The sequence below is a fragment of the Convolutriloba macropyga genome, chromosome 7 (genome assembly GCF_964194025.1).
Source record: "Convolutriloba macropyga chromosome 7, txConMacr16.3, whole genome shotgun sequence".
NCBI classification, from domain to species: Eukaryota; Metazoa; Xenacoelomorpha; order Acoela; family Convolutidae; genus Convolutriloba; species Convolutriloba macropyga.
The window spans coordinates 51,056,323-51,128,411 of NC_134474.1; the positions used below are offsets into that span (position 1 = coordinate 51,056,323).

The 72,089-nt window shown below is 36.9% G+C and overlaps 3 protein-coding genes across 3 annotated transcripts; 1 reads left to right on the forward strand and 2 right to left on the reverse strand.

The window, feature by feature from the left end:
• Positions 1-17,632: 17,632 nt before the first annotated feature.
• On the forward strand, positions 17,633-35,851 carry LOC142342351 (E3 ubiquitin-protein ligase RNF166-like). Its single transcript, XM_075393650.1, has 5 exons — positions 17,633-17,887; positions 17,965-18,124; positions 30,087-30,169; positions 30,529-30,766; positions 35,460-35,851. Exons 1-5 carry the CDS (start codon positions 17,784-17,786, stop codon positions 35,523-35,525), a joined length of 651 nt encoding a protein of 216 aa, XP_075249765.1. The 5' UTR covers positions 17,633-17,783; the 3' UTR covers positions 35,526-35,851.
• A 5,986-nt stretch (positions 35,852-41,837) lies between these two features.
• LOC142343057 (uncharacterized) lies at positions 41,838-43,775 on the reverse strand. The gene is made up of 2 exons (XM_075394745.1): positions 43,541-43,775; positions 41,838-42,472 (listed from the first exon to the last, which is right to left on the reverse strand). The coding sequence occupies exons 1-2, from the start codon at positions 43,773-43,775 to the stop codon at positions 41,838-41,840; spliced, it is 870 nt and encodes a 289-aa protein (XP_075250860.1).
• A 9,913-nt stretch (positions 43,776-53,688) lies between these two features.
• Positions 53,689-54,324, reverse strand: LOC142343058 (uncharacterized). The gene has a single exon (XM_075394746.1). It carries the CDS (start codon positions 54,322-54,324, stop codon positions 53,689-53,691), a length of 636 nt encoding a protein of 211 aa, XP_075250861.1.
• Positions 54,325-72,089: the final 17,765 nt, after the last annotated feature.

A 72,089-nucleotide genomic window follows, 5' to 3' on the forward strand; every position in this document is an offset into this window, starting at 1 on the left:
TGACAAACAATCATTCCAAAGTTTGTTTCGACTATTTTTCTAATATTGAAATGATTTTTTCGTGCAATTTGATGAATCAGGTACCCGAAAAAGTATTCAGAGTGTCTTTGTGACGGCTATGTTTTAATGAAAATTGATTAGCGGCTTTTTTGCTATTATTATCTCAGCTGGTAGGGTCTTTGTGTGGATTAGAAGATCTCTTGCTATCTTGTAGTTTCTGCTCAGAAAGCACAACTTTAAACCTCAGTTAATCTGCCGTTTAAGACGTTTTTGGTTTTTTGCAGATAATTTTTGTAAAAAAGTTTACTGAAAACAATAAGTAAGTGCAAACACAAGAGATTTTAGAAGAAGAATGCGCGCGTTCAGGGGAATTTGATGTCATCTCTGGTATATTAATTTTATAGCATGAGCGATCTATTTTATATGGGTTTATTCAGATGCTCATCGAAAAAAAAGCTTCCTAACAATCCGAATACTAAGATATCTGCATTTTTTTGTGTTGTGATAACTTCGTATTCGTAAAAATTAGATCCGATTTCAGAGTTATTGCGCGAGAAAAAGATTAAATCTGTTTTGTTTATATTCAAAGTTAGTTCTTTCATCTCTACATTTTCTTTGATTTTTCATGATTTGAAAATTTCCATGATTTTGCATGTAAGCTAATTTCTTTTCCGCAACAGACAAAACTGGTGCCATCTGCAATATGAATTACGTTTTCTGTTGGTTTTATATTAAAGAAATTGTTTACATATAAAAGAGAAATGAGTTGTTTTTTTCTTTTATCTGAATTGAACAAAACTGTTTCAATCAGTTCTAAGACTGCAACTTTGGTCATATTTTTTTAAAAATCTGATTTGCTCTTTTTTATAATTTTTTATTTATCAATGAAATCCATCATCTGAATCAGAAGGAGGCGCTCAAAGAATTTTGCAAAACTCGGAGCTACAGAAATTGGTCGATTGTTTTTGCTATATAATTTATCGCCTTTTTTGAAAATTGGTGTTACATAGGCTAGTTTAATTTTCGTTGGGAAATGTTCTCCTTATTGCACTCATTTAAGGCGAACTTTAGTAGCTAGTTTGCAAAACTTTATGAGACGAATTGGGATTTCACCAGGTCCTGGTGGTTTGTTTTCGTCCAGCGAGTCAATTCCTGAATAAAGTTCTTTTCTAGTCACAGATATGAATGTGAATTCCGTTCATTAAACATATCAGGGTATTTACAATCAATATCTGAACCTTTGAAAACACCTAGATTAGCGGATGATCTATCAAAGCAAATGAAAATATTTTTGGTTCCCTTGAAATTTCACCACTATCTAAGATGACTTCATCAACTTTGACACTGTTTTCATTGGAACTGATCTTCTGTTTAATGATTTTCTTTTGCATCTTACTTTTTGGTAGCTTTTGGAAGAAATTGATGCAAAAATTGTTGTGCGCCTCCCTTAATCTTAATATTAATTAAGTTTCTTTAAAGCTTAAAGGCTTTGTACTTCTCGGTGTCACGATTTTTTTCAATTTATTGAACAAAAATGGTTCTTGGGCAATCAAAGTTTTCAATTCTTGGCCTAAACAGGGCTTTGATTTCTTGAATATTTTGCCCCTATTTAACAGTCTGAATCAGTTTGTGTTTTTCATCAACTTTCACAAAAATGTCGATGAAAGAATCAAACATATCGTTGCTCTTCTCACATTGGTACATTCTCCACCATTCGGCAAGCGAAAGATCTCTGTTAAACTTAGAACGTGAGAAAATTTAAAGAAAATTTGCTGTTATCATGATGCCACTCTCAGATTACAATGAGAGGTTTGATTCGGAGAGAACAAGAAAATGGTCGGAAATAAAGTGGATTGCTGTGGCATTGTAGGCAATTATCTGATCTGTCGAAACGAAACAATGACCAAAAAGTGTTAATTTTGTATCAGTACCTCTGATTGCATCTCTTAGGATAGCAATTTCAATACTGAATTGAACGCAAAATTGTCTAGTTTACTTTTCCCTTTTGTTCAGATTATTCAAACTGTAATCCTCAAGCAAAACAACGTTATCTGTTACTATATGCACCTGATAGTTCGCTACTTAATTTACCAGGACAATACTCCCCAAGACGTTGGTTTGGGCAATAAAAAACGTTAATAAGTAATTTTATTTTCAGAGGGTTGCTTATTTCAACCCAAACGGATTCAAATGACTCTCATCAACCTTAATGCTTGAATTTATACTGGCGGTAAATTTTTTTGGAACAAAAATACCTACTCCTCCATCCTTTGAAGCCCCTGTTTTGACTGATCTGCATTTCACAAAGAAAGTGTGCAATGGTGTTGAAAAACTATTTTAAATGTTACAATCAGCGCCCAACCTGCTTTCAGTTACAGCGAACAACTGTAACTAATAAAGGCGAAGGGCCTGATCCTCTATTTTTCAAGTAACTGGAATACTCTATCGAATTTTCCAGTTTAGTCCCTGGGTTCAATTCAATGTCACTTGACAGCATGAGATGTATAAAGGAACCAAAAACTTTTTTAAGAAGAAAACAAAATTTCACGAAGCAACTGTTTCAAAGAGTAAATATTTGTTTCTATGGAATAATACTTTTCAAATGTTCGTTTATCAATTTCAGTATAATTTTCTCGCATAACTATGCTGAAAACTAAAAATATCAAGAAAAGTCGTACTGTACTATGTTTGAGCAAACCATCAGCAAAATTTATATTGAGTCGGAGGTAAAAATGCTTATTTTGGATGGAAACCAAAAAATTTATTATCATATTGATCAAATTTTTTTTCCAACCTTTCGGTTGATAGCTCTCGGTTTTATTGCAGTTTCCGAAACTGTAAGCCAATGACATACGTAGAAATTACGGACATTTCTGACAAATTTAGGTATACCATGATTGACTGATGGGTTTACTCCACCATTGCTTATACTTTCGTTTCCAGTATATTATTCAAAAAAACAACGTCAATGTCAAAAACGCCACTCAACTCCGTTGCCACATTTTCTATCGCTTCATTATATTTGTCTATGTTTTTGTTATTTTTGCTGCAACCAAAAAAACTATCTTTAACTGGTTGAATTTTCTAAAGTTCAACTTTGAGTGGTGACAGTTTCTTTATAATTTCCGACGCAGATTCCATTAAAATACTAGCTGTTTGAAAAACAGCGTCGATAACAAAAACGCAACTCCACTCAGTTTGTCACATTTTCTAAAGCTTCATTGTATTTGTCTATGTACAATATTGGATAGGTCTTGAACTTTTGCTGAAGGATAAGAGTGTATAGCTGTACTTGAATTCACATCTTTCGCTTGAACTTCTTCTATTTACTATCCAATAGAATAAGTGTCTGTCGATCTTGGTTTCAACCTTGGATGAAAAAATCTTGCTTTGTTGTTGATTCTTTTGAACTTTGTTTTTGTTATGGATTTGTTTCGATGGTTTTTCATTTAATTTGTTAAATAGATTATCAACCTTTTTGTTATTTTGTTGTCTGAGGAAAGCAATTTCATCTTTTAGTTGTAATAATAGTTTATTCAAATTCAAATATTCACTGATCAAGTCTTCTTCATTCATTATTTTCGAAATCTTTCCTGTCTTTATGTACCTTTGTCATTGTTTAAAAAACTGCAGTTTGTTTATGTGTTTTACAAAAAGCGCATGCGACTGACTTTGACATCTCTGACTTCTTTTTTAGTTCAAATTAAATTCAAGTGGTTCTCTTATTTTAATACTTTTAGATGGCCACGTTTTCACAAGAGAGTGAGAATGCTGATAACTATTCCTGCACGCTTTGTCTCGAAGTATACGAGAAGCCACTTACAATTATATCATGCAATCACACGTAAGTACACAAATGAAGAGCTCTTCAATTGCTATGATCAGTATGATTGCTTCAATTACGTGTTATCATTTTTTTAGATTCTGCAAGAGCTGTTTAGCTGTGAATACTACAGTAGCGGTAGCGCCAATTTGTCCTATATGTAGGCAGGAATTCAATCCGAAGCAGGTGTCACGTGATAAGCAGATGGAAAAAAGTCTAGCATCGCGACGGTTTACTTGTTGGGCTTGTAACAGTTGGGTACGTGAATCGTTGATTAATAGTTGTGATGGCTGAGTGCAGATATTATGAGCCTTCTCTTGGTGTATTTACAATTAGTAGTAGTAGATTAGGCTTCGAAGTGCGTTCTTCAGGGTATTGCTCCCATTCAATTGTCCAGCCTCATAAGTTTCTGATTAATGTTGCAGTATCCACACTTGCATACAATGCTCTAAGTGCATTTGTTTTCCTCTGTTTACTGATTGCAAAAATAATGCCAAAAAATGTTTGACACTGTATTTTTATTTAAGCTTCTACCATAATTTGAATAAATTTTGAGCACTAAATTGTAGAGAATTTTTGTCCGGTAGAAAAAATTTTCATCGCTTCTTACTAATCGATTTTTGTTTATTTGTAGTTCTCCTCGGCTATGTTGACGAGTGGTACTTTCCTGAATACTGTCTAAGTTCGATAGTTCAATGTCGTATTAACCTTGTTTTAAAGCAATAAGGTATAATTAATCGTGCGTTTCAATATAAAGGCTGAGAGGCAACAAATACAAGGTAACAAGCCGCTGTTTAAAGAACTTTTCAAATTCTTTTATTTGCGACTTATTCGAAAACCATGCTTGTGAGCAATAAGTAACTATCGGTGCAACGTAACCTAATTAGGCGTTCAGTTTAGATTTTTGTTCACATTTTTGAGAAATATTTCTTTTAAGCTTGAAAAAAGCACATAAACCTTTTCGTTTTCTAAAGGAGCAGTTTTAATTGCAATTTAGGTTTTCTGAAAATTGGAGCCCATGGTCTCGCAGAGTTTTTACTTGATCTAGCTTATGGTTGTCAGTAGACGCCGTTATATTTCCCTTGATGTTCAGGAGGTGAGTTTTGTTATAATTTAGTCCCATTTGATTTTCTTTGCACCATGTTGAGAAACTAGAAACACTGCCTTCAGTATTGCATTGCTTCTCACTTACCAGTTTCATATCGTCAGCAAAGCCATAGCAAATTACTTCAGTTAGGTGTTCAGGTAAGTCACTGATAAAAATAATGAAGAAAAGAGGTCCTAATATAGAACCTTGTGGGACACCACTGGTGACCTCATTGTTGATTTTCACATTTTGTTTGCGATTCGTAAGATACGACGATATCAATTGAATTAACTTCCCTCCAACGCCAATGTTATAAAGCTTTTGTATCAGAATATTATGTGGTAAAGTGTCAAACGCTTTTGCAAAGTCAAGATATAAGATACTTAGGTCTTCGATTGCTTCGTTATCAAATTTTTTGTACACTGTATCGAGAAATAATAGTAACTGCAAAGTTGCCGATCGATTTTTCCTGAAGCGAAATTCATTTTCACTGGGTTTGTGTCCTACTAGGTCGTATATTTCTTCAAAAATAGTTTTCTCGAGTACCTTGGACATGCAGTTTAAAAGACTTATGGGTCGGTAGCAAGTTACATCTGATTTATTACCGTCTTTAAAAATGGGACTTATTTGGCTTACTTTCCAAAATGTAGGATAGGTTCCTTTATTCATTATTATTTGGTACAAGAATGTGACTGAATTTGTGATTGAACAACTACAATTTCTCAGCAGTAATTTTTCATTTCCGTTTGGTCCAGTAGACTTGTGGATATTAAGATCTTTAAGCAGGTTTTCGACTTTTTTGGAATCAACTTTGATTAAATTATGATTTTGTGTTGAGCATGTTTTTGTTATTTCTGTTTTTTGATTAAAGATGCTCGAAAATAAGTTGAAACTTCAGCCTTTTGTTTATCTGTGGTTAGCTCCATACCCTTCCAAAACATTATAGGAGGTACTTGTGGATTTTTGCATAATGGTGAAAGATATATATGTATTTTGCTGAATTGTCGGCCTTCAAAAAATTTCGGCTTCATAAACTGAGAGATCATTATCAACCGCTTTACGAACCTCTACTTAATTTTTTAATCTTCAGTTTTGTAATATCCGTGCACTGTCTATGGTTACGGTTTGGGTTGGGTGTTATTCTTAAGCACTTTAAACAGAGGAGTTACTGAGGAAAATTTTCCAAATTTCAGACTTGAATTTAATTGAGCAGATGTAAATGTACAATCAGTTTAATACAAAGTTAGATCTGTTGCTTGTAAATATTAGAAGTTTTGTGAAGATGAGAGATCTAAAGCAATTAAAGAGAGCCAGCTCGATTGTGTAAGGTTTTGTTTTGATTATGTTCTTTGGTTTCAGTCCTATCAATGGTTAATTAATCTTAGGTTATTTTTACCCATTTTCGTTAATCTGCTTGGGATTTTCTCATAGTTATTTTCTACCGCACGGTTCCCTGTTAGTTAAACTAACAGATAACAGGTTTACCTGCTTGACGAATCGCGTCATGAACAAACATCCCTTGACGTGTCCCGTCAGGATGAAATTCCACGATGATTCCATCTTTATTTATGATGCTTTCTCTATATTGTTAAAATCCGGTTTACTATTAGTAACCATCCCTTTTTGTTCTCCTATTTGTTTGTGAAAATTTCGAATTATGCGTATATTATGTAATTTATGAGCATGTCATACATTATGGTTCACTATACTGCCTCCCTCTTATAAAATGTGAGTGTTCCACTCACTCACACAGCAAGAGTTTCAAATGTCCATTTTCCAATTCATAAATTCTTGTGCTTTTTCAATCCCGTACTTGTCATAAATATTACGGGCCTCCTCGTCTTCCATAATTTTCTTTGCTTGAAGAATGATTTTGAATATGTCCTCACGACCTCCCTTGTCCGGACGACAGAGCATTGCCAACGTTTTGAAATGTTTCTGGATAGTACTGGTTGTGGCCCCCTGTGGCAGGAATAGAAGTTCATAAAAATTGGAGGTCGACTGAACGGCCTCTGCGCGTTGATCGCCTGCAGCCTCCTCTGTATGACCTTCTTTGAGGTTTGCTCTGTTTTTACTCTACTCCTCAGATTACTATTGTTTATCTCGGCATTCTCCAACTCCCAAGCTAAGCACTCCCGCTCGTCCACCAGAGCGATACACTCCCTTGTTTTTGTTTCGGCTACATTTGAAAACTCCTCCAACTCTTTCTTCAATGTTTCCAACTGCCTCCTGCAGGACTTCCGCTGATTCCCAGCCTATTCAAGTTGCCGTTTGGTCTCCAGCAATTGATCACCGAATCTTTGACTTTCAAGTTTTAACTGCCGGAGCTCCTTTTCAAGCCGAGCCCCGGCTGTTCCCAGCATTTCGCTGTTGTCAATCTTCTTTTGTTGTTCCTCGACTCTGTGTTGCATATCACTTAATTCCCCAACGTTAATTGAGGCTCTATCCACTATATTGGGTGGTTGCAGCTGCGTCAGTGGCACCACGTACCTTTTGTTTGAGGTTACTCCAATAATCCGATAAACTTGGTGCCTGACTATCGACTTGACCTCGAACAACTCGGGTAGATAGTAGCAATAATCACCGATTTTTGGTTCTGCCATTCCTACATATCATACACGTAAATTAGTCTAATGTATCAATCTCAATTACTGCCATATCTTGTACAGATTTTGCCTCTTTTGCTTTTATAACTACGATGTTCGTTTCACCATAACAATGTTCAACTGTCTTTTTTCTTGTCAATTTTTGTTCCTTTGTACGTTGTTTTAGATGATGAAAGTAACCTAGTTCCCCCATTGGGTTAATGGTTTGCAGTGCAATTACAGGATTGGTGCTACTGCGTAGCATATCGATTGAAAAAAACACGAGTACCAAACAAAATATGATTTTAGATCCAAAACAAAGTCATCAAACTGATGATTATTTCCCTGGCCACATGCCAGATTTGTTTCAGTTCATTACGCAAGTTTTCAAAAATCATGCCACTGATGATTGTACTTTAAGTCCGTGTTGAAATACTGTAGAGTCTCATGCTCATATAAACCTCCTTGTCCCAGGAAAACTTCTCTTCCTGTTATCGTCTTTCTCGAATGCCTTGATCTTTGGGCCCTTTTGCTGACTTCCAGGTCCTTGTTATTGAAAACCCTTCCATTGGCGCCGAAGTTGACCAATTGACGTTAACTCTAAAATTAGGCATATCATTGGGTTTTTCAATCAATTGTATTCTTCGCCCATATGTTATCCATGACCCATTCCGCAATTCAAGAGCGTTCGGGTACATGGGGTTGCAATTAATCAGTGAGAAATTTCTATAGATTACTCTAGAAATGGGGTCCATGTATCTAATTACTTCTGAAGTATTGTCAGACGACACCCTAATAGGTACTTCCTCCGTACAAAACTGACTTCGACAACATGTGCGATTACTTTAGCGCACCTATGGGCATAAAGTATTCCTCCCGCTCTTTCTGCGTGTGTACCCAGAGCAATTTGTTGACTTAAGAAAATTTGCTTTGAATTTCCGTTAATTGATGTCGTTAGAATCATAGCTCTGTTCAGTTTTTCTACGTGACAATTTAATAACTTTATTTGTTTCAGGTTTTCAATCATGCCTTGAAAATCCCACACAAAAAGTTGGTCGAGTTTTTTATGTCCCTGAGATCTGTCTCAGATATATCTGTTGTTGAAAAATTTTGTTCCGTGGCCATCAACTTCTCCGTTGTGTAAAACAAATTTCTGTGTTTAGTTTCAAAAAGCAGAAAATTGTCTATTTGTTCTGTCTTGTTTTTCAACTGGACAACTAATTTTTTTTCTGTCTAATTGCTCTTCAAGTACTTTTTGTTTCCAGCGCGGACTATATTTGCTGTTATCGAGTCTGAAATATTAGTGATCCTTCATGTTCCTTCATTTGCTTCCCTAGTTTCATTGAACAAAGTCCCCATGAAAATTTCAGCATCTATAATGATGTTACCTTTCTGTGTTTCACCTTTTGGATTGATCCAATCCACGGGGTAGACATAATTCCCTCCTTTCTCATCTCGGCCTTTCATGAAAGTTTTTGATAGCTTATGAACAAATTCAGCTTCGGTTCGGTCAACATTCATCTCGTTGAGGACTTCTTTGGGAGCATTGAATTCAAAATCACCAAGACCCGGTAACTTCGCTTTGTGTCCCTGCCATAGATTTTGACAGACTGACTCTTTTATTGGGTAAAATGTTGGAATTATTTGTGATTTTTCATTTAAGTAAGTTGCGTCGTCATACCAACTACTCGTTTTCAGCACAGTTACCGTATATGCATCCCTGTACATGCAGTATTTTAGTTTACTCATGCTGCTTTGGGCATAGATCAGTCCTCCTTTGTTTATCTGCTCCTTATTTATATGTGACGTTTCACATTTTGTCGGTTTCGTCATTGCAAATTTCTGCGTCTGTAAAAATTTCTCAAAATCATACCCCACAATCTCCAAGGATTGTGAAAAACCTAATATGCTAACCAACTGAAGAAGTTTCCAGTTCAGCTGCACGATCCAATGTGGGTTCCACGCCCTCTGCATTTTGTCGTATCACCTTTTTAAAAAAATACAGCATTATCAAATTTTTCATCTGAATTGTTATCCTTGAATAAAAAATAGTCTTTCAGTTTCCGTGGTCTTGTTATTCACGATGCACTTCTTGTTTGATATCGTCGTTCGGCGACATTTTGCGAAGTAGAAGCCGTGCTCCTCTTTGGAAATACTTCGCCTTCACTCCTGTCGGATGTTGACACCAGACTATCCCGCTTCTGCTGTGTGGCTATTTTGGGCGCAGGTATCTTTGTGCTTCTGCTCTAATTGTCGGTGTTAGTATTTATTGATTCTCTTGTACTCCCACCCATAGGTGTTTGAAACGAATCGTCTTTGACTGTCTCATTGTGAGTTTCAGTATTAGGATTAATTTGACTAATATTTCTTTCAGGTTGAACTTCTCTTCTTTCTGAGTCATTCATTTTTGGGGTCACCACTTCAATTTCCACAAAATCATTGTCCTCCGTAAGGTCGTTTTGTGTTATTCTCGGTTCAATCTTTCCCTTCTTACGTTCTTTTTTATCAGTGGTGGCACCTCTACTGTTAAAACGTTTGAGTCGGTCGTAGTGGACCTTTTGTTGTTTTTTTGTTTTCACATCCTCAATAACAAAGTTCAGATCGTTTATTATTTCACGTATTTCCTGCGGTCCGCTGTAAAAGGATTTAAATTTCTTTGTCTGGCCAGTTTTTATTGTGGGGTTGAACACCAATAATAAATCGCCTACTTCGTATTGTGGTCCAAATGTGCTACGGTCATAGTAGGTTTTTTTGGTCCACATCCATGCTTTCCCGTACCAGCTCATGGCATGTTTGTAGTTCGTCTTTCAAACAACCAACGTAATCACTCAAAGTTGGTTAGATTTTGGTTTGTATTGTTTGACACATGCAATCAATCGGCAGCGCGCATGGTCGTCCAAAAAGTAGGTAAAAGGGGCTGTACTTCGTAACAGAGTGAATCGATGATCTGTACGCCATCATTACTAGTGGAAGGTAGTCGCTCCAGATGTTGTGATGTTCACCCACATAATTTGCAAGACTCTTTTCGATTGTGCGATTGGTGCGCTCTATCATTGCGTTTCCTTGAGGGTGACAAGCTGTTGTTGAAGTCCTGTTAATTCCCAGCTCCTTACACATGTTCTTGAAAAGATTCGACATAAAATTACTGTCCTTGTTGCTGTGAAGATTTGCCGGATAACCAAACCTTTAAACCCATACGTTTACAAATGCCTGAGTTACCGTTGAAACTTCTTGGTTGCTCATGGGAATTGCTTCATACCATTTTGTAAACTGATCTCCAATTAACACAATGTATTTGCTTCCGCTGGACTCGGGTAAAGGTCCCATAATGTCTAAGGCAACTTGCCAGAATGGATGACTTGGTGTCCACGTTGTCAGGCTGTTTATGTGTTTCTGGTGTGGAGATTTCTTTTGACAGCATTCTTCGCAAGAACTTACACACTCGTGTACATCTTTTTTCATCCCAGGCCAGTAGAATCGTACTCGATTCCGATCAAATGACTTGGCTATACAAAAATGTCCGCAATGTTCATGAAGGAAAGGCAGACTTTTTTAAAAGTGATCTCTGAATGACTGTTTGTGTTAAATTATTAAATTCGTCAATATGTTTCTGTCTCTTGATTAGATCATTTTCAATCCGTAAGTTTTTGCAATCAGTCCAAAGTTTCCACAGTGCCCTAGAGGCTACTGCCATAAGTTTTTTTTGAGGGCGTTTCCCGTTCTTAATACAGTTTCTCAGTATAATGAGGTCGGCTGCATTTTTGTGATGTTCAACTAGTTGTTCAACAGATTTCCCTAGTCCAATGGACCAGATATTTTTTCTTCCGTATTTATTTGGTTCACTTGATCGCAGTCTTTGACTTGGACTTCAGTCTGTGGAACTCTTGACAGACAGTCCGCGTGAGGGATCTTTTTTCCCGATTCGTGTTTGATTTAGAAGTCAAACTGTCCGAGATTTCTATCCATCTGGCCAATAATCTGTCTGGTTCCTTAAAACTATATAACCACTTGAGGGCCGTATGGTCAGTAACAATTAAAATTTTTTGTCCCAGAAGATAATTTCTGAAGTGTTGAGTAAAATAAACTATTGCAAAAAGTTCTCGTTTTGTCGCAGAATAGTTTTGTTGACTTTTGCTGAACGTTTTGCTTGCGTATGCAATAACTATTTCAACCCATTGTTGTCTTTGGGAAATAACTGCGCCAATGCCGAACAAAGAAGCGTCGGTAACTAACGTATAGGGACCCATGTCATTCGCATAATCCAAAATTGTTGCTTTCTGTAAAGCTTGTTTTAGTTGTTCAACTGCCGATTCACATTCTTTGCTCCAAGTAAAACATTTTTTTTTGTTTAATAGCTTATAAAGCGGCTCTGCTGTTTTTCCGAAATCTTGTATGAATCTTCTGTAAAAGGCTACTAGTCCTAATATAGCTCTCAATTCTTTTATTGTTCGTGGGTTTTTCATTTTACTGACTGCCGCTTCTTTCTCCGGATGCACTTCTACGCCTTTATTTGATACAATGTGTCCCAAGAAATGAATTTTTTCCTGAAAAAACCTGCATTTTGAGCCTTTTATTTTCAACCCAGCGTCTTTAAGTCACCCAAGTAGGAGATCTAGGCAATTGAGATGCTCCTCAAAGGATCTACCGAAGATGATTATGTCATCCAGGTATAATAAAGCCACTTCATAGGAGAGTCCCGACATGATCAATTCCATTAAATTTTGGAAAGCTCCTGGCGCTGACGCCAAACCCATTGGTAGTCTCTTCCATTTGTAGAGTCCTATTGGAGTGAAAAAATTTGTCACGTTCTGTGACTCTTCATCGAGTGCCATTTGAAATATCCCGTTGTCAATTGATATTGAAAAGTAACAATTTCCGTCTAGAGAATCAATAACGTCATTTCTTTCTTGGTAGCGGCCAACTGGTTTTCTCGATTTGTTTATTCAAATCTCTGTAATCTACGACTATTCTGTAGCTACTATCTTTCTTCTTCACCAATATTGATGGTGCTGCCCAATACGAATGGGTTGGTTCAATTAATTTTGCATCCTCTAGATCTTCGACAATTTTTTTCATTGCTTTTCTTTTATCGAAACTCCTCAAACTGCAAAAACTTCTTCTGAACGGCTGTGCATCTTTGTTGAGTTTAATCTGATGTTTAATTTTGTCACCATATCTTAAGTCATTTGAGGTTCATGAGAAGACTTGTTGATGTCTCGTGAACAATTCCTGTACTTTCTCTTTCTGCTGGTCATTTAGTTTAGAACCTTCCAAGTTTGCGTGTTTTCCCATTAGAAAATTTTCCAATGTTTTTGGCTTATTTTGATTTGTGAAAATTCCATTCTCAATTAACTTCTGTTTGTTTTCAAAGTAAGTTCCCACTTTAGTGCTTTTATACACGGATACTGGTGCGTCCGTTAGATTTAACACTTTTATCAATCTCCAACCATCTTTCATTGATATCATACAGGCGGCTAAAAGCAAACCAGTCTTTAATTCAAAATCTTCAATTGCTTCCACTAATTTTTCCACTCCCGGAATTTCTTGTTCGTTTTCATCAGCTAATCTAATTTTCATTAGACTTTCGTTTTTACTCTGTATATAAGTGTTTTGTCCGCAATTGCAAAAACTTGAACGTTTTCTCTGTGGTGAGCGGTATTGAAATTTTAAAGTGACTGCTATATAGTTTCTCTTCGTGTAAGTTCAATACACATTTATTGGTTTTCAAGAAATCAATTCCCAGCAGACATTCTATACTTTCGTCTGCCGTTATCACCAACTCTTGTTCAACCTCCGGTAGTCTTGGTTGCAACTGTACCAAAAGCGTTACTCTGCCTATTATTTTAACAGCTGAGTTATTGGCTGTTAACACTCATTTTGTGTATGTTTGTACAATTCCCGGTTTTCCCAGTTTTTCGTATGTGGACCAGCTCAAAAGCGATATACTACATCCACTGTCTATTAATCCAACGCATCTGTTCCCATGAAGTACGATTTCTGCGTTTAGACATTTAATTGTGTTTGTCGAACAAACTCTAATGACATTGCAGCTCTCGGTGGATTTCTTTTTAAAAGGGCAGTTTCTTTTCAAGTGTTGGGATCTTCCAGATAAGAAACAATTTCGACAATTCCTCGAAAGGTGTCCTTCTTGTCAACAGGCTCTGCACTTGATACCCTGCCTGTCGTTCCTCCTAGACGGTTCCTCTCTTCCAAAAGATCTGTCTCGGTGACTAGGTCCTGGCGTTGGAAATCGCTTCCGAACGTTAAACCCACGATCTTGTTGCTGTCCTCTGTCACGTCTGTCGTCACCCCACCGTCCCCGGGAACTGCTTCGCTCCCTAGATTGGTTTCGACGGTTTTCTCGCTGTTTGTCATCTACTGACAATTGGTTCACAAGCTTGGTGACGGCCTCCACTAAATCTTTTGTTTCATCTTGTCTAGTTACCGCAACTTTTGATGTTTGCTCTTCCTCCTCTATTCTTGTTACAGCTTCCAGATGCAATTCTCTTTCCAAAACTGTTTCAATTTTCATATCCTTGTCGCCGATTTGCTTTCTGAGATCCAACCTCACCTGACTATGGTTGTTTCCTTCTAGAAATTCTCTCAGAACGAGATGGTCTCTAATGTCTTGCGACTCCGTTGTGTAAGCTTTCAAAGCCAACTGCTTTAAATCTCCCAGAAAATCTGTCATTTTTTCTCCTGGTTGCTGTAGGCGGCAAGCTAGCCGTCTCCGGAAAACGACCGGTTTTTCGCTGTAGTGTTCTCGAAAAGCTTTAACACATTCATCATAATTTTCTCGTGTAGCTTGCGGTAGAGTGCGATAGAACTCTATGGCAGATTTTTGTAGCCTAAGTGCAAAGTAATGCGGCCGTTCATGAACTTCCCGAGCCGGATCTCCTTCAGTTCTTTTCCACTTTTGTAGTTCCGCTAATAGTTCAAAATGCGTCACGTAAATTTCCAAGTCGTTTGAACTGGTAAATGCTTCCGGTAATAGCATTCTAGAGGTTGAGCCCGTTGCCATTTTATTGTTCCCCTACTTGTATCGTGCCCTTTTAAAACTTTGTTAAGTTGTTGAAATTAAAAGTTTCTATAAAAAATTATTAAGTTGATCTTCACTGGAAGGTGTTTTCTATTTTTATCTTTGAATTTTTATAGCACTTTCTTTATTTTAATGTTTAAAAACTTTTGTTTATAAAAATCTAACGCTTATTTCAATACGGTATTTCTTTTTTTACTTATTTATTTATTTTTCTTTAAATTTAAGGAAGTTTCAGTTTACAGTCTTATAGACGACTGTCCCACCTAATTTTTTTTTATTTTAATATGATTCTGGCTGAACTCCGATTTTCCTCGATTTATTGATGTTTTTAATATATTTTTTTCTATTTACGACAAGGATGATATTAGGTGCTTTAGTTTTCTTTTACTTTCTCCTGCTTATTGTTAACTTTTCAACTATTTTCGCTTTATATTCTTTTTTAATGGTAGTTCCAGAAAAGTTCAATATATAACTTTCAGCAACTGTTTCAATTGATTTTAGCACGCGACTATCCCGCTTTTTTTCCCGATGGTTATGCCGCTCGTTATCTAAAAGTCAATTTAGCAAATAAGGTCAGAAGAAAAAAATATTTCCTAGACTAAAAAGACTTACGCAGTGGCGATCAGATTCAATTACGAACAACAACAACAAGAGAAAGAATTCTTGATTTCTACTCACTTGGTATGATGCGGTCTTTCCACACAAGGAAGTTTCTGTCTCCGCCAACGAGTAAAAGATAGCACCACGCGAGTAATTTCTCACTTGTTTTCCCGCGACTGGTTTCCTGCGGCTGATTTCCTCCGCTGTGACTTCTGCAATTGATTCCCACAAAAATTGGTGGACATTGGTGGAAATGGAAGATTTGTTATTTCAAATCTTGTGTTTGGTCTCTAGAAAAATTCGATTCTCGGAGTTTTTGGGGTTAAAGTGCTTTTTATTTGCGTCTCCCTACCGACGAATTTGTTAAAGATTTTTAAATGTTAACTTTCCTTTAAATCTCTGTCGCCAGTTTAATTTCCTTGCACTGTCTACGGTTACGGTTTGGGTTCGGTGTTATTCTTCAGCACTTTAAACTTAGGAGTGACTGAGGAATTTTTTCCAAGTTTCAGACTCGAATTTAATTGAGCAGATGTAAATGTACAATCAGTTTAATACAAAGTTAGATCTATTGCTTGTAAATATTAGAAGTTTTGTGAAGATGAGAGATCTAAAGCAATTAAAGAGAGTCAGCTCGATTGTGTAAGGTTTAGTTTTGATTATGTTCTTTGGTTTCAGTCCTATCAATGGTTAATTAATCTTAGGTTATTTTTACCCATTTTCGTTAATCTGCTTGGGATTTTCTCATAGTTATTTTCTACCGCACGGTTCCCTGTTAGTTAAATTAACAGATAACAGGTTTACCTGCTTGACGAATCCCGTCATGAACAAACATTCCTTGACGTGTCCCGTCAAGATGAAATTCCTTGATGATACCCATCATTATTTATGGTGCTTTCTCTATAATGTTAAAATCCGGTTTACTATTAGTAACCATCTTTTGTTGTTCTCCTATTTGTTTGTGCACATTTCGAATTATGCGTTTATTATGTAATTTGTGAGCAGGTCATACATTATGGTTCACTATATTTTGAAACTGAGATTGGATTTTTCAACTCGCTTTTTAGTGTTTAACTTATTTATCATATGGGATGTTCCATTTGAGATCCATGGTTGTAAACTTGCCCGATGTTTAGTGACAAGCTGTATATTTTCTCTTATTTTGTTGCGTAGAATGGTTCCACAAGAAAATCGACATTACTGTAATAAAAAGGAATGAACGGATCAATTGTAAGGTTGTAATTAAACTCTAAATTTAGGTATACCATGATTGACTGATGGGTTTACTCAACCATTGCTTATACTTTCGTTTCCAGTATATTATTCAAAAAACAACGTCAATGTCAAAAACGTCACTCAACTCCGTTGCCACATTTTCTATCGCTTCATTATATTTGTATGTTTTCGTTATTTTTGCTGCGACCAAAAAAAAACATCTTTAACTGGTTGAATTTTGCAAAGTTCAACTTTGAGTGGTGACAGTTTCTTTATAATTTCCGACGCAGATTCCATTAAAATACTAGCTGTTTCAAAAACAGCGTCGATAACAAAAACGCGACTGAACTCAGTTTGCCACATTTTCTAAAGCTTCTTTGTATTGGTCTATGTACAATATTGGATAGGTCTTGAACTTTTGCTGGAGGATAAGAGTGTATAGCTGTACATGGATTCACATCTTTCGCTTCAACTTTTTTGTATTTACTATCCAAGAGAATAAGTGTCTGTCGATCTTGGTTTCAACTTTGGATGAAAAAAATCTTGCTTTGTTGTTGATTCTTTTGGACTTTGTTTTTGTTATGGATTTGTTTCGATGTTTTTTCGTTTAATTTGTTAATTAGATTATGAACCTTTTTGTTATTTTGTTGTCTGAGGAAAGCAATTTCATCTTTTAGTTGTAATAATAATTTATTCAATTTCAAAAGTTTGCTTTATGAAAACCAAATACGATACTGCCAGAGATCTACTTCTGGAGACTAAAATTCTTCCAGCAGAGCTCCAAATAACACGGGTGTCTCTAAATAGGTTTTTCAATATTCTCCAACAAACAAGAAATCGCTCTAATAAACATTTCAGATTTTTAGAAAACGTGCCTATTATTGTAAACGAACGAACCCAAAACCTTTTCTTAGAACAAAAATATAAGTCAAAATGGAGTAATGGTTCAATTGTTCGTAACTTTATTCGAAAATGGAACACACTTCCAATTACAATTAGAAAAGAAACGTCGAAGACCAAATTTAAACAAAAAGTTACAGCGGAAATGCTTAAACGACACGAAAGAGTTCCAATAGACAGAAGGGTTGCAGGATTTAAACATATTTTTTATTAAATTATTTTACGAAAACCGAACCTTAGTTTGTTATAAATTAGAAAAAAATAATGTTTGATTAATAAATTTCTAACATGTAACATTAACCAAGTGGTTAGTTTAATTTACATGTTTGCAGATTAAAAAAAATATTCACTGATCAAGTCTTCTTGCTTCATTTTTTTTCGAAATCTTTCCTGTCTTTATTTATCTCTGTCATTTTTTAAAAAACTGCGGTTTGTTTGTGTGTTTTACAAAATGCGCATGCGACTGACTTTGACTTCTCTGACTTCTTTTTTAGTTCAAATTAAATTCAAGTGGTTCTCTTATTTTAATACTTTTAGATGGCCACGTTTTCACAAGAGAGTGAGAATGCTGATAACTATTCCTGCACGCTATGTCTCGAAGTATACGAGAAGCCAGTTACAATTATATCATGCAATCACACGTAAGTATACAAATGAAGAGCTCTTCAATTGCTATGATCAGTATGATTGCTTCAATTACGTGTTATCATTTTTTTAGATTCTGCAAGAGCTGTCTAGCTGTGAATACTACAGTAGCGGTAGCGCCAATTTGTCCTATATGTAGGCAGGAATTCAATCCGAAGCAGGTGTCACGTGATAAGCAGATGGAAAAAAGTCTAGCATCGCGACGGTTTACTTGTTGGGCTTGTAATAGTTGGGTACGTGAATCGTTGATTAATAGTTGTGATGGCTGAGTGCAGATATTATGAGCCTTCTCTTGGTGTTTTTACAATTAGTAGTAGTAGATTAGGCTTCGAAGTGCGTTCTTCAGGGTATTGCTCCCATTCAATTGTCCAGATTCATAAGTTTCTGATTAATGTTGCAGTATCCACACTTGCATACAATGCGCCAAGTGCATTTGTTTTCCTCTGTGTACTGATTGCAGAAATAATGCCAAAAAGTTTTTGACACTGTATTTTTATTTAAGCTTCTACCATAATTTGAATAAACTTTGAGCACTAAATTGTAGAGAATTTTGTCCGGTGGAAAAAATTTTCGTCGCTTCTTACTAATCGATTTTTGTTTATTTTTAGTTCTCCTCGGCTATGTTGACGAGTGGTACTTTTCTGAATACTGTCTAAGTTCGATAGTTCAACGTCGTATTAACCTTGTTTTAAAGCAATAAGGTATAATAAGTCGTGCATTTCAATATAAAGGCTGAGAGGCAACAAATACAAGGTAACAAGTCGCTGTTTATAGCTCTGCTTTCTTTTCGCTCAAAATCCATTTTGTGGCAATTTTTTGTAAATTCTCAATTTCTTCCATTTGCGACGTATTCGGAAACCATGCCTGTGAGCAATAAGTAACTATCGGTACAACGTAACCTAAATAAGCGTTCAGTTTAGATTTTTGTTCACACTTTTGAGAAATATTTCTTTTAAGCTTGAAAAAAGCACATAAACTTTTTCGTTTTCTAAAGGAGCAGTTTTCATTGCAATTTAGGTTTTCTGAAACTTGGAGCCCAAGGTCTCGCTGAGTTTTTACTTGATCTAGCTTATGGTTGTCAATAGACGCCGTTGTATTTCCCTTGATGTTCAGGAGGTGAGTTTTGTTATAATTTAGTCGCATTTGATTTTCTTTGCACCATGTTGAGAAACTAGAAACACTGGTTTCAGTATTGAATTGCTTCACTTATCAGTTTCATATCGTCAGCAAAGCCACAGCAAATTACTTCAGTTAGGTGTTCAGGTAAGTCACTGATAAAAATAATGAAGAAAAGAGGTCCTAATATAGAACCCTGCGGGACACCACTGGTGACCTCATTGTTAATTTTTACATATTGTTTGCGATTCGTTAGATGCGACGATATCAATTGAATTAACTTGCCCTCCAACTTATAAAACTTTTGTATCAGAATATTATGTGGTACAGTGTCAAACGCTTTTGCAAAGTCAAGATATAAGATACTTAGGTATCTGATTGCTTCGTTATCAAACTTTTTGTACACTGTGTCGAGAAATAATAGTAACTGCAAAGTTGCCGATCGATTTTTCCTGAAGCCGAATTGATTTTCACAGAGTTTGTGTCTTACTAGTTCGTACATTTCATCAAAAATAATTTTCTCGAGTACCTTGGACATGCAGTTTAAAAGACTTATGGGTCGGTAGCAAGTTACATCTGATTTTTTACCGTCTTAAAAAATGGGACTTTTTTGGCTTACTTTCCAATATGTAGGGTAGGTTCCCTTATTCATTATTGTTTGGTACAAGAATGTGACTGACTTTGTGATTGAGCAACTACAATTTCTCAGCAGTAAATTTTCATTTCCGTCTGGTCCAGTGGACTTGTGGATATTAAGATCTTTAAGCAGGTTTTCGACTTTTGTGGAATCAACTTTGATTAAATTAAGATTTTGTTTTGAGCATGTTTTTGTTATTTCTGTTTTTTGATTAAAGATGCTCGCAAAGAAGTTGAAACTTCAGCCTTTTGTTTATCTGTGGTTGGCTCCATACCCTTCCAAAACATTATAGGGGGTACTTGTGGATTTTTGCGAAATGGCGAAAGATATTTTTCTATTTTGCTGAATTGTCGGCTTTCAAAAATTTCGGCTTCATAAACTGAGAGATCATTATCAATCGCTTTACGAACCTCTACTTAATTTTTTAATCTTCAGTTTGAAACTGAGATTGGATTTCTCAACTCGTTTTATAGTGTTTAACTTATTTATCATATGGGATGTTCCATTTGAGATCCATGGTTGTAAACTTGCCCGATGTGACAAGCTGTATATTTTCTCTTATTTTGTTGCGTAGACATGTGTTGAATGGTTCCAAAAGAAAATCGACATTACTGTAGCAAAAAGGAATGAAGGGATCAATTGTAAGGTTGTAATTAAACTCTTTCCAGTCAGTATTATTATAGGCAAACTTGTCACTCGCTTGAATTAATGGCGCATCAAGTAAGAGGTTTATTTGAGTGCAAATTGGAAAATGGTCGGAGCAAGGTTTGTTAATAATACTAAATTTCTTGAACAGCGAACGGTCGTAATAACAATTGAGAACTTTTTCTGGATTGTTGCATAAAAACACATCTAGTTGACTTGGAGCTACCTTTGAAAGATTTTTTTCTATAAATTGATTTAAAGTTTATATTTTTTCTATAAATTGATTTAAAATTCTAGGAACTAGAATTGTATCTGGTCGCTATCTCTCTACGATTCGAAGAGGATTATTGGTAGAGCGTATGTTTGGTGTCAAAGTTCAAGGTTATTGGTATCAGAATTATCGGAGTGCTTTCTCAAACGAGCTGTTCACAATTTGTTTTTTCTTTCGTTCATACGCGGCAATCTTTCTTTTTGTCGAGTTTCGAGCGGGTTTTGTTTTAAATGAAGACGCAGAAAATTGAATTAAACATCAGATCACACTGACAAATTGTCGAAAGTTATTTACAGTTATCGAAAACAAACCTTAAATTTAAGGTGTCAAGTTTTGTTAGGGTGTCAATATTAAAAATTTGTTAAGGTGTCAAGTTTAAAAAATGACCACAATAAAGAATATGATCGGTTAATAAAAAAAAAGTTTCTTCGCAAAATCTACTCGCATAGGTTTTCCTCTCATTAGTAACAACCTTCCATGCAACAAAAACTATTGTGCAGTCCATTGGCATAGAATGTGGCAATCATTCTCCTGTGTTTTGGCGGGCAGTCTCATAATCCGTATGTATCTTGAAACGTCAACTTATTTAACGTTGTGAGTGAGATGTACTTGCTCACTCCGCGCCAACTTCTCCAAAAAAAACGGCATCTATTTTTCGATAATGCTGATTTATTTCGTTTTCAATTTATCAATTTTGTAAGCAGCAGGTTCCTATTTACGAAGTCGAATGCTTTTTCTATTGACTGCTTTTCTATGAAAACTTCACTGTAGCACATGCCCTCCACTGTCCGAAAGGAGGATACACGCACATGAGACATAATGAACTTCTCGATTCCCAAAAAGTTGCCCTGAAAGCAGTAGCGAAGCCTACAAGTACCATGAATCTATTAAAAAGAACAAATATGAACAAAGAATAAGTGACGTTGAGAAAGCAACATTTTGTCCACTTGTCTTCGCATGCACTGGTGGAGCTGGCCCATCAGCTTCAAAAGCGCTCAAACAACTGGCATCAGAGCTCTCTGCGCAAAAAAAAAGAGGACAACTACGCTGATATATTATATCTAAGGACAAAAATCAGCGTTGCTCTGTTGAGGAGTCCCATCCTCTGCATTCGTTGGTCAAGGACGCTTAGGTGGCGCGAAATTGTTGATGCTTTGATGGGAGCTGTGGTTGAAGAAGGGAGGCTGTTAGTTTGACTCATCTACTTTCCTTATTAGTTTGTTTTCTAATGCTGTCTGTCTTTTGTTTCTTTCTCAGCTTATGTTTTTCATTTTATTGATAGATTTAAACAATACAAAATGCTTTATGAAGACGTAGTGGTGGGAGGGCCCCGGACCAGCCAATATTCACCCAGTGTTGGGGAGGGGCATTTCTTAATTTACCATTTGCTCGTTATGAAGCAGGCATATTATTTGCCGTTGCAGCTTATGTTATTCTTGACAGCTTTTTTCAATTGCGAAACTGCGTCGATTGTTGACTGTTTACGTCTGAAACCATATTGGCTTGGTGCTAAAATTAGATTTGCCTCGACACATGTTCGCAAGCGCTGGTATATGATACCCGTGAACAACTTGTACATGCAACATAACAAGCTAATGCCTCTGTAGGAGCTTGGTTCTGTTTTGCTCGCTTTGCCTGTATAAAGTGGTTTAATATATGATAACTTCCAAGTTCGGGGTACATTATGCTCCGCAAAGCAGACGTTAAATAAATGGAATACATATCTTTGCATTTGCTCAAACCTGTTTTTATACAAGTGTTCGTTATTCCATCTGGTCCCGCTGCTTTACCAGTATTAAACTTTAAGCTTCCTCAATAATTTCTTCCAGTGTTATTGGAGCATTCAAATGTTCGGTACATTTCGAGTTTGAAAAACAATAATCGTGGTTTCCTAAGGTTTGCTCGTCTAAAAGTTTATCCGATATTTCGCTCTTAGCTTTAAATAGACCTTGGAAATATGATTCCCAAGTTGGAATTGTAATTCCGGATACTTTTGTTAAAACTTTTGATTTCAAATTTTCCAAAAATCTCTCCTTTCCGACTCCGCTGTCCTGATTAGGAAACTTTCCCGATCTATTTCATGCATCGTTCTGTTTTCTGCAAAGTTTTCTTAAAGGCTCTTTTCATCTTAAAAAAATTAGAATCTGCTTCATGTCTCTGTCTGTATCCAGCTTTCAACTACTTATGCAATAAGTAGAGTTCTCTTTTGAAGCATTTTGGTGATTTTCTTTCAGGCAGAATGGTTGCCCATTCACGAATAACCTTGGAAAATTAGTCATACGATTTGTCCATTGTTTTGCTGTCTTGTGGATTTTGAACACTTTTCATTCTTTTGTTCAACATCGAATTTACGCTCCTGCTTCTTTCTGCTTTCAGCTATATCTTGTCTAACTTTTAGGTCAAGGCAGCAAGAAACCTGTTTTTTTTTCTAAGGAATGAATTGGTGATCTTTTTCTCATTAAAGTGTTCTAGGAGTTCCTTGTATACGAAAAATAACGCTTTTACCATGCTGAAATTCGTACGTTACTTCTTCATTGTCGTTCACAATGAGGATTCCAGTTAATTAAAAATTTAACATTTGTCAAGACGTTTGTTCAAGACATTTGGCAAGACGTTTTTTCTAAATCGTTTTTGAAGACCATTCCTAGTCAATTCGCTTGGTCAAGTTTTTGTTTAGTCAATGAAAATAGTCATAATTGTAGTTCGGGACTTATGCTAGATTTTTCTATCGATAACAGGAAGCTGCATGAGTGCCGTAGATATTGACACCTTAGCTCGTAAAATTTGTCATAAGATTATGATTCCAAGACGGTATTTTATGCTAACTCGGAGTTTGTTCAATGTAATATGAAGATCCAAAACCGGAATAGGAACTGGAAGGCGAGACATTTGTCATAAGATTGGAATTGCAAGACGGTATTTTATGCTTACTCGGGGTTTGTTCAATGTAAAATGAAGATCAAAAACCGGAATATGAACTGGAAGCCAATACACTGCTTGTAGGAGCAATAGTTGCAATGGACGGGTCAATAGTGCGCGCTCTCGCTTCTTTTTCTTCATCTATCGAATAGGAAGCAGTGCTCATGGGCTGTTTAATTTTGTTTTACTTCAAGATGAGAAATCCTGATAAAATTTTTTTAAAGGATTTGTCTGCTTGTAATTGAATATTTCATTTAGCCGAATTGTTGCAATAAACTTATTAAATAGCTCTGATTGTAAGTATATACTGTTGTATCAGAGGCCGGACTTTTTGGATAGCCCCAGTTACAGGGGATTTCAGATTCCGACGGAAGAAACCTGTACCCTTCATATTCGAATGTTGCAAACGGTGTAGTACATAACGATCACTGAAGTCCTGATTTTCTTTGCAATTTTTTGAGCTTTTGTTACATTAGGTTATTTTCTCAGTCAACATTTGGCGCGAGAATTGTCCGCATTTGTTCGACTGGTTTATTTGTTACTTGTAATTATTTATTTAGATAATAGAATTTAGATTATTCGTTTGATTAGGACTTATTCAGCGCTTACTGCAGTCTTCGGACTGTATTTTTTTGTCCCAAACAACGAGGGCTTTATGCTCGCTGCCTGCACCATCCGATTCGCCACGCACTGTGTGCATGAGCTTATATGCAGAACAAGAACGAGTTATCTGTGTTCGATGTAAATCTAAAATGTGTTCATGGATCTTGCCTTGGAATTGTATTGGAATACATTTTTGGTATTGGTCCGAGCTATTTGCCAACTTTTACTACAGAGTTCATAGCCCTTGATCAAATATCTGCTCTTGAAGTTAAATTAGAAAAAGTAGACTCGCTGATTTCTAAAATTCGATCACTGAAGCTAGAGTTAGAAACCGGATTACCCGCATCTTGTGCTGCTTTCAGAAATTGGACTGACAAAACGAATAGTGATCGTACTTCAAAGAAACGGATAGCTGAAGGCAATGAGAACCTGTTTTCCGACAAAGAGCCTCAAGAAAGAATACCAAAAGTGTTCAAGACGGGCACAAATATTTATCATCAGACGGCAGTCAGTGCAATTATAAGGCAGCCGAAAAGACGGCATCTGTTCATTGGTCGTTTAAGCAACTCTGTCTCTACCGATGATATAATAGATTATTGCAAGAAGAAGGGAGTTGATATACTGTTTTCGTGAAATATCCAGAAAAAAATCTTGTCTGAAATCTTTCGACTTTCTATTCAAATTTGATAATGATCAAGTTGAATCACAATTTTATTTAAACCAGAAAGCGAGGGAATGGCTGGCCTCCTTTGATACATGACTATCTAATTTCAAATCTGTCGATGACCGTGTAAAAGTATGTTTACTTAATGCAAGATCAATTCGCAATGAGGCTTCGCAAATAAAAAATCTTATTGAAGCTAATGATTTTAACCTCAGTTTTAACAGAAACCTGGATCAAAGATAACGAAAATGATAAGTTTCATCTCCAGCAGTGTTGCCCAAATGGTTATTATTACTTCAGTGCAAATAGCAAAGGAAAAAGTTCTATGATGGAGCTTGAAGTGTCGATAATTTTTCAAACAAGCGTTTAACAAACGTGGAGGTGGCTTTCCTTGAATTTACGGAGGGCAAGTCGGTGTATCTTTTGGTTTGTATATATCGTCGACCACAGACTAATGTACGTGCCTATAAGTGAAATAACATCTTTTTTTGAGAAGAAAGTGCTGTTGTTCAAAAAATTACTTATTTTACGTGATATCAATATTTCTATGCTTATTTTATTGTCTGAGGAAAGCATATTCGTCTTTTAGTTGTAATAATAATTTATTCAAATATTCACCTATCAAGTCTTCTTCCTTCATTTTTTTGAATTCTTTCCTCTCTTTATGTACCTCTGTCACTGTTTAAAAAAAGCTGTGATTTGTCATTGTTTAAAAAAAGCTTAGCAGCAAATTAATTCCCCAATCTTTCACTGAAAAGCATCCCTACTGCGATGCTTAGGACTACTGACAATACAAAAATTAAAAAGCCAGGTTTAACCACCAAATTGTGCGCTTCGCTATCATCTGGGCTGCTTTAGGAATAATTTTTTATTTTTACCTCGAGGCTTAATCGAGTTCAGGTTAAAATTTTCAAGATAATCGAGCGAGAAATCTGCCCCACCCGTAGACTCAGCAGGAGCAGCAAAGTAATTCCTCAATCTTCGACTGAAAAGCAACCCTACTGCGATGCTTAGGACCAATGACAATACAAAAAACAATAGGAAGAGTTTAACAAACAAATATCATCTGTGCTGCTTTTGGAATCAATTTTTATATCTTGACATTGAGGCTTGATCATCGACCCAGACTCGCAACTTTTGCAGAATATCTTCCATCTGAGCAACATTTCAGTACAGAATTTAATACAGTGACATTGAGGCACCTAATCATTGATCTGAAGAACTCGAAAAAGCTTAGACCTTTGTGCCGTAAGAACCTAATTATTTGCTCATCCAGGCTCAGATTGAGAGCTGCCTCGACGCGTGCTGCTGGGAGAAACTAGTTTTATACAATTTTTACATCACCAGATTTGGAAATAGAATGATAAAACTGATGCGCAACTGTTTACCAAAAACCGAACATCTGATTATAATGTCAACAAAAGCCAAATTTACTAGCCGAATAATGCTGTCAATCATTAGAGAGGATCATTTTGCTCACCATAAAAATAGAACCTAATCCGTTTCTTTTTCCTTATTAGTTTCTGAATTAATTAACGAAGAGACGACAACTGAACATGAAGCGTTATCTAAATGAACTCTTTTCAAAAAGAATTGCCGATTCTGTACGCAGAAAATTTTGTTAATTTGGTATTCTTAGTACCTTCTTTCCTTTAGTAAGATTTTGTTATGAAAGAACAAAACAAAGACATGTTGGAGAAAATGGCAACTATGTATACGGAACCGTCAATTTTTTACCCAGTTGACCTCTTGCAGTCATTTAATTCGTCTTATATGCCCTTAGTTCTTGTTTGGATGCTCTCAAAAGTCTTTAATGAAACAAAAGCAGCAGAAAATGAAGTGGAACACATGCGCAACATTACTCCGAAATTTTAAGCCCGAAAGAAAATGGACAAAGAAACAATGACCTAGTTTTTAATTTTGAAGCAGTAGCATCACTGTTATCAACCTTATACGCAGACATCTCAAGTAACCGCTTGGCTTTATATGACTTTATCATAAGTTTGTTAAACTCCATACCCGTCTTATTAGATAAACTATTGCCAAGGTCTTTATTACCCAGAATCTTTATTAGCTGTCTTAGGTTCTGTTCACGAGTCAAAAACATTCAACTGACTGTTCGTCTTTGATAATACCCATGAAGAATCTCATGTCTTATTATGACGCCAGTCTTATTCACGGAATTGTAACCATCGGAAAACTATTACTCGTAACTCTAGCTATTCCTCTTGCAACCTTTCAATTTATATTCCATGTGTACAGATCGCACGTCTTTTCAATGCCCATGCAGGATTCAAAAAAATTCTTCAATGGATCATCGAAGGTCCATGCTGGGCGGTTTCGTGGGTTTCCATGGAAATGACTAGGCTGACACAACAACTATTTAACTCTCTGGACTCCTAAACTTATAGTGCCTTGAAGCAGTGGAGACTCATTTTGCAGTCATCTTGCTTGGCAACACTATTTCCATACTCCAATTGCTGTACTGCCAGTATGCCAAACAGAAAAGGTATTGCTGCGAACGCCTGAAACTGCAAGAAGTCTCGGTTACGGGATTTGGCTAATAATAAACACAAAACCATACACGTTCAGATGGTGGATTTGAAACGATGCCTCTTTGCCAACAAGCAAAGGAAGGAAAAGATGTTGTTTCTGTATATAACTCTTTAATGCAGAATTCAACTGATCCGATCGGACATTTGAGTGTAAAACAATTCCAGCTACCCGAATTGATGTCAAACTAGCTGCTCCTCTCCAAAATTTATTCCCATTTATTGCCTGAAACTTCCTTTTTATAGTCAAAAACAGATGCCAATTCAGATTTCCAATAAAGTATATGATGAGTAACGGATACCCTCAAACAAGCTGAGTTAGACGAATTTACAGCCCCATAAGTACAAGATGCAACTAATGAAGCCAAGCCGTTCCTCGTTGAGAAGTCAATCTTATGTTCCAATAAAGCTTTATCTCATTCTGACCATTACAGTCTTTCTTGGAAATCTATACCTTCACTTTGTAGTTATGTATCTAACATAAGATTTATATTTGTTTACTTCTTACAACGATGGTTTGGATGGAAAAAATCCCCTCAAATTAGTGCTATTAGTTGCAAATAGAGAACCAGCCGAGATACACTGCTTTGGCTGCAAAGTGAAGTTAACGACTATCATTAGAGAATCAAACACTATAAGGTTCAAACTAGTGTATCGGATATCAAGGAAAAATTTGAATCATTCGAGATGAAATATGCGCTCGTAAACCGACAAAAACGCCAGCGAACTAATTGTGGACTCTAAATTACACTAACGAAGTTGAGACTTTCCGTGCCGATAGACCGAGTGAATCCCGAATTTCTTCAGTGCCGTGGCAAAGACTCTATGGAAACAGACAACGCGAGAAATTTAGGTTGGCTCTTTTTTAACATCTCTATCTCTATACTTTTTAAAATATTTGACAAATTTTTTTCAATCGCGTATTGTGTAACGTCCTAAAGTCGGTTGCCTTCCATTATGGATAAATTTTTCCCCGTTTTACTACAATCTGTTTATTTAGTGCTGTTTTTTCAAGGCTGTGTATAGACTTGTTTCTACTGCCCTAATAATATGAAAATATGTACTTACATTTTTAATATCCTGTACACTTCCTCAAGTGTTTTTTGCCACTTGTTATTTGATTAACTCACAACACTGGAATATGTCACAGTGCGGACCTAAATTATTTTTACTTTGTACACTTTCTATATTAACTTTATTAGTACAGAACGCGTCAGAACGTTTTATTTATCTCGAGGTAATTTTGATGTATTTGTTTTCTGATTACTCAAATGTAAATGCGGAAACCGGGTCTTGAAAAGTAGTTAGCTGAAGAATAGAACAAAAACTGTCAAGTTAAAAATCAACTAGCAAATTGAACCTTTGTTTGAAATTCTTTTGAATCAGAAATCTTATTTAGTTTTCGACCCGCTCCGAAGTTAATTTCTAACCACTCAGTCCCTGTTCAACAAATCTCGAAAAGCATCATATCTGTGACAAAAGATATAGAATATAATAGGCAATTAAATCGGCGTGAAGTATCACTTCAACAACTTTATAGAGTTTCAATATAATAATACACAGTCACATAATAGAAGACAATACCTCACTTTTGGTTATTAATAGCCGTACAGATATCGCTGGGGCTATCATTGGCCTTCTTTTGGTTTTTACAAATAAAGATTTTGAATTGTATGGGGGCGTTGTCTATTTTTTGTTTTTTAAGATCTGTGCACACTTTTGCATGATTTTTGAAGTTAAATTGGAGTAGTGATTTTGTTCACGCCGAAACAGGAAGTGGAGCGAAAAAGCGAGTGGTTTGCGGCGTGAAATTTTTTCGCTCTAATTTGAAAGTGGATTAGACGGTGTTTGAACAAAAATTCGTTTGCTTGCTAGTAGTTTGTTCACATGCGTCAGTTTCACTTTGACTTTTACTGTTTTTTCGATTTTTGGATTCGATTTTTTTCTAAATTGTTTTCTAATCCATTCATAGTTCATTCGAGGTCTAGTTTTTTGTTTGAACCAATTTTCAATTTCTCGCTAGTGGTGTTTTGTTCACATGCGGCATTTTGACATTGATTGTCTGTTTTTATCTGATTTTTTTAGAAAGGGTTTTCCCAATTCTTCGTTAGTCCTTTTTAAGTCTATGTTCTGTTTAGTCAATCAAAATTCTTTGAATTGTACGTCAGAACTTGTACTGTTATGTCCTTTTTATTCCGTCGTCAAGATTTTTGTTACGACCGTATGACGTTACAATCACTTCAAATCTGCTTTTTGTTCATTCGTACATGCTATTTTATCTGAATTATGTGCGTGACGTCATTTTCCACTCTTAATGGGGCGATGTTTTTTGTTCATTTGCGTGATTAAGTTTTTGGTCACGCGTGACTTCGCTCTCAAAAATTACTTCCTGACTCTGAAACTGAATTTTCTTTACTTTAATTTAAAGATATAAGGTTAAGTGAGTTCGTTTCACTCTAAAGGAGGGTTTTATTGGAGAGCAGCTAATAGAAGCAACAATAACTTGTACGGATTCGTAATAAAAATTTGACATCTCAGAGTTTAACAAAAAGAAATTTCTCTATGGTCTGTTCCTGTTTCTAGCTTTCTGGAGACTGCAGATCTACGAAGCTATTGCGGCTATTTTCTGGCAATCTGCCAGCTATGCTATGTAATATTAGACTTCTTTTGGGGTTGTCACTGCAGTGTATCCAAACGTTTGTCTAAGTTCTCCATTCTCCAGAACCACACATATTGATAAACTAATTCGCACACAAACAAACGAGTCTTTTACTTTCGTCTGATTCAGGTGTCAGCTCCACAGATGAAATCACACACACAAAAGTGCTTAAAAGTAAAGGAGCAGGTGTCAAAGTTGCAGATAGCATCCAGGTTAGCTAACATTTACAAATCCAGCTCAAAAGATATGTGATCAAATGTGTCAGTATTGAGAATCTCAACTCGGAGATTGTTGCTATCGTTTTATTGTTCTATTGAAAAGCAACTACAATTGAGGTTTGTCAAATAATTTAGGGCAAAGATCTTTTTAATATTAAATAGATGTAGAAAATACGTCAGCTCGAATAACGTGGGGGTGGGGATGGTTAATTGTTTTGGGTGCGAACATGTCATGGAAAATTAACTATACCAATTTTGTTTTTAAAAAATTAAAGACGTCTTAGTAAATTTTAAAATTTTGAGAGCAAATAAAAAGTTTTGGTGAGCATGGATATATGGATGTGATGTTTTAGCAATAAGAAGAGTGGCCCCAACCGCTCCACCTTCTCCTGTCCCATTTGTGGCCAGGCGAATCTGGACACTTTTGGTCTGGTGAAACACGCGGAGTCAGCACACAGACAATCTCCCCATAATTCATCAGTAGTCTGCCCTATCTGTGCAGCCATGCCCTGGGGCAGTAACTCCCAGAAGACGAGTGACTTTGTGGGCCACCTCCTAAAGAGACACAATTTCGAGTACCACACTTACGTAGTTAGTGCAATTTAATTGTTTTTTTGTCGCAACCACGCTAACCCATCTCTACTTTATGACCCCTCTCCCACGTACCCCAGCCACTTGCAAATTCTGAGTGGTCTCATACCACGTATTGAAACAGAAGTAGCATTTAATCTTTTGTGGCATAAATGATATATGCTCACATATGGGAACTTCAGAATAGATAAATTCTTTGTTATTAATTCAGTTGAGCAGGCTTGATTGCAGAGAAAAGGTCAAATAAATTCGAGCGAAAAAAATTTTGATTTGTGTCGGAATGCCCTCGTTGTACGGAATAGCATACTAAATTTAAACAAAAAAATTGTCATATAAATGCCAAAACAGAGCAAAGAACAACACAACTCCCCTGTATTGGAACTGTTGCGTTTCCCGCGAACAAAATTCTTGTATTCGCAACCATGTGTAAACGATTCAATGTGGTAGAAATAGCTGTCACAATTCGTCCGGGCCCGCTTAGTGGGCAGAACTTTTTGAAGCCCAAGCCGCATGTGCGAAGACACACAATTAATAGTCCGCTTTAGTGGTTTACTTTCTTATTAATAGCCGCGATGCGATAACGGCTATTATTGGGGACATCGTGCTTTTTTTTCTATTGAAAGCATTTGAATTGTATTGGGGCGCTGTCTTTTTAAGATCTGTTCACACATTTTCCTGATTTTTGAAGTCAAATTGGAGTAGTGATTTTGGTCACGCAGAAACAGGAAGTGGAGCGAAAAAGCGAGTGGTTTTGCGGCGTCAATTTTTTTGGCTCTAATTTTAAAATAGAGTGAGAAAACGGTGTTTGAACAACAATTCGCTTTCTTGCTTGTAGTTTATTGTTCATATGGGCAATTTTACTTTGATTTTTATTGTTTTTCGGATCGGTTTTTTTAAAGTGGTTTTCCCAATCACTTCATAGTTATTCTAGGCCTAGTTTCTTGTTTGAACTAAATTTCAATTTCGCTAGTGGTTTTCTGTCATTGATTTTCTGTTTTTTCTATTTTTCATCTGATGTTTTTTTAGAAACGGTTTTCCCAATTCACTCATAGTCCGTTCTAGGTCTAGGGCTTGTCCTGCTATGTGTTTTAATTCGTCATCTCCATCGATAATTCTTACGACCTGACTTCTTGGAATTGACTTTTTCAATGACTTAAGTGATTTCTACTGCTTTGCAGTTAAAATTTGTGTACGTGACATTTATGCTTTTAGGTCAATTGCAAGACTTGCCTCACTCAAAAAATGACTTCTGAACTCACTTATGGAACTTTAAATTTTATGAACATTTACTAGTTAAAGATCAATAGTGTGCATCTTATTCAAAGTTCTGATCAAAGTTGTGCCAAACTTATATGCCCTAATTCTTGAGTATTAGTCTTGAGTTTTTGATTTCGAAAATCAATTTTTAAAGAGCTCTTTTAGGACTTTTTCCTTGTAGACCGTATGTATCATAAAAATGACAGTACGTATCTAACCCAAAAATCTAGTGGTCTACTAGAGGACTTTTGGTCAATCTGCCTATCTTGTTTCTTTATTTGTTTCAATTCATGGAAGGCGCCTATCGCGGCTGTTATCCGGCAATCTGCCGGCTATGTTTGTTGTTGAGTGTCTGAAAGTAATTGGGTGGGTCTCTGATTGAGCTGAAAAATCATTAAAGGGATTTTCAGAATAATTGTTGGGAAGTACTGCGTTAGCATTTAGTTGAAATAAGTTGTCCCTTCGTTTCCTTTCCCCGGCTTCCTCTGTACGTACCGTTTCTGTTGAGCTTTCTAGCTCTTGGTAGTCAATTTTTGGATGAAAACGATTTGTATTGCTCGTTCGGATCTTTTCTGTTTATGCCCTCAGCTTAGTGGGCGCGTATTTTTTGCACCCCCAGACGCCAGTGCCATATTTTTACATAATGATTTACTATAACTGGGGGAGGGGCGCATAACGTACTGAGGGGCACAAACCGAAAAGATCCCACATTCTTTTGCCAATAGTTATTTCACAGTTCCCGTTGTAGCTGTCGCGCAGAGTTGGGAATATCGGCGCTTGTTGCTTTTTTAACTGGTTCCTTGGTTGCATTTGTATTTTTATAATAAAATTAGATGTTTTAGTAGTGTGACTGCTTATTCAAAACCTGCTTGTGATGCGGCGAAGTTTCCGCATCTACGTCATTATGTGTGACATGAGGTCCCCGTGTTAGGGGGGACAGGAACGTCAACATCAGGGAAAGGGGCAAGGAAGGCGGATTTTTCTGTACAGTGTGGTTGTATTGGACAGATGGTATTATGTCCAGCGGCTTAGCTACGTTTATTGCTTTTTCTCATAGATCAATCACTTCTAGGTCCGTGGTGTTCTTACTGAAGTTAAAAATGTAATTTACGTCATGCAGTGCTACTTAACATTTGGGACAGCGGTTATCAACGTTGCTTCAATTCCCACTCAAGTAAAAGTTCAGCAGGGAGCCGTATCCAGTTCTAAGTTGTGCTAATCGGATATGCGCAATTCTTGACAGCGTTTGCTCTTGTACTGCGATCTTTGGTGGAAGTATGATTAGTTGCTTGCAGTCTGTTTCAACTGAGTATGGGTAAATTTTCTGAGCGCATTTTTTGCATTCTTTGCTATTTACTTGCTCTATTGTTGGTGTGTTGTTTAACGCAGACCCTATAAGAATAATTTATTTAGGGTCTCATAACTGGTTAAAGAGGTTGAATTGTGATTAGCAGAGTGTGTCTGATAACTGCCCGCCAGATTCTGCTGCGCCAGAATTTCCATTTGAGCATTAACAGGCGGCATTTCACCCTCATTGTGTAAGTCATGGTTTCCAGACATTTTTACACAGCCACTAATTGCCCGAAGAGCAATGTTTTGCAGTTGGTTCCATTTTATATTGCTGATTATGGAGGCCCAATGCTAGCACAGTAGTTCAGGACGCTCCAACCGATAGCTTTGTAATTTTCGGAGAGTCTCTTGTGCAGCCCCAGTCGCTACCAGTGATTTTTTTCCAGTGTTATTGCGCAATTGTAGTTTCTCTTTGGTGATCGGAAATTGATATTCTACGAATTGAGCGTACTAGTAAAGATCACCAAGTACCTTGACTTTGGACTTTACTGGTGTTGGTGAATTGTTGATAGGTGTGGGTCAAACTTGGAATCCGTGCTCTGGGTTGTGAACACAGTGGCACTTGATTTTACTCAGTCGTGTAAATTTTTGCGGTATGGAGTTACTACAAGCTGGCAACCGCTTTCAGGATCCATTCGCTCTGTTCAGTCTGCGGGATATTTTCCACCGTTTTTAAATTATTTTGTATTCTCTGATTTTTCTCTTAGAGGTGCCACTGAAGGCTAGACAGGAAACTTTTTAATCAAATGATTATTGCAAATTAATGTTTTCGAGTTTTCCCGTTATTTGCATTTTTTTTGTTTATTTGTCTGTCAGGTGTTGGGTTGGTGAATGCTTGAGCAGAAGTAATAGATGTTTTTCTCAATATTATGGCTGGGAAGTAGGTTTTTGTGGTTATTCTTTTTCGCTAAACTTGTGGATCAGATTATTTCTTGACTTTCATTTCCTCTCCCTTTCCTCAGTTTTTTTAGGAACATTCTTCATTGAATAATAGCCGCGGTCAGCCTCTCAGTGGCCATTATGTAAGCGCTCTCATTTTTTTAATAGCCGCCCTCATCTTCTCAGCCGGCTATTATAGCGCTCCTATTTTTTTTACTTCGTCAAACAAAAATTTTTTCGCTTTACCTCATTTTGCGAACAGAGTCAGTGTAAAAAATTGAAGTCAGAAATAGAAACGGGATGAACCCATAAAGCCCGCTATTTGAACGTCGTTCCTAAGTATTAGTTGCCATCTGTAATGCTTATTGGCATTGATAGTAGCCCTTGTAGCCTCTCTCTAAGAAACAGAAGTATGTTCAACCACGAAATGCCATCAAAATAAATCGGACTTAAAAATGTTTCTACAAAAATCTTTTTTTTTTTTCATTATCTTTTCTTTCAATCCCAATCATGCTTATTGGAATCAACGGCGGCTATTTTCCGGCAATCTGCCGGGTATGTTTTAACTTGCTTTGCTTTTTGATTACGTTTTTCGTCTTACATAAGTCACCATTTTCACATTTGACTTCTGACTTACCTCACTCACTGTTTCAACTGAATGGATTTTAAGTTGTTTAACGCATTGATTTACGCAAGGTGAAGAGAGTCAAAGTTATAAAGAGCAAAATTAAAAGAAACGGGATAAACCGATAAAGCCCGGTCATTAAGTCTTGGTGCATTAGGTTATCGATGTTCATTAGAGGGACTGCCAGCTGACATTAAGCTTAATAATTTTCAGTTCGAAATCAAAAAGTTGAAAAGAAATCAAAAGTAGAAACGAGATAAACCCATAAAAGCGCAATTTCAAATGTCTACCGGAAGGGTGTTCTTATAAGTCTTAATTTCCATCTGTAATGCATATTCGTATTGTTACTAGCCACTGATTCCTCACATTAGGGAACGGGGAACGTCCGACTGCATAATGACATCAAAATAGTTAGCACTTTAAAAATATTTTTGTACAAAAAATAAATTTATATTGTTCCAATCCCAATCGAGGTTGGCATGGTGTCGCGTATGCTTTTTATCTGGGGGTTAGAAAGAACAATGGGGGAATAGAATAGATCCGGATTTTGCTTCAATCTTTGTTTCATCAAGTGTTGTTCAGGATTATGAAGCAGACGAAGAGTCGGTACTATCGGAAGTACTCGCCCGTTCTATGCTCGATCGCTAACCCACTGTTTGTCCTCGACCTCTGCACAAGAAGCTTTACCCCTGGCACATGCAAACTAGAGCTGCCTCCTTCCTTAGATTAGCTACCTGGATGTCATATTTAGTTCCGATTGGAACATACTCATTGTGGTAAAATGTTCTGATTGGATGGAGGCCAATTGAAACTATGATGAGCAGTCCTTACAAGCAGTACTAATAAACTTGGCAGCGTTACTGCTTCTGCTGTAGCATTTGAAAACTTCTGGTGCTTTCGATTTTATCAATTTTTACGTCCTATTTCATTGTGCTCTCAGTAGTTGCATGTAATTATAAAATACATTTTCAGAATTATCTACAAAATCATAGCTGAGTTTAATATAGGTAGACTTGTAGCAGAGTTTGATCAGCATTTCCGTCGAGCCATTATTCCGGAGTTCTCATGCCCAAGTAAAATTTCTCAGCATATTTTTACTCAAAAATGAGTTACTCAATTTGTAGACTTTTAACCGCAAAAAACGTCACCACGCTTGATTTAAAAATTACCACTTGGTTGCTATTATTTTTTTGCAACAGACGTTTATCGTACAAGCGTAGAATTGACGGCTGAAAATTTACTGGTGTCCGGACTGACGTTTAATTCAAAGCAATTGAAATCAATTTATGAAACAAATTCTGGGACTGAAGAAAAATTGAGCAACCACTCGTTGAATTGTAGAGCTGCACACGTTCTCAGTGTTTTCAGTGCGCAGTTTTGCGCTTGGGTGCCAGTCCATTGAACGCAATTTTAGGGTCTCCCTCCATGTTCGCTTTGAAAGCACAAGCTCTAAGATTTTACCTATTTCTTCTTTGTTTTCCTGATGGTTACGCTGATCCTTTTTGATCACGGTCTTTTTTCTATTGCCTGCATGTCAGCTCACTATCTGCTCAGTTAGTTACTGGTCGTCCTATTAGAGAAACTTTTTGCCGCCATAGTTGGTCTTTAGTCGTACACTTCAAGGACGTTGAATATTTGTTGGCAACCGAGAGCACTATTTCTGAGAGCTTTTGATTGGTACAAAAGCTTCTTGGTTGGACGTGCTCGTGGTAGTCAATCAGTATTCATCAAACTTTAATCTCGCTGCGATGACAAGAGTTGCAAAACTTAGGTTGGAAATAATTGTTTATTACAATATAAAAAATTGTCTGATAGGAGTGCACTGGCGCCCAAGTGCTGGGCACAAAGCTCGAGTAGACCAACAACAATTTTTGTTTTAACGCATTTAGAGAGTCAAATAAAAAATTACGCGTTTGTCAACAACTAAAAAATTGTAAAAAAAAGTGAGATTTTGCTAATGTGTTAGGACGACTAAGTGCGGCAAGGGAATTGGACCTAAGAGAGCGACGAAGTAGGAAAAGAAAATTAGACCTAGGATGGCAACTAAGATTATGGAAAAATATATGTTCATTTTTGATACAATTTTGACATCAATAAAATACGCTAAAATAGTTTTAACGATGTCTTCCATAACGTTAAAAACAACAAATGTGTATCAAAAATGAACATAGTTTTTCATAATCTTTAATGGGTACACATTACTTGATGACCAGCTAAGATGACAAAAATCTGAGGTAGGTATTTGACTCAGCGTTCTATTAAATCTATTAAACTATCTTTTTACCTCCACCCTTTTCTCTCCACTCTTCATATGACTCCAATGTCGAGAAAGGATTGGCGGGAAAAGATACTCTAATACGAAAGCAGAGTTTCACCACTGCTTCAGATTTTGGCAGTATCAACGGGACTGCAACAACATAGAGAATCAAGGGTAACCGTTTCAGCTTGATGATGGTTTAGCTACTGAGCTTGATAATTTTTTGATGAAGATATTAACCACGGGGTGTTACTCATTAGTGTGCTCTTCTATCAATGAAAACAGTTTCACAACTTTTGGGACAACTGGTTAGCTTCCAATGAATATAATAAAAATCAAAAACAGTTGCAAAATTTTGCTTTAAAATTCCAAGTTTCCAGCAAAATTTTCCAATGTTGCTATATGAAGGGCAATGAGAAAAAGGTTGCGGTAATAATAGTGTAATCAGGCCAAAAAAACCTGACATATAGACTATGGTACCAAAAAGCTACGTATACCTGAAGATTTTCTAAAAAGCAATACAAACATCAAATAATATAACATTTTGAGTTCAATTTTGTTCTCTAATAACGTGCATTACACATTTAGCTTTTTTAACGTCTAGTAGACGGGTTTTTAAGTTTTCATACAGGCTGCTCACGACGTCTGAGTCAATTTCATTCCAAATGTCATAGTTTTTCTCAATTTTCCTAAAATATCTGTTTTCCTAATCGTTGCTTCAAAGTTGCCCATAATTTTTAAATAGGATTCCGATCTGGACTGTATGCTGGTCATTTTACGACCGTCCACTCGTTTCTTGAAAAAATTGCCGATTAACTTCGATTTATGCACAGGAGCATTATCTTGTTGAAAATTATTGTCCAGGAAATCATTTCGTATTTTTTCACAAATTCCAAATAACGGTCAGCGTTTAGCTTGTTTGGACACTTAAAAAGCAATTTCCGTCCATCTGATCGTATTGCACCCCAAAAACCATAAGTGATCGTTTGCCGGAACCCAAATTTTTTGTGTTTTTTTCTAGAAGTCTCGTTCCATTTTTCGAATTCCGTCGCTGGAGAAAGGCAACCTTGATTCATCAGTAAAAACAACATTCTGCCAGAAAAAAAGGTCTCTTGACCATGTTGATACACAATTTTGAACGAAATTACTTGCTTTTCTTCTTCAAACTAACTGCAGCATTTCTTAAAAAGCGCCATTTTTCAGATTTCGCCTAACTGTTTTTCTAGATTTTGTATCGTAGCAAGAGAAAAGCGTTATGAGCCACTCTAATGCGCTGCAGTCAAGTTTTGGGATCTTTCAAAACATCGGTAACTTTCTTTTCTGATTTTTTTTGACAATTTTCAGGGTTCCACTCGTTTTTTGGGTTCCCAAATTGTTCCGCTCGATTTTTGGGCCTCGAAACTTATTTATCAAGGAACGTCTGTATGCATGCTTTGCACTGGATCTTGATTTCAAGTCTAGTTGCTTTTGTTTTTTAGACCATGAATTCGGCATTAATTTGTTCATTTAGTGGTTTGCTGATTTTCTGACGGAGAATTTTTGGATGTTTTTTATCTCATCATTGGGTTTAGACAATCACGTCAAAAATGTGGATAAGTGGGGTCGAAACTTAATGTACGAACGCACATTTCAGCCTCCATGTTGCCATATAAAATTGATTAAGTGTTAATCTTAATAGTCTGCACATTAAACTGTGTTCAAAGACAAATACACTGTGTACTGAAAAATATATTTCTAGCATTGAAAAAGTCAAATTTAGATGTTTTGTTTTCATGTTTTTTGGTAACTGACAGTTAGCAATGTGGGACATAAAGTCAAGTTTTTTGCGGCAAATCAACTTCCGTATTTAGCCATCTTGAGGTTGCATCCGCAACATGCTCCACGGGGGCAACAGGAATAAGAGGGTAAAACACGAATAAATCCACCAAATAAATTTTGTTTCCAATTCCAGTTAGAATCCATAAACCCAAATTAAATTGAATAAAACTATATGCAACCCCCTTTGCCTAAAACCGGAGCGCAAAAAGTATCAACAAAAAAGCTAATCAGCGAAAACACGGGCGAGACCGGACAAGGGGCGGATGAAGGTGCCGTAAGCCGTTTTCACTTCTACTCTTCCCAGGGGCCAAATGCCACGAAGTAGGAAAAGAAAATTAGACCTAGGATGGCAACTAAGATTATGGAAAAATATATGTTCATTTTTGATACAATTTTGACATCAATAAAATACGCTAAAATAGTTTTAACGATGTCTTCCATAACGTTAAAAACAACAAATGTGTATCAAAAATGAACATAGTTTTTCATAATCTTTAATGGGTACACATTACTTGATGACCAGCTAAGATGACGAAAATCTGAGGTAGGTATTTGACTCAACGTTCTATTAAATCTATTAAACTATCTTTTTACCTCCACCCTTTTCTCTCCACTCTTCATATGACTCCAATGTCGAGAAAGGATTGGCGGGAAAAGATACTCTAATACGAAAGCAGAGTTTCACCACTGCTTCAGATTTTGGCAGTATCAACGGGACTGCAACAACATAGAGAATCAAGGGTAACCGTTTCAGCTTGATGATGGTTTAGCTACTGAGCTCGATAATTTTTTGATTAAGATATTAACCATGGGGTGTTACTCATTAGTGTGCTCTTCTATCAAAGAAAACAGTTTCACAACTTTTGGGACAACTGGTTAGCTTCCAATGAATATAATAAAAATCAAAAACAGTTGCAAAATTTTTCATTAAAATTCCAAGTTTCCAGCAAAATTTTCCAAGGTTGCTATATTAAAGGCAATGAGGAAAAGGTTGCGGTAATAATAGTGTAATCAGGCCAAAAAAACCTGACATATAGACTATGGTACCAAAAAGCTACGTATACCTGAAGATTTTCTAAAAAGCGATACAAACATCAAATAATATAACATTTTGAGTTCAATTTTGTTCTCTAATAACGTGCATTACACATTTAGCTTTATAACGTCTAGTAGACGGATTTTTTAGTTTTCATACAGGCTGCTCACGACGTCTGAGTCAATTTCATTCCAAATGTCATAGTTTTTCTCAATTTTCCTAAAATATCTGTTTTCCTAATCGTTGCTTCAAAGTTGCCCATAAATTTTAAATAGGATTCCGATCTGGACTGTATGCTGGTCATTTTACGACCGTCCACTCGTTTCTTGAAAAAATTGCCGATAAACTTCGATTTATGCACAGGAGCATTATCTTGTTGAAAATTATTGTCCAGGAAATCATTTCGTATTTTTTCACAAATTCCAAATAACGGTCAGCGTTTAGCTTGTTTGGACACTTAAAAAGCAATTTCCGTCCATCTGATCGTATTGCACCCCAAAAACCATAAGTGATCGTTTGCCGGAACCCAAATTTTTTGTGTTTTTTTTCTAGAAGTCTCGTTCCATTTTTCGAATTCCGTCGCTGGAGAAAGGCAACCTTGATTCATCAGTAAAAACAACATTCTGCCAGAAAAAGAAAGGTCTCTTGATCATGTTGATACACAATTTTGAACGAAAATACTTGCTTTTCTTCTTCAAACTGACTGCAGCATTTTTTAAGGAGCGCCATTTTTCAGATTTCGCCTAACTGTACTTCTAGATTTTGTATCGTAGCAAGAGAAAAGCGTTATGAGCCACTCTAATGCGCTGCAGTCAAGTTTTGGGATCTTTCAAAACATCGGTAACTTTCTTTTCTGATTTTTTTTTGACAATTTTCAGGGTTCCACTCGTTTTTTGGGTTTCCAAATTGTTCCGCTCGATTTTTGGGCCTCGAAACTTATTTATCAAGGAACGTCTGTATGCATGCTTTGCACTGGATCTTGATTTCAAGTCTAGTTGCTTTTGTTTTTTAGACCATGAATTCGGCATTAATTTGTTCATTTAGTGGTTTGCTGATTTTCTGACGGAGAATTTTTGGATGTTTTTTATCTCATCATTGGGTTTAGACAATCACGTCAAAAATGTGGATAAGTGGGGTCGAAACTTAATGTACGAACGCACATTTCAGCCTCCATGTTGCCATATAAAATTGATTAAGTGTTAATCTTAATAGTCTGCACATTAAACTGTGTTCAAAGACAAATACACTGTGTACTGAAAAATATATTTCTAGCATTGAAAAAGTCAAATTTAGATGTTTTGTTTTCATGTTTTTTGGTAACTGACAGTTAGCAATGTGGGACATAAAGTCAAGTTTTTTGCGGCGAATCAACTTCCGTATTTAGCCATCTTGAGGTTGCATCCGCAACATGCTCCACGGGGGCAACAGGAATAAGAGGGTAAAACACGAATAAATCCACCAAATAAATTTTGTTTCCAATTCCAGTTAGAATCCATAAACCCAAATTAAATTGAATAAAACTATATGCAACCCCCTTTGCCTAAAACCGGAGCGCAAAAAGTATCAACAAAAAAGCTAATCAGCGAAAACACGGGCGAGACCGGACAAGGGGCGGACAAAGGTGCCGTAAGCCGTTTTCACTTCTTCTACTCTTCCCAGGGGCCAAATGCCACGAAGTAGGAAAAGAAAATTAGACCTAGGATGGCAACTAAGATTATGGAAAAATATATGTTCATTTTTGATACAATTTTGACATCAATAAAATACGCTAAAATAGTTTTAACGATGTCTTCCATAACGTTAAAAACAACAAATGTGTATCAAAAATGAACATAGTTTTTCATAATCTTTAATGGGTACACATTACTTGCAGGATCCACACCACATCGTTGACTTTGAGTGAATTCCCGTCGTTTTCGGTCGATTTTGGTTGCTTTATCAAGGTCGGTAGGTATTCCCGGACCACTCTCCTCCAGATGTGGTTCAGGAATTGTTGAACATTCTTCCAAGACTTCATGTTAGCTGGCTTGGTTGACGGGAAGATAACAGGGGGAAGAGAGTTGTAAGGACGCTGAAGTAGAAAATGGTTTGGCATCAATGGTTGTTCGTTTTCCATGGCGTCCGACACGTTTGTAAGTGGTCTGGAGTTCATCATAGCTTTTGCTTCAACTATGATTGTGTGGAAATTGTCAAAAGTAAACTTTCTTGACCCTAGAATGATCAGGGGCGTCCAATTGACACTCTGGGTCAGCCGCTCCCAAGCGCCCCCAAAATGAGGGCCATGGGGTGGGTTGAAGTGCCACTTGGTGTTCTGTGCTGCGAGCGCTTTGTGAATTTTGTCCTTGTCGAGATCATTCAGACACCTTTTGAGTTCTTCTTTGGCACCAACAAAAGTCTTACCGTTGTCACTGTACAAATCAGCGGGCTGACATCTTCGCGATGTGAAGCGGCGGTAGGCGTTCAGAAAAGTGTCTGTATTCAAATCTGGACAGGTTTCCAAGTGAACAGCTCGCGTTACCAGACAAGTAAAGATGAGGCCGTAGTGTTTCTGAAGCTTATCTTTTTCTTCCTCAATGTAAAATGGGCCGAAAAAGTCTAATCCGCAGTTGGTAAATGTAAATTGTTTGTTTTCAGTCGGGAAGCTGCAATCAGGTAGCGGTGCCATAAAAGTCTCAATGTTTTGCGGTTCGAAACGTCGACAAAGGAAACATTTGTATCTAATGCTCTGCAGTGTTCTGCGGAGACCAATTACGTAGTACCTTTGCTGTACAAAAGCTTTATTGGCTTCTGTTCCCTGATGCACACAGATGCGATGGGCATGTTCGAGGTATAAACGACAAATGTGATCTATTGCATGACGTAGTATTGGCCGCTTGGCCAACTCGAGTCCACTGGGAGCAAAAATTAGACTTCCACAGACGCGTAAAATACCGATCTTATCAAGGATTGGGTTTAACGACCTGTGTTCGAATTTCGGGTCCAGTTTACGGCTACCTTTTAGCAACTCGATGACGGTTGGGAAGCTATTGACTTGCGACATTTGTATCAAGTAAGATTTTGATAATTCAATGTCTTCAACAGTGTATTGATGGTAATTGTCACGCTGTTTCTTCGCTCTGTAGATCAGATTGAAAACAGTAGCTATCGTTAGCAAAATCTTTGTCCATGTTGAAAACTGTTTAGGGTCGAGTACTGGTATCTTGGTTCTTAAGGCAGATCGTGTTGTTGCAGCACAAATCAGCATTTGCTTTGTAGGTCTACAAAAGACATCATTTGTGGAGACAAAATCTGGTGGCTTAAACCATTTTGCTTCAATTTCCTTGGGTTCTAAACCACGAGTACCATGATCAGCTAGGTTTAAGTTTTTCGCAATATGATTCCAATTGTCAGGTTTGCTTTTTACTTTTATTTCTGCAATGCGATTAGCAACAAAAACTGGTTGCTTCTAGGAAGAACCAATCCACTCAAGGACAACTTGACTATCCGTCCAATAAAAAACATTGCTGATTTCAACAGAGAGTTCATGTCTAACAAAATTCAGGAGTCGAACACCTGTGACAGATGCCTCTAGTTCCAACTTTGGAACGCTCAACTGTTTTACGGGCGCTGCTTTGCAATTCCCGATCACGAATGCAGTTTGTACTTCGTTGCTGGTCTTATTCAAGCTCCTGAGGTAGACAACAGCACCCGTTGCAACAATCGATGCATCAACAAAAACATGCAACTGGTTCTCTGTCTCCAGTAGATTCTGTGTTGTCTTCTGTCGTGGAATTTCAAGTTGAGGCATAGAGTGATAACTGTTAAGGAGCTTTTGTAAGGGTTATAGAAGTTCAATTGGGAGTGGCTCGTCCCATTTTCTACCTAACTTACAAAGTTGCTGAAGAAGAATTTTGAACTTTATTGTCATTGGGCCAAGAAACCCAATTGGGTCAAAAATCGATGACACCAGACTGAAAAGTTTCCGTTGAGTGTATTGTTCAGCTTCTTTAGGGAATTCTCCGAGGGATTTCATGAAAAATGTATCTTTTTAGAGGATCCATTTTTGTCCGAGGACTCTTGTTTCACTCTAGGTCTTCTGGAGTAATACACCGAAGAGCCTGTTGATGGTTTGACAGGAATTTTATGAGGCGGAAACCACCGGCTCTCAGGCTTTTCTTTACTTCAAATGCAGTCGCGTTGGCATTTTCAGGAGAGTCGAAGGACTGGATGTAGTCATCCATAAAAAAATAAGACTTTATAGCGCTCTGTGCTTTTGGATATGTCTCGACGTTGTCCTCTGCGCATCTTTTAAAGACAAAAATTGCACAAGATGGTGAGCAAGTTGCACCAAAAATCAATCTGGTGAATTGAAACTGTCGCACATCATTGTCAATGGACCATAGGAAACGTAGTGCAGGTTGATCTTCATTTCGGATGCCGATTTGCATGAACATTCCTTCAATGTCTGCCAAAATAGCAATAGGTTTTTCACGAAATCTGACCAAAATTCCAATTAGACTGTTTAAGAGGTCTGGTCCTGTTAGAAGATTGGAATTTAGTGACTCGCCTTTGAATTTTGATGCTGCATTGGCGACACGACGCACTTTGTTTGGTTTGTTTGCACTTTGAACAAGGTGATACGGCAAGTACCATATTTTCTCAGGGGGTGGGTCTGTCATTTCCACTGGCTTGACGTAATTTTTTCTCGAGATCTGTGACAAGAGTCTGTTGGTACATATCACTTAGTTTTGGATCATTATTAAGTCGTTTGTTCAAACTGTTTAGCTGATTGAGGGCAGAAAAATAGTTATTTTGAAGATTGGCAGGTACTTTCCATGGAAGACCTATTTCATACCTTTCGCCTGTGTGGTTGATAGTACTCTCAAGTATTCGAATGGCAGACTTTTCATCTTCCGTGATAGTATTATCTTCTTTTCTGGTACCATCGTTCTCTATTGACCAAAATTCTTGTATCAAATTGTCCAAGGGTTGTTCTGGACTTTTCCGACAGACATGGTATACAAATACTTTCGATTTGTTAGAAGATTTTGAAGAGCGGTTTCCTAGTGTGTTCAGGTACTCTCCTGCAAGTGTCCATCCAAGCTTTGTCTTTACTCCAAAGGGGCGGATTTCCGTGCCTTGAATTACTTCAGTAGGATGCGTAAAGGCAAAAGCATTGACACTAAGGAGTGCTCCAATCTTACCTTCGGCAATGTCTGGGAAATATAAGTGTCGAAGTTCATTGAATGCATCGCAAACATAGTTTAGCTCAGTGACATTGGCTGCATTAACGTTCAATGTAGGGGTGCTGTAGGCTATGGATATTTGGAACTTTTCATCAAACTGATTGAAAGGACAAACTGTTATTGGTTGCTTTATTTTTGATAGGGGCATTTCGTAATCAACGCTTAGATGTTGAACAGTAGTTGAAGATTGATATTCGCGTGGGAGTGAGTTCCAGGTAGTCAGAAACAGCATATAATAAAAACGTAAACTGACTGCCGGGGTCAATGAGAGCATACGTGTCGAATACTTTATCTTCTTTGATAAAGGATACTGGCAGCAGCTGTAACTGCTCAAACCAATCTTTCGGTGTACTGGATATTTGGTTGACATTGAAATTTTGGCTGGTAGAAGGTCCATTCAAGTTCGCACGTTTCGATGACTGTTGATTATCATTATTTACAAAATTTTTTCCGTACCTGAGATTGCTTTTGGGTTTGAATTGTTTTATTTTACTGAGTTGCTTCACTACTTTTTTGCGTTTGTGAGTTGTTGTCGTCTTTCGATGACCAATTTTGTTGACCTGAGGTTTTAGTTTGCTGTTGGACGTTGCTGGTAGTAAAAGCGGCATGTGTTTTGCTGAATTGTTTAGCTGGATTATGTAATGTTGTATGGTGAAAACCATTACACACCTGACAACGCTTCCAGGAGGGACAAGTGTCTCTGCGATGTTGATTACTTAAACAGTTTGTACACAAGCTATTTTTCTGGATAGTTTGAAATCGACCTTCAGGGGACAATTTATGGTAGTCTGAACAAGTTGCAACAAAATGCGGTTTGTGACATTGAACACAATTTGTGTGCTTGTTTGCAAACTGTTGCTAATTTTTCGAGCCGTTGTGATTAACCTTTTGTTGATCTAAATCGTTCCTTTGAGACTGTCTTGCAGTTGTTTGCTTAAACTGTTCTTGAACCGATTGTTGTGCTGTCACAGCAGGATAATTACCGTTTTTGTTGTGAGTGAAGGTACTGATTCTATTTTCCTGGTTTACTTTGTCATAAACCCTTGCTTGAACATCAAGCCATTTTTGAAACTCAACAAGGGTAGTTGTTGTAACATTCTCTGTCAGGGTGTTTTCAGTCCATTTAAGAAGCAAGTTGTGGGGAATTTTTTCCTTCGCTTTCCTCAATAAAGTAGACTATTGAAGGTCGGCTTGAAAACCTAGGTTCTGAAAAGCCTGGACAAGTCTCTTTAGAAATGAAGAGAATGCTGTGAAGGATTGCTTATTGTAAGAACCATTACATTTCCAGCTCTCTAATTGGTTGATAAAAGCGTTGACAACAACTGAAGGGTCGCCAAAGCGGCTCATTATCTCGTTGAGGGCTGTATTATAATAGGATGGATCACAAGAGTAAGCATGTATCAGATCTTTTGCCTTACCCGACACTGAATTCTGTAGGTAGGTTATTCTGTGTGTGTAATTGAAATGTTATTGTGAACCATTGAGAAAAAATTGTTTATCCACTCGTGATAGTGCATGGGGTTACCATTAAAATTTTGCAATTTTAATGGCGGCAATTTGATCGAGCATTTTAGGTCGACGGATGTTGGCTGAAGTTCACTATTGGTCATTGAGGGGACAAATTTTCCAGCCGTAGCAAACACTGAAGCCTGATGCTGCCTTACGCTTGAAGTTAGCAAGATGTTAGTTGGATAAAGATTAGGTAGAGCGGGAGGTCGCAAGTGCGAAATTTCGTCGTTTGAATGACTTTGATTTACAGCGGGTTCAGCTGCCATGTTCTTGATGGGTAAAGGATATGATAAATAAGCGTTTGTGTTGTTCTGACCAATATCCACCATACTGGTTTGAGTAGCCGGATTGAAGCTATGGACTGGTTTGTTCGCTTCTTGAGCGGTTGTGGAATGCGTTGTAAGAAGTTGTAGATCGCTCTGCACTGACTGGATGTTTGCTTGCGCTGGAGTAGTAGATGGGTAAACAGGAGGCCTTTGAACTGCTAAACCCTGAATTGGGAAGCTGTCTGTCAAGGTTGTGTTTTTTAAAGGATCATTGGGACCGATGTTGAAAGAACTGACACGTTGCACAAAACTGTTTTCAGGCTTTTGAGGTTTGAGTTGTACATCTTGTTCTTTTGAAAAACAATAGCTCTGGACGTCCGAAACTACGTTTGCAGCTGTTGTTGGTTGTAGATTGTTTGTGAAACAATAATTCATAGGCTGAACGTAGTTTTGTTTAGATGAGTGAGGGTTTTGATCTATTGTCAAGTATTCAGGTCCATGATTAAGAGGCTTTTCAATAACTGTTTGCCAAGGAATGGGTTTCCACATTCATCTTGAAGGGTTGGACAAGGTACGTTGACTTTTCGGAGGCCTCTCTGACTTTCAGGGGTCAAAGATAAACTGAAACTGTTAACGTAACAAACTGCTTTTGTTTGGATTGAGAGCCGCTGAATTCTAAATCCTTTGCCGTTAGAAAATTGGGTTCTTGGTTCAACTGATGATCCAAGTCTGACATGTTGAGGGGCGGCAAAATTAAGGTTTCTTGCTGATGATTAGCATTGGGTTGTTCTAGGGTGTTTGATGCCATTGGGTGATAATGACTAGCATGATGCGTTGAGTTGGAGTCAACAAACTGGTTTCTGTTCTGTTGATGGAAATTTTGTTGTTGATTGATCAAATGGCTAATAAGAGGATCCTGGATTTGCTGGTTGTTCAGGAACAGTGATGGCTTGACTGGTTTTGGAGGAATGGGCGGTGGATTAATGAAGACTGTTGTGTCGTTCGGTTGTGAACTGGCTGCTTGCTCGACAAGTGTTTCTTCAGTGATAACATTACGTGTTGGTGTTGATCGTTCTGAATCCAGTCGTCGGCTGCTTGGGCGAGAAGGAATTGTGACGTCATCGCGAAATCTTGTTGAGGACTGGCTTAATAGACCATCATCGTCCAATGTGTCAACTTCCAGTTCGGATTGCTGCAGTCTGGATGTTAAGGCTTTCTGTCTGTCGAGAATCGAAGTTGCTGTACTCTGGTGAGGCTTCGCCCCCAACACTGGTTCTGTCTTCTTGTCCAATTCTTTTTGCAGCGTTTTGGCTCTGCTTATCAGTAGATTTAATGATCGGAAGCTCTTTCTATCGGCTATTGCCTTCTGTAACAAATCAAGCTGGCTTTTCAAAGAACTTTCCGTTGATTTAAACATGTTTACTGCAAATTGACACTCGTCGTTTTTCCTTTGCGACATTTTGATCTCTGTTGTTGTTGTTATGCTTGTCTTTCAGGTTAAAATGAAAACGGCTAAAAACCGTAGCGACGAAATTTTGATGTCCTTAAATTTCCTATAAGAGTTTAGCGACGCAAATTTTCTCAAAAACAAGAATCCTAAGGTTGTGATGGTGCTAATGCTAATTATAGTAGATTTTTTTGTTAAAAAAAGAATAAAAACTCGCTCGAGCGTTTATCGTCTTTTTTTTATTAGGACCAAATAACTGCTACGAATAGATTTTCTTTTTTGTTTTCAAATAGTTTTTTTTTCGGACAATGACTGTAAACTTTAGTTTGTGCTTTCTCCCTAAATGTAACAAAAAACAATTAGTTCTACTGTTTTACTTTTACGAGAAGCCCAAAAGGAGGTTGCTGAAAAAAAATTATATAATAAATTTTTTTTTGCGGAGCGACTAGGCAACGAGGGTTACAAGAAAAAACGTTGGTTGTTGAGTTGTCTAGGAAAACCTACTACGGACTTTACTGTGTAGAACTGCTTGAGGTGCTTGAGAGATGTTTTGCTCTTCTTGAAATAATTGAAATCTTCTAAATGGGGTGACTACTGATACCAAAAAGAAAAGGCTTCTCATTTTACAATGTTGACTTCTGAAACCAGTAAAATTTATCAATTTCTTCTCGGTAACTACTGGAACCGTGCAAAATTTGATCTTCTGATTGGTGTCTACTGAGAACAGCAGGGGAATAGGGACTTCTTCTCGGTGACGTTTGTGACCGCGGACAAGGAAAAAATTAAACGGTTCTTAAAGTTAACAGAGGAAAACTTTTTGCGTTTGTTTTTGCTGAGGGCTATATTTTATATATATTGTTTTGCAAATCGTTCGAAAAATTAGAACTTTGTTCTAGCTGGGAAGTTGTTTGATGTGTTTTGCTTTCTTTACCGGAGGTGTTCTTGGGATTTTGTAATAAGAGTTTTCTATTTTTAAAGAAACCTGTTTCGAACTTTTTTCTGAAACTCTTATTGATTGCAGACTCCGAATATATTATAAATAAAAACTTTGAGACAATTTCAAAATCTTACTCAAAAATGAGTTAGACTGTTTGATTTACAATTTAGGTTTGTTTTGTGCAGTCCGAAAATCGAAACCGTTTTTCTCTTCTTTTTTCGAAAGGCCTTTTTAACTTCTCTTTTTTTTGAGGCTGACTAATATATCTACTAAAAATCAATTTTCGGCAATTGCACGGTAAGGCTAGGACAACTTGGTTTGCTTTTCAAAGCGATGTGTAGTCAGAAAACTAAACTATTTTTCTGAATTTTTTCTGATTTCAAAAAAGTTTTCTTGGCAATTCGCGTTATTGAGATCACAATTCGATGTATTGACCTAAATAGCTTTCTCTCCAGTGTAAAATTAACTCACAGGGCTAGCATAAGAGTTCAAAACTGCAAATAGACAGGATATAACGTCAGGAAATCAAAAGGAGTTTTTTTTATTTTTCTGGCTTAAGAAAAAATTTAAAAAAATTCCTGATCTTTCTTGTTTTTGAGATCCCAGTGTACTATATCGACTAAAACAACTTTCTGGCTACTGCAAAACTAACTCACAAAGATAGTTTAAGAGCTTATTTTGTGAATTAATAGGGTGTGGGGGGCAGAAAATCAAAACGGGTTTTTTTATTTTTCTGATTTCAGAAAAAATAATCTGACAATTCTCGTTTTTGATGACCCAGTATACTATATCGACCAAAATAGCTTTCTGGCTACTGCAAAGCTAACTCACAAAGATAGTTTAAGAATTTATTTTGTGAATCAATAAGATATGGGGTCAGAAAATCAAAATGGGTTTTTGAATTTTCTGATTTCTTGTTTTTGAGATCCCTGTGCAATACATCGACTGAAATGGGTTTCTGGCTACTTCAAAACAAACTCACAGGGCTAGATTAACAGTTATTCTGTCAATCAACAGGATATGTGGTCAGAAAATCAGAATGGGTTTTTTGAATTTTCCGATTTCAGAAAAAATTTTCTAACATTTCTTGTTTCTAAGACTCCAGTATGATATATCGACTAGAATGGCCTTCTCGCTATTTGAAAACTAGCTCAAAAAAATAGTTCGAAGGCTTTTTGGTATTTCATTAGAATGTGCAATCAGAAAATCAAAATGGATTTTTTGATTTTTCTGATTTTGCTACCGTTTTTCTGACTTTTGGCCTTTTTCTCACCAAATTTTTTCTTTCAAAGTAGTTAAATTGCTTTTACTTGCTATTAGAATAATAAAACTAGTCAAAGTTTATCAATCGAGGTGTGATAGTAACAGAAAACAGGTTTTTGGGGGACAAATTTCAATTTTTTGGTGGCTTTTTTGTCGAAAAAATTAGAGATTTTTGGCTCGATATAACCGGGGAATAGGATATCAGAGGTGGCGTCTGAGACCTCGGGCGGACTTCTGCTGGTGACGTCTGAAACCAGTAAAAAAACTAGAACCTCTTGTAGGGGTGACGTCTGAAACCCAACTTCCAAAAAAAATTGTCCTTGGTGACATCTGATTCCAGTAAAAAATACATGCAGGAGATCATTGTCTGCTCTTGTCACAACCAAGTAATCGTTAGCGTCTGTAATTGTAACATCAGAAGGTTGAATGTCGGTTAGTTACCATTAATATGTAGTGAAAAACATATTTCTAGCATTGAAAAATTCAAATTCAGATGTTTTGTTTCCATGTTTTTTGGTAACTGACAGTTAGCAATGTGGGACATAAAGTCAAGTTTTTTGCGGCAAATCATCTTAACTTCCGTATTTAGCCATCTTGAAGTTGCATCCGCAACACACTGCTTCATTCTCAGGTATCAACCAAACAATTACCTGAAATACTCGTATCAATTTTAATAATTAATAGCTTTACCTGATTACTTAAACTGTAGTGAGCATACGCAAGTAAAAAGAAAGCACAAAAAATACAATTGAGGCGTCCTGGAAGTATTAAATACATATCATCAATGTTTATTCGAAAAAAAAAGTTTTGAGATAATAATTGGCAACATAAGTTGAAACCTTAAAAAATAACTTCTATACTCCAGGACCGCTCAATTCCAAGACCCCTCAATTGCATTTTTTGTATTATTTTTGGTTGCGTTTACTTAGTACAGTTTCAGTGATATAAGTAGTTGATGGGTATACCAAAGCATATAGCAACCGTATTTGCAACTTGGTCAGCAATAGACAGATCCGAAATTCAAATTTTACGGCCGAAATGCATAGTTTTTAATTTCTGAAGTTTCTCAGACTGAGCGCCTTCTGATCTACTCAACTGCTTGGTTTTGACAAGCGACTTATAACGTCATGCAAGGAGTAAGAGCCTGCTTTATTGAGTGTACAATCTCAAAACAATACGCACCATTTTTTTCTGAACCATTTCTTGTTATAATTTAGAAATTTGGAGTTAGTGTTGATTGGATCGGTCGGTGCTTGTTGAAAAACCCAAATTGTTTCGTTGTCCCCAGTAACTAATTTTTGGCTGCATTCTTAGAGTCTCAATTATGCGCCCACAAATTTTGTTAATGAATTTTCTTTTGAATAATCAAAAATTGTAATTTTCAATGCAAATAGCAATTTTGTTTTGTTTACAATAAATTTTCGTTAATATTCAAAATTTGAGCTGTTTTTGTTTTTTTGTTGAGTTAATTGCTTTTTTGCTCACAAAGATTTCGAAAATACTTGAAACTTGAGTACGGTTTGAGTTTTTATGTATTTTTCCAATGCATAACTTTTTGTAATTTCATTTTGAGCTGGAGAAAAATTGTTTTTCATTAACTTTGAAAAGTAAAATTTGCGCACATCAAATTAAAAAAGTTTAGGTGAATTTACCTTAACCGGGTTCAAGTGTTCGGAAGTTCAGTTGAATTTCAGGTGTGAAAGCACCTGAACCACACTTGAATTGTAATTCAGGTAAATTTTTACCTCAACGAGTTCAGGAGTGTTTTCCTGAAAATAGTTTTTGATTGCATTCACAGTGAAACGACAGAAAAATCCTCAAATAAATCTTGATTAAAACACAACCGGAACCACGTTTTAGGAGAAACATTAACACATTTCAGCCCTGTCGTTTTTCAAGTGTGGCAAAGTTGCGGTTAAGTTTAACATAAAGTTTTCCCGATCTTAAGTGCTACTGTTGTTTCTAGCTCACACAATAGTTTCTTAGACCAATAGGGGTCTCTGAGGTGAACATCAATAGTAAAGTTTCAGAATAATGGTTTTAAGAAACTTAAAATTTTTTAAAATCATAACAACAGGAAAAGCACAGATTTTAAAGTAGATTGAATTAATCATTCTTCGTTATATATTTAATCAAAAACAATTTTTGCTGCATAAAAAAATCACTGGAAACCGAAATCCACCTGAAATTTCAGGAAAAATTCAGGTAAAATTACTTGAACTGTACAAATTACCTGAACATTTCAGGTGTTTTTTTATGTAATTTTCATGCAAGTTCAGCTAAAAGTTCAGGCAGTGAAACCTGAATTTTTCGGTTAAATTTCAGGTATTTTTCAGGTGTGTTCAAGTTTGGTTCAGGCGAGACAAATCTACCTTAACTGTTCAGGTAAGTTCAGGTTTTTTTTTCAGGTAAATTTACCTGAACTTTTTTGGTGTGATTTTATTGCTGACAGTTTTACTAAACCGAAAAACAAACCAAAAGTGTATTACAAATCTTTGTTAATTCACTGCCTTTTGAACAATTTTCTTTGTACTCTATGTGTAGAGAACACGTTTCCAGTAATGTAAATTCAGTAAGATAATGTTAAGTTCAGTCTCTTTTATAGCAGGGTTACTGTTTTACTCGTGTTATTTGGACGAAGTCAAGTTCCCACTTCTTTGGCGGGAAGAGTTTCAACTTTTTTAATATTGGCTTCGGCCATCTTGAATTGATACACCATCAACAGGCTCCGGGGAGAGGAAACGGCTAATCAGCCAAAACACGTGCGAGACCGGCAATGGGGTGGACGTACGTACCGTAAGCCGTTTTTACCTTGACAACGCGTACAGATCCATCTTTTCCAGGCGACGTTTCCACAATTCGTCCCTGAGGCTATATCCCACGGGGAGTGAGGTCTTTGAGGATCCACACCAGGTCATTGACTTTCAACGAATCATTCTGTTCGGACCATTTGCTTCCCTTCGTTAAAGTGGGAAGGTACTCTTTAACTAGGCGTCTGCAGGCGTGGTTCATAAGCTGTTGTACGTATTTCCAAGACTTGAAAGATGCTGGCATTATTGATGAAAAATCTCGTGGTGGCAGTGAATTCTAAGATCTCTGCACCAGAAAATAATTTGAGTGATGGGTTCTTCATTGTCTGGTTTTTCAACCACATATGTAAGTGGTTGAGAGTTCATCATGCTTTTGGTCTCAACCATGATGGTGTTGAAGACATCTGATGTAAGCCTCTTGCTCCCTAGAATGATCAAAATGATCCGTTCAGCATTTTGGATCAACTGTTCCTGCGCACCACCAAAATGTGGTCCATATAGTGGGTTAAATTTCCAAACTGTGTTCTGTACAAGAAGTTCAGAGGCAATGTGTTGATTGTCGAGACTACGGACGCATCGCTTCAATTCTTCGATTGCTCCGACAAATGTTTTGTCGTTGTCACTCAGAATAAGTTTTGGTTGACATCTTTGTGATGCAAAACGTCGAAGGGTGTTGAGAAAAGTGTCCGTGTTTAAATCAGGGCATGACTCGAGATGTGCGGCACGTGTTACCATGCATGTGAAAATGAGGCCGTAGTAGTAGGTGAGTTTGTCTTTGGTGTCTTCGATGTAGAATGGTCCGATAAAATCAATTCCTGTATTAGCGAATGGGAAATGCGAGAGACAATCAAGAAACCTGCACACTGGTAGTGGAGCCATTAACGGCTGGATATTTTGGGCATCAAAGCAGCGGCACAAAAAACATCGATATCGGATGCTTAACCATGTTTTCCTGAGGCCGATAACGACGTATCGCTGTTGAACAAAAGCTTTGACGGCTTCGGTACCTTGGTGTCTACAAATTCGATGCGCGTTCTCAAGATACAGGCGTGTTATTGAGTCTTTGGCATGAAGATTTATTGGTAATTTAGCTAATTGTAACTCTTCAGAAGCAAATTGTAGTCGGCCTTGTGATCTAAGTATTCCATTTTTGTGTAAGTACGGGTTTAGGGATCGAATTATGCATTTAGAGTCTAGTTTACGTCCTCTTCTTAGCGAGTTAATAGCTGAATGGAAGAAGTTTTTAAGTGAAACTCGAATTAGGTGACTGTGTGCTTGGTTTATGTCGTCTGCAGTGTACTGCTTTTTGTTATTTCGTTCTTTTTTAATTCTGAAGAGAAGGTTGTAAATAGTTGCCAGTGTTAACAGAGTTTTGTCCAAGATCGAAAACGTGTTGGGTCAATTACTAGTTCAATTTTTTTGATGTACTCATTGTGTGAACTGAAACTATTTTGTTGTGAGCTGCGTTCCAGTCGGTGTAATGTTTCTTTAGGAAAACACGAGCCTGTAACCATTTAGTACATAGTTCTGCTGGTTCTAGGCCTTGTGTTTCATTATCTGCAGGATTTTAATTTAATGGTATATAATGCCATTGACTGGATATTGAAGAATCGTGTAATTCTTGGATTCGGTTGGCGACAAACAGTTTCTGTTTTTTTCTTAGAAGCAATCCAAACAAGAACAACTCGACTGTCTGTCCCAAAAATGTTTATCGTGTATCTTGAGCTTTGTCTCTTTTTGAACTGTTTTGAGTAGTCGTATCCCGATTATTGCGGCCTCAAGATCAAGTTTTGGAACGCTCAACGCTTTTATAAGAGTAACTTTGCATTTACTGATTATGAAGCTGGTTTCTGTTTGTTTGTTGTTATTGTCATAACTCCGTAGATAAATGATTGCTGTCATAGCACAAGTAGACGCATCAACAAAGACGTGCAATTGATGTTCCATTTCTTGTGAATTTGCAAGAAAATTGAGTGCTCGCGAGTGTCCAATTGGGGTGATCCAAAGTAGCTGTTCAGTGTATTTGCAGTGGTTTATGTAATTTCTCAGGTATCAGTGTGTCCCATTTTAAACCCAGTTGCCAAAAGTTGTTGCATTACAACCTTGAAGCGTTTAGTCACTGGTGACACAATACAAATTGGGTCGAAAGTCGGCGCAAAAAGACTGAAAAGTTTTCTTCGGGTATACATTGCTGCAGTCTTTGGAAATTCTTCCAGTGGTTTTATGAAAAATTTATCATCAACGAAATTCCATTTTTGTCCTAATACGCGAGTGAAATTTTTTGATTCGTCTAAGTCTTCACATGGAATCCGTTCCAGCACTTCAGGACAATTAGATATGAACTTGGTCAATTTGAAACCTCCTCGTTGGAGGCATTCTTTAACTTGCATTATTTTACAGTGTCTTTCGCTCCAATGACAGTGGGCAGCGAATAAACGTCGTCCATGTAAAATTGTTTTGTTATTGCTTCAAAAGCTTTGGGAACCGGATGATGAGGCAGGTACCATACTTTTTCAGGTTCAGGTTCTGTCATTTCGACTGGTTTTCAGTAATTTTTGATTAAGTCTGTTGAAAGCGTTTTATCGTATTTTTCTTTCAGTGTTGGATTATTACCTAGTCTTTTCTCCAAGCACTGCAGCTGATTTAGAGCACAATAATAATTGTTCTCCAAAGGGCAAGGCGTTTTCCAGGGAAAACCAATTTCATACCGCTCAGAGTTATGTCGGATAGTTTTCCGAAAAACTTTAAGGCATCATTGTCTTCTTCTGAAAGAGCAGAACTGTTTTCTTGGGTTCCTTCACTTTCAATTTTCCAGAATTGCTCAACTAAGTTGCCTAAATGTGGTTCTTCTAACTGCTGTCTTGAGACATGATAAATGAATGTTGGTTGTTGTTGAATGATGGTTAAAAGTAGATTCTGTAGGTTTGAGAGAAGTTTCATACTCCCCAGCTAATGTCCAACCGAGTTTTGTTTTCACACCAAACGGCTGATTTATGTTTCCGGGTATTACTTTAATTGGATGAGTGTAAGCGAAAGTGTTTACACCGAAGAGGGCTCCAATTTTGCCACCAGCAACCTGAGGGAATTGGATGTGGCGGAGATTATTAAATGTATCACATATTTGATTCAACTCAAATATGTTGGCTGGTGTGACGCTCATTGCTGTTGTGCTGTATGCACAAGATATCTCAAAGCTTTGTCTCAATGATTCATATGGAGTGATAATGACTGGCGCTGTTAACTTTGAGAGTGACATTTTGTTCTGGGTATTCACGTTTTGGAGTTTAGTTGATGTTTCCGCTTCACAAGGAAGTGCTAGAAAGTTTGTTATGATGCCAAGCAAGAAAGTGAACTGGCTGCTATGATCTATGAGTGCATACGTATAAAAGGCCTTGTTGTTATTGATGAAAGACACCGGCATCAGCTGTAGTTGTTCAAACCAGTCTCTCGGAGGAGACGGCTCTTTATTTACGCAGGAGCTTTGATTATTTAAAAGAGAATCGAGGTTACTCCTCTGAGTATTTGACTCTTTCGTTTTTACCAAAAGATTGTCCATAGCGACAGTGTTGTTTGTTTTGGCTTGGTGGCCCTTCATTTGATGAATGCTGCGTATGACTAAATGGAGCAGATCCTGTGGAGAATGCTGCTGGCGGTCGTTTCACTTTTTTTGAAGGGTCGTGTAGAGTAGAATGATGTCGGCCGTTGCAGGAATGGTAGTTCTTTTGTGTAGAACAATTTTGTCTGAGGTGATTATTGCTCAAACAATTTGTACAGAATTTGTATTTGAAAACTTTTTTATCGATCTTGTGGTGATTGCTTTTGGTAGTCGGGACAGGTTGCCAGAAAAGGTTATTTTTACAATGGGGGCAATGTCAGTTGTTTTGCTGTTTTCCGTTAATTTTCGTGTTGTTTGAGATTGTTACCGATGATGACCACTAATTACTAGAAGTGACTATTTGTGGTTTAATTACTGGCTGCAAAACAGCGTTAGAATTGTCTTTGCCGAATAGCTTTTAGTTATTTATTTGTGATGACGGTTTATAGTGAGCCATTGGAACACTAAAGTTTTTGCCGTAGTCTATGTTGTTTTATTGTTGTCTAAATGACGTAAAGGTTTGCTCGGGATTGATCGTGTCGTAAATTTGAGCATGATGTTCTAAAAATTGTTGAAAGGAACGAAGTGATGCTGGTTCAGCTGTTGTTGTGATCCTATGTTCTGTCCATTTCAACAAAATTTTGTAAGGCCCTTTTTCTTTCGCTTTTATGAGCAACGTGGAATTCTGAAGGTCTGCCTAGAAGCCAAGGTTTTCAAATGTTTGAACTCAGCGCTTTAGAAAATTTGAGAATGCGTCAAATGATTTTTTTATTATATGAATCATTGGCTTGCCATGACTCGAGTTGATTTATGAAGGCGCTCACTACAACACTTGGGTCTCCAAAATGGTTCATCAGTTCATTTAGAGCTGTTTCATATTACGGTGGGTTACAGGAGTACGACTCAATGATTTGTTTTGCTTTTCCAGAGACTGAGTTTTGGAGATACGTGATCCAATGTGTGTCAGTTATACCAGTATTATTATGAACCACAGAAAAGAAATTGTTAATCAATTCATGGTATCGCAGAGGGTTGCCATTGAAGTGCGGCAGTGACAGTGGTGGTAGTTTGATGGCTTGCTTGTTACTTACAACATTGTTGGCGATGTAGTTTTTGCCTAGGTTTTCTGGAACTGGTGGTGGCAGACATTCCGGTAATTGAACAAAATGAGAAGGTTTCTGGTTGCTGTTATCATTAAACATTGCAACTGTTGGACTAGGCAATTGGGAAATTCCATTTTGGCAGCTTTTGCTGTTGTTATAAACTGTTGTGGCAGGGTGTCTGTGGTTCAATTGTAAATGATCTGTATACTTTTTGTCTGAATTTGGTAAACGATGCAGAATTACAATCTATATTTGTTTTTTGTCCAGTACGGTTGTACAGATTGACTTGGTTTGATGTTATTCTCAATCTCATTACAAACTTAGCTAGTGCCGAGGAGCTGTTGCTGGTGTAAATTCTGCCATGAGTGTGAAATTCCAGCTATCTGATCTTCTGCATTGTGCACAATATTCCTCGTTGCAACTGAGTTCACAATGTTAAAAGGATGGTTTAACAGCTCTACATTTGCATCATATATATTATTCCCCATTTCGTTGAACGTCATTGTGTTTTGCGAAGTACCAAGGTTTATTTGATTAATCATTTGAGAATTGGACACCGGTACTGTGAGATAACTGTTCCTTACTTCTGAAGAAATCGTAGTTTCCGCCATAGTACCAGGAGGAAACTCATAATTGTGAATCTCTTCTGTACTCATTGTGGTTTGCTGCACATTCTGAGTTTAAATTTGACACACTTGCTCTTTGAGACCTTGTACATTGATGTCAAGTTCTCCAGATTCAACTCGCGGTTCATGAATTTTTGTTTTTGGTCTGACAACTGCTGGCACTGTTTGTTTGCCACTCATATTATCTCTTGTAGTGGAAAGAACTTGCAATTCCGAATGGTTCTGTGCAGTAGAACTTTCTAAACCGATCTGTGTTTCTCGGTTTTTTTGAAAGTACTTGATCAGTTTCTTGAGCTTGAATTAATGAAAAGAGATCCTGGGGTTATTCATATGGCCGTGTTACCTGTTGAATGGCACTAGGGGAGATAGTTGTAAAAATTGACAAGTTATCAATTTTGTTAGGTACAAGAAACTGATTGCAAGGATTGTTCTGATTACTAATTTGTTCTGATTACGGGTGTTTTCTGTTGTTGAGTTATGTTAGGCTTAACGTTGTTTTTACTATATCCTGAAAAATGTTCAGCTTTTTGTTTAGTTTTTGGAATGTTGGTCTTATGTTGTTGGTGTCAAAAGTTGTGCTTGTGGCTGTTGACGGTTGAATTTTTGGCAAACCAACAAACTTTTTGTTGGAGGTTACATCAACCACAAACGAAACGTCTATTGGTTGCTTTGTTGGAAGTAATGTGATGTCTGCTGATGCGTTGGGCTTCAGTCCGTCAGTTTGAATTGTGTCAAAGACAAACGGATTCGTGGATGTATCCAGTTGTTGGTTCGCTTTGGCCTTTTTTGATGAGAAGGTTTGACTTATTCTCAGACATTTTGATAACAGTGGTTGTGTATTGATGTTTGTTGGCCAAGAGGGAAGGTTTTGTCCTGAGTGGTTTTGGTGGAGATTGAAGTAGAGCTTTATCTTCAATATTGTTGTCCTGAACTGCCTGTGTTGACTTCTCGGTTTGTGTTGGCGATGGTCTTTTTGATTCCAGAAGGCGTGGGCTGCACTTCGAGCTGACGCTAATGCCATCTCGCAATCGTGTGGACGACTGGCTAAGTCTTCCGTCGTCATCCAGGCTATTGATTTCATTTTCGAAGGTCTGCGATTTCGAGAGAAGGTTGGACTTTTTTTGTTATTGACGAAACTGCTTGGATGAGGGTTTTCGAGGAAAACGTTTTCAGCGGCTTTTCTCAGTTCTTCCTTTGTTTCCTTGATGTTGTTAATTAGAAGAGTCAGGGTTCTGAAACTTTTTTCTCTGCAAAATTGCGGTTTGCAGAAGATTGAGCTGATTCTTGAAATTCAATTCTGACATCTTGAAAATCTTCAGTGCGATTTGGCAACTCTGAGTGTTTTTCTTAGTCATCTTGTTGTTTTGATCTCCTTACTTTTCCGAGTTCTTTCTTAATTAGAGATAGATAAAAACGGCTTGAACATTTGTTTGTGGCGCAATTTTTGTGAAGTAAGGGGGTTGAGATGCCCAACACCAATTCAACAATTAGACCTAATAATGTGTTTTATTTTGAGAAATTTAGCAAAGAAAATTCCTCCAAAAGCAGTTACACTATATTATTAAAGCTTAATCTAACTTTATGATTTTTCGTTTGAGAAAAAAGGAAAACTCTCGAACGTGTGAACGTAAACCGGTTTTTTTCTCAACAGACTCAAGTAGTTGCTTGTTTTGTTTATGAACTTTTGATCAAAATATTTAGGATGTCTAAACAATTGTAACATTAGACCAAGGACTTTTGCTTTTGTTAGCTGCTCACACTTAAATTCCAATTGCTTCAAATTTTTAATACTGCAAGTGAACAATACCCTAATCAATTGTGTCTGAGGCAAGGAATAGAAGAAAAAGCTTCACTTAATTCCTAATTAGGAAGGAGGCGATGCGTTCAGGCAACACATGATACTGAACACAAACTAGGCAGCTTGCAAGGAAACTTTTATATAGTAAGATCTTTTCTGTTAAACAGTTTCTTTTGTTTTTGCTGTTTTGAACACCAAACTGAGAAATCTTTTATGTGAAGGTAACATAGGAAATTAGTTTTTAATCACAATTTTCATCAAATTTTAGGGTGACGCCTGAAACCAATTTTTCTACTGTGACAGTTGGTGACTAATGTGACCTTTGGAAAAACTGGAGACCTTTGGAGACAGAGGACAAATTAAAAGAAAAATCTGAGCTTGTAGAAGCTATGTTGCCATAAGATTTGATCAAGATTTTGCTATCTGAATTGGAAAATTGCAGGAAGCGTACAAAATGATCCTGCTAATTAGCTTGCTTTTTGATCAATTGTTTTTAAGCATTCTGGCTCATGTAGCTTTCACTTTTCAATGACTTAGCAAAAGCAGCAGAAAAAATTTTTGTTTTGCCTAATGAATATATTGTTGCTGTTTTAAACCAGCAAAGAGCTTTTCTTTCCAATAAAAGTGCAGCAATTTGTCTAGAAAGAAAAAGCGAGGTTGTAAGGAAAGTTGAAAAGGATTCCAACAAGCTTCAATATATGATTCTGGAAAGGTAAAACATTTCTATCGAAAACTTTTTGCAGTTTTTTTGTTAGCAAGCGTGTCCTTTTTTAACAAGATAAAAACGACACACGATTTTTGTTTTGATGCGTTTGAGTTTCAACTGTTATCAACTCTTTTTATCGAAAAGTTGCAAAATAATCAGTAATTTTTCGTCCAAAAGTTTGAAATATTGCCAGGACTTTCAGAAAATTAACAGTTGCTTCTTTGCTCAAGCTATGGTGAGAAAAATGCCAGTTTTTGAATCAATGTTTTTTAAAGCGAGAACGGGACTTCTTAGGTAAGGTCTGAGACCTAGGGCGATCATCAGCGGTAACGTCTGAAATCAAAAAAAATGTCATGGCCTTCTCTATGTGACTACAGAACCCTATATTTTCCAAAAAATTGTCACAGTTTAGATTTTGATTTTTTTGGTATAGTAAAAAAAATGTCGTCAAAGAACATCCATTGTCATAGAATACCCATTGTCATAGATTACCCGTTGTCATAGAACACCAACAAGACAGCATTCCTCCAACAAGTAAATCTTTTAGAATTCCAGTAACTGTGTAAATTAAAATTCCACCACCAAACTGTCATCAATAAACTCAAATTATATTCAATAGAGCGGGCAGAAAAAAGGGGGTGCTTCTGAACAAGAAAAATTTGTTTATCAGAAGGATTGCAAAAAAAATTCGCACAGAAAATCACCAAAAAAACTATGTACTCTATATGTAGAGATCACGTTTCTAGTAATGTAAATTCAGTAAGATAATGTTAAGTTCAGTCTCTTTTATCTGAGAGTTACTGTTTTACACGTGTTATTTGGACAAACTCAAGTTCCCACTTTTTTGGCGGGAAGAGTTTCAATTTTTCTAATATTGGCTTCGGCCATCTTGAATTGATGCACCATCAACGTTCTTTGAAAAAGAAGAAAAATGTTTAACCGATTACTATCACATTCTTGCCACATTTAAATTTTCAAGTAAAAAATTAATGGAGTTATCGATCAGTTGGATCAAAAGATTAAAAGAAGTACAAAGAAAATATTTAAATGTGAAATAAATACGCTTTTCTAATTCGCTTGAATAAATTTTTTGTCCGAAAACGACGTGCAGTTTTTCAGTTATGATGTGTATACATCAAATCATAGTGGTTAATGAAACGTTCAGTCATGCTATTAGAGGAAAAATTGATTATAAATTGTGCTATGGGTATTTATAAAGACAATTTTATTAAAATAGCCTGTTAAAAACGGATGGACATATGATTAGGTTGTGGTTTTTATTTTACGGGGTGGGAAGTTGCGGTTTGAAAATGTAATATCCTTGTTTACCTTTTTTATTTTCCCACCTATCCATCCTTCCTTTTTTCCTAATTATCAAAGGGACTTGGCTCCTCCGCCTTGAAGACTTGCCTCCTATGGATTTGATTTATGAGCAGTGGTTGCTACATAGAATAGTCCCTCCAACCTTCACTCGGTCTAGTTTCTGATAAATAAACAACCCATCGCGAATTCACACCTTTTTCCACATTTAATTATAACAAGGAGGCTTGTCAATGTGCGTTCGCACATGATGTTCCGACCCGAGCTCATCTACATTTTTGACTTAAATGTCGACCAAATGAAGAGATAATCATGTTTGAGTTAAACAAATCTTTACACACCCAAACTAATAATTGAATTACATAATGCCATGCCTCATTAAAGCGCTCAAGAGACCTGCCATTAAAAAGACTATAAAAAAAACAAACAACAGAATCAGCAAAAACAAAAATTTCACGGCAAAATCTCAATATCTGAATTTAAAAGCAGCTTGTAACAACGTCAAAATGCAATCAGATAAAACCTTAGCTAAACAAAATTTTTCTCAACTACACGGCAGATGGGATTTTTCCCTAATGGGAATAGTTAAAAATTCGACAAAATAAATAATGAGGCAAAAATCAAAAACCAGTCAACATTTTTGAAAACGTTCCATAACTTCATACATCTCGAAAACTCTTAGCCTTTAAAGAAATAATTCGTGATAAAGCATCAAAAAGTCAGAACGGAACCGAAAGGACCTGTACTTGTTTAGAGTAAGCCATACAAACGATTTAAAGTTGTACAAAAACTAAAAAAATTGACAAATAAATTGCGAAAACACAAATTATTGAAACCATTAAAATCATTAGCTTTATCTGAATATTGTTTCTCCTATTTCAATTATTATCTATACTAATTCAGCTAAAATTATACTGAGTGATTAAATAAATTCACTCGGTCTTTATTTGAAAATGATTGGGATCGGTTATTACGAGAATGTGCCTAAAAATTATCATCCTAGAAAAGAACAACAATAGCTGAAAAATTTTAAAAAAAATATCGAAAACGAATAATATCATAATTTTTAAGGCTATTCGATAAAAACTGACCACATTGCGTAACATTATTTAGTCAATCCTCAATTAGAATGAGACTTCTCAGCGTTTTACGGCTACAGAAAGAATAAAAACAGTCAAAAAGAGAAAATTAAAAAAAAGAGAGAAATGTGACAAAGCCATTAAAAATTAAACTTTTTGGTATAAACCTTCTATCGTCAATTATTTTTTAACAATAATGGGATGCTTCTTCAATAAAAAAAATGACTTCAGAAAATCGACAAGTATGAACAAGTATATCAAAACCACCAAGTTCAATAGCTATCAAAGGAAATCAATAAATACGTCAAGTTATGCCTCGATGGGAAAACTGATGTTTGTCATTCATACGTCATCAGTAGGGCATGACAATAAGCCTTATGGTTATGAAAATAACAACAAATACAGGCAAAAACCAAAAACTCAATAGAAAAGTGCGAGAAGAAATTGTCTAAGCAAATTAAACCAGAAGCTTTTCTCTGAAAAAATTCTCTGTGATCCCTTGAACGTTTTTGCTAAACAAATGAGAACTATCAGTACTATGATGTTTTAAGATTTCAACAGGAACCAAAATAATGAGAAAAAATATCCAAAATTTAAAAAAATATATGAAAACTCGTGGCATCGAAGTCATAAAACCATTAGTTAGAAGTCAAAATCGCTATTCGGATTAATTTATGTTTGCAGTAGAAAGGAACGAGGTCTCGTTTTTACTGAAAATGACATAGAGTTTTAAAAAAAGGGCTTAAGATCAATGGAATCAATTTTCAAAGAAAATTCGAAAAATTACTTTAATGTCTTAACAGCCGTTAGCTGTCCCTCAAAGCAATAGATAGGTCCACTTAATGCTCATTAAGGAGCCTCCTGCACTTTTAGTTGACAAGGGTATGCTAAAGGATTTCAAAAATTTAGTAAAATCTTGGTACGAAATTCTAAATTTCATTAAAAATTACGAAATTTCGGTGTACGATGCCAAAAGAAAACAAGTGCGATCCCTCGAAAACGAATTTTTTCTTCGTTGGGCTTCATTTGACTGTAAGTGACGTTCGTCAATAACGGAATCTTGATGTGGAAAGTGACTAATTTATAAGTGACTTTAAAAAACAAAAAAATTGGGAAAAGTTTTCTAAAAAAACAGCTCTCAACGAGAATTCGAGTTTTTTTTATTTATAGTAAACTTAGCCATGAGACCGAAACTAGCATTTTTGTCGCCTTTCCTCTATTGGGAATGGAATGAAAATTTTTTTCATTTATTAGCGTGAAATGTAATCTTGAATTGATATTTCTACAGAAAAATCTTAATTTGAACGAAAATTAAGCTGAAAAGTGAACAAAATCGTGTCAAATGTCCTGTGTTCACACAAAACTTTAAACCCCGATAACTCCTCGGAAAAATCGAGTTTCAAAAGAATGTTTTTAATTCCTAACTCTATGAGCTTTTTAATGATACCACTCACGTTTCTCTACGATGAATATATCGATCGGCCAAAATTGCCTGAACAAAAAAAAAACCATTTGAGTATAGTTCCTTCCCCTACAAGTGGGGTCGGAACAATAAAAAACAAACATGAACGTATATCAAAATAGATATATACTAAACAGTTATAGTACTAGTTTTGCCACTTCAACACCAATATCAGTTCTGCTATAGTGTCAGTAGCTGCAAAGATAACAGTAGTATAGCGCATAATAATAAATGTTTGCATTTGTGGTCTGTTTGAAAGATAGGGAGCCTTTTCACACTCTAACAGTTATCTTGTAAAATAAAAATGTCTCCGATTCAAACCAGTACAACTTCCATTCAAAATACCCACCTACCATATCAATTATTACTTATTATAACTTATTACTTCTGTTCCATATCACTTATAACCAAAACGACGGCCGCGTCTCAAACTGAAATTTATCTTCCAGACCTCCCGGCTCAACCCGACGACGTCCACTTGATTTCGAAACAGCCCCTGGATTTCCCAATGGGGTGCTGACAACAACGTGTACCTATAGCTATAGCAACCCCGTAGCTCATATAAAATGGTATATTGATAAGACCCTGATCAGCATGGATGGAAAGACGTCAATTGAGGTCGTCGAGAAAGGGCAAAAGATCATTTCGACGCTGACGACGCCTTCTCTGAGAAGTATGTACGGACGGAAGTTATCTTGTAAAGCTCACAATGAACGTTTCCCAAATTCGTTTGTGAAATCCCACGAGATCTACTTGGAAGTTCTAAGTTATTTTTGTTCATTCCGATGTGAGAAATGTAACATTTAGTAGAACGGTAGATTATATCCCCACAACAGGTAGATTACAACTATCCGTTTGATTTAACTTTTAATTTGGTTATCACAACTATATGCCACTTGATAGTAACAAATTCAATTTGTAAAGTAAATCAAAGGTTAAAACTGCCCTCCATAATTGACAATTTTATCCAATTATAATAGTACGTATTGATTTTAATGGCTAGTATCATTTTTTTAATCGGACAATGAAAAATATTAGTTTTCATTGTCTGATAAAAAATGATACAAGCCATATTAAAATCATGGTCTTCAATCGTGGTAATGAAAACGCAAGTTTTATTCACGAGCGGGAAAACGAAAGAGTTCCCATAAAATTCGATTGTCAGCAGCAAATTTAGAATTGCTGTTAGGTTTTTGCCAAAAAATTTTGTTTCCGTAATTTATAATACAACTGAAGACAAAATGGTTGATTTTGTTTGCATAAACATGTAGGATAGACATAGACTTCAGATATTAATTACAAGTAAAGACTTTTTAACGTAATGCCCCCCACCACGTCAATTTGCACACCCCACTTATATATGTAATAGAAAATTGTTTGCATCTAATAGATTCACACATATACACGAACACAGACGGTATTTACAATATAAGGTTGAAGCGAAATTTTGAAGTAAACGCGTATGTAAGAAATTAAAATTTCCGTGTAATATAAGAGGCATTTTAATGATGCATTTTTATCAATTCAATTTTTTTGTTGTTCCAATTTAATTTTATTATTTTATTTATCAAGTAATCGAGAGCTAAAATCCCTTCATTTTACGTTTGATGCCGACAAATTACCAGTATCAAAACAAGTATGCATATGTAACCAAAGATGTATCTCTATGGGTTGTACAAACAGATTGAATATATCAAGCAGGAGGGAGGGAGCAAAAACAGAAAAGTGCCCAACTAAACAATGTCCAATTCTAATTTATTTCAAATAAACTTTTATAAATTGTGGCATAATTAAAAAGGTTTTACGACCAAAAATAGCCTGTTGCGGTCAGAACTTGTTTCATTATGTTATTCTAAATTTTTGTCCCGACCTGTGTACATTTAGGTGCTTTAAATGTCTATCATTTATCAGTATTCTCCAACCGATTAGATATTATATTAGTTGTCATGTTTCCCGAAATGAGCTGTTTCTTTACATATGATACACTAACCTTTTCTTCAAAGTGAAATTTGACCTTGAAGGTGAAGTGGGAGTTAGCAACATATGGGGGGGCTTCGAACTTTATTTGCGATGAGCTGTACAACAGTACCATTGGATTGGCCAAAATCCGACAAAAGTTTTGAGAAGAACGCGTATGCGAAAATTTCAAAACTCAGCAAAATTTTGCAGTATTTCGCTACGACGCTAACCTTATTATTCTTATTTGGTTCTATTGAGCTTCGTGACTGCTAAAATGTCATGGTCAATTGTCCCAGGTTTTAAATGTCAGTTTCCGTTGTTTGACATTTACTATTGGCCTCCTTACTGTCTCAAGCAAGTATTTTCCATCCATGTACCCGGATTTTCCAGAATTTGAAATTGTTTGATAATCTAAATACCAAATTGTTAACGTTTATGCTGTTGTTTACTTATAATGTAATAATTGTTCCAAGTTGTTAATTACTAAATTGTTCAGATTACCGTAAAAATCAGTTGCATTGTTTTTATCCAACCTGTGGATTACTTAGGTAAATCTGAACACAATTTCAATGAAAGTATTATTCATCGAGTTTCAAGTTGCAACTAAGACAAGCGTTTGAAATAATATTTGATTGATTTTTTGATCTGAAATTTTGGGGCCTAAAAGATTTACGAACCAGCGGCGTAAATTTATTCTTGAAACGTAGTCAGATAGCAGCCGTAACAATTTATTGGTCCTTATTCAACCCGGACAACAAAAAGCTAAAGAAGATAGTTTACGGAGAAAATGTTCAAGAAAACGAAGAGAGTTGAGAATAAAACGAATGATTTGAAGAGTTCTTCAATCACAGGTACTTCATTAAACCCGCTTACGATAAAGGTATCTATCAATTAGTACATCAAGAGTAGAAATAATGTTGTGGATGATTTCAACCACAAAGTTAAACCCATTTATTATGCAATCCAAGATTTAGCAACAAGAGAAAATATTCGGATTTTTAGATTGAACTCTCAAATCGACTCGTATTTTGCTGTAGAAACTCCTTTCCATGAAAAAATGCGCAAGCTCTACTAGCAATGGAGTACCACAAGTAAACAAGAGGATGCTAAAAATTTTGATGATGAATCTGTGAACGTGCTGCAGGATATTCAGTCAGATATCTTCAAAATGTTTTTATCAGCGGATGTCAAAAGAGACAGCGATCAGGTCCACAAAGAGAGGAGTTTCTTTTGGAGATGTATCAGTTTCAGTCTTCACAACAACAACTGAAGACACGCCAACACTAACGAACACCGTTCCGTTAGATAGTGGTGTGCAAAGTGTTCCAAGTAAGGACAGCAGAAACAACGTTGAAGACAGTCCAAAGTCAGTTTTTCGACAATGGGGACGAAAAATGTCGACGTCAACAACGAGTGGAGCAAAGACAAGGAAAAGCAAAAAAAGAAGGCTAAAATTGAAATGAAAAAGCTTGAATTGGAGTTTGAACAAAAGCGACGAGATCAAGACGAGCAAATGAGACAGCTTGAAGAGAAGTTTTAGATCAAAATGTTAGAAGTTGAGCCTGAGATTTCTTTCGGGGAACATTCTGACGGACCGCAGCCCTCTTCCGAGTCGGAGTGCGAAATTGAAAAGCGCTCAACAACTGCAAGGAGCCTTAAATCAGACAAATGGGAAGAGTGTGCAAAGAACATGCGAGGCGTTTCTTTACCCCGGCAAGACTGAATTTCTTGCGCAATAAATCATAGGAGCTATGTCCAGCAGTTAGAGGACTATCGAAAGCAATACAGTTCCGACAAAGATTACAAAAATCTGTTCGAATACCATACAAAAGTTGATAGTACGCCTATCTGAGGTTTTCGCGATTTTAATCGACACGATAACAGTAGAAATGTTGTTGGCTCGCAGATGTCTTCTTCATTCAAAAGTCCTACATTTAGTTTCGCACCTACGGCAAGTTGTCAGAGAGTCTTACCCAAATTGAAGCTCAGCGAATTTCGCGGCAACCATTTGGATTGGCCAGAATGGAGTGGAATATTTTTGGCTACAGTTAACAGTAGTAACATCAGCTAGGAGGAAAATATTAGTCACTTTCTGGTTGGCAAGATTAAACGAGCAATAAATGGATTGGGCTACGCTGGTGCTATGTATGATCATGCATGGAGAACCTTGCAAAGAAAGTTTGATCAACCTTATCACATTGTCTCGTCTCAGTCGGCCAAAACACAGAACTTCAGTCAAATCAGGTTCGATGACTTAGCATTGCTTGTTGAATTTGCCGATACTGTTTAATCGTTTGTGAACATTTTACAGCAGTTTGGATATTCAAGCCATTTGTTTTCATCCAGCAAACTTGATATAGCTATCAGTAAGTTGCTTTTGAATACAAAAGAAGATGGTTTGCGTTCATTGAATCAACAGCTATGGCGATGCGCCCACCAAATCTGATTCAGTTCAACGAATGGCTCCAAGAAGAATCTCAAATACATGAACGACTTCTGAGCAGTGATTTTACAATGGCCAAGTTGGATACTCCGTCCTCCAAATCTGGAAAAAAGTCCAACGAACGCAAGATCAATTTGACGTTTCAAAGAAAAAGAGATTGTGCTTTCCTTGTTTGTCCGACAATCACGCAGCGAAGGATTGTCCAAGAAAAAAGAAATGTGGAATTGACAACTGTGATAAGACTCACAACAGACTTTTGCATTACATGAAAAAATCTGACGTTCCATCAGTCTCTGTGAATTCGGAAAGAACGAACCTGATCAGTAATTCAGAGTCAATAAGAGGTCTCATGCGGGTGGCACGAGTCAGAATCTTCGGTCAAGGAGGACAGTTTGAATATACTTTTTCAGAATCTGATACAGGTTCAACTCAGACGTGGGTTGACGAAAATCTTTTTGACAGACTCCAGTTAGACGGTGAAACAATCCCTTTAAACCTAACGGGAATCCATGGCTGGCAAAGTACTTCATGCCAGGCAGTGAAGGTTACACTTGGACTGGCTAACAGCCCTAAATTTAAGGAAAGCAGCTAACGGTTAACGGTCAGAAGAGCCTAGAAATTGGCAGAAACTTGTACAACGTCCACGCAATGAAGCAATGAAATACTCGTATCTGAAGTGCGTCGGATTTAAAGAAATTGACCTCCAGAAGGTGACAATCATCTTGGGTCAAAACGCCTTCGAGTTGATTCGACAACTGGAGTGCAGGAGTGTCTGAGAACACAAACCATAGGTTGTCAAGCTTCCACTGGGCTGGACGGTCAGTGGCCCACTTCCGGTGAGTGAAATCCGTTAAAGTGGTGCAGCTTGTCATGTTGCGAAGGAAGATGACATCAAATTAGCAGAAGTTGACAAGAAATGGTGGGATATGGAGTCATACGGCATTTCGATGGTTGCTGAGAAAAGAAGCAGAGAAGAGAAGCTGGCAACCAAAAATCTAAAATCCATAGTAAAAATCAATGAAGATCACTACGGAGTTGGTTTGCTGTGGAACGGAAAACGGTCGGTTTTATCAAACAGCTTTGCGTCAGCACTGGGAGAACTTCCAGGACTAAAACGACGACCTGACAACGACCAAACCACTTTAAACAAAATACAGTGAAACAATAGCGTCCGATTTGCATAAAGGATATGTTTCGATTCAATCTTCTGATGAACTTGCCTCAACCCGCGACGATCTTGTGTGTTACGTTCCACATCACCCGGTATTAAATCCTCACAAACCAGATAAAATGAGGAGGCTTTGTAATGCAATGCGTAAGTTTCGGGGTTAATCGCTTAATGATGTGCTCTAAGCGGGACCAGACCGCTTGGCGAGTTTGATGGCTAATTTATCAAGATTTTGAGAAAAACAAGTTTGCCAGATTGAGGCCCAATCTGGCAAAAATGTTTCTCCAGATTGAGGCCCAACCTAAAAAAAGAAAATCTTTGCGATTTCTTTGGTTTGACGAAAACGATTTTGTTGTTGCGTAACACTACGGAAGTTTTTACGTATCAGTACAATCAGCTTATTTTTGGAAATAAGTCATCTCCAACAAGTGCAAAATTTGCCTTTCAACGATGCGCTCTGGATAAAGCATCTGTACTCGAGCGTTCAAGTTGAATCAATTCACATTGTTTTTATATGGATGACTTAGTTTCTCTGGATAGTGAAGAAACATCAGTAGCTATAAAAATTGGAGTTAACAAAACTCTTGGCAAAATGTGGTTTTAAGCTCACAAAATGGGCAAAGAACTTCGACCGAATTGAAGTTGATGACAAAGCCTTGACAATACCTGGTCTCAAGAGGAAAAAATTCTCTGACGCACCTAAAGTTTGTAGAGGTACGAATTTTGAGCCAGAGAGCAGATGGACACAAAGTAAGGTCCTATCAGTTGTTTCAAGTGTTTTCGAAACATTAGGATTCCTATCACCGTTTGTTGTCAGAGAAAGAATCATTCTGAAAGGAATATGGCAAACGAAAGGACAACAATGGGACTCCTACATTGGCGAAAGCTTGAACAACCAGTTTGCAGATTGGATTGCTGAATTGAATGGCGGTGAAGCTTTCGAAGTAAGCAGATGGTATCAAACTTCCGATGAGACGAATTGAATGTTTTTGGTGACGCTTCTGTAGATGCCTTCTTCTGTGCTGTAGCTTACCTTGTTACTGAAACCAGAAAAACAGAACGAGAATTTTTGTTTATCATGGGCAAAGCAGGAGTTGCTCCAGTGAAACGTCACACAATTCCGAAACTGGAGTTAATGGCAGCAGTCACTGGAAAAAGATTTAGAAACGCTATCATCAAAGAACATTCTCTTCATATTCACAAAATTTTTGTCAGATTCCACATTAGTAATTCAGTGGATCAGGTCAGACAACGTTAAGAACCAACATTTGTAGCAGAAATACTGGAGAGTCGACGAATGGCATTACATTGCGGGTGTGAAGAGTCCAGCCAATTTAGGAACAAGAGGAATTAGTTTTGACGATGTTGCGAGAAGTTAAAACTCA

Bases quoted from the DNA above. Each gene is read 5' to 3' on its own strand.
- LOC142343057 (XM_075394745.1), bottom strand. From the start codon at position 43,775: ATGCCTCAACTTGAAATTCCACGACAGAAGACAACACAGAATCTACTG. The intron at 42,473-43,540 runs GTGTTCGACTCC...AAACCTGTCCAG, and splicing joins ACTAGAGGCATCTGTCACAG to ATTTGAATACAGACACTTTT.
- LOC142342351 (XM_075393650.1), top strand. From the start codon at position 17,784: ATGGCCACGTTTTCACAAGAGAGTGAGAATGCTGATAACTATTCCTGC. The intron at 18,125-30,086 runs GTACGTGAATCG...CGTCTGATTCAG, and splicing joins GTTGGGCTTGTAATAGTTGG to GTGTCAGCTCCACAGATGAA. The intron at 30,170-30,528 runs GTTAGCTAACAT...GTGATGTTTTAG, and splicing joins AAGTTGCAGATAGCATCCAG to CAATAAGAAGAGTGGCCCCA.
- LOC142343058 (XM_075394746.1), bottom strand. From the start codon at position 54,324: ATGGCTCCACTACCAGTGTGCAGGTTTCTTGATTGTCTCTCGCATTTC.